Source organism: Glycine max, chromosome 7, assembly GCF_000004515.6.
Source record: "Glycine max cultivar Williams 82 chromosome 7, Glycine_max_v4.0, whole genome shotgun sequence".
Lineage (NCBI taxonomy): Eukaryota > Viridiplantae > Streptophyta > Magnoliopsida > Fabales > Fabaceae > Glycine > Glycine max.
The window spans coordinates 18,099,253-18,171,341 of NC_038243.2; the positions used below are offsets into that span (position 1 = coordinate 18,099,253).

Sequence of the window (72,089 nt, forward strand, 5' to 3'; positions counted from 1 at the left end):
CATTGAGTAATTCATCTCACATGCGGTAAACTTCTTGCTCAGATAGTAAATGGCTTGCTCCTTTTTCCCAGAATCATCATGCTGACCCAACATGCACCCCATAGACTCATCCAACACGGTCATGTACAGGAAAAGAGGTCTTCCTATTACAGGCGGCATGAGCACCGGGGGATTCGCGAGACTCTGTTTGATCTTCTCGAAGGCCTCTTAGCAGTCACTGTTCCATAGGACCGCTTGGTTCTTACGTAACAGCTTAAAAATGGGTTCACAGGTAGGGGTGAGTTGCGAGATAAATCTCGCGATATAATTCAACTTGCCCAAAAATCCCCGAACCTGCTTCTCTGTGCGTGGTTGCGGCATTTCAAGGACGGCCTTCACTTTCTCGGGATCTATCTCTATCCCTTTCTGACTTACGATAAATCCTAGCAGCTTCCCCGACTTCACCCCAAAAGTGCATTTGGTTGGGTTCAGTTTTAATTGGTATTTCTGCAACCTTCCAAACAGCTTACGCAGATTGACAAGGTGTTCGTCCTCAGTCTGAGACTTGGCAATCATGTCATCTACGTAGACCTCTATTTCCTTATGCATCATGTCATGGAACAACGCCACCATGGCACGTTGATAGGTTGCCCTAGGGTTTTTCAAACCGAAGGCCATCACTTTATAGCAGAATGTCCCCCATAGGGTGACGAAAGTGGTCTTCTCTACATCTTCGGGCGCCATCTTTATCTGATTATACCCCGAGAAACCATCCATAAATGAGAAAAGGGCGAATTTGGTTGTATTATCTACCAATATGTCAATGTGTGGCAGGGGAAAGTTGTCTTTTGGACTGGCTCGGTTCAAGTCCCAGTAGTCTACACATATTCGAACCTTGCCATCCTTTTTTGGGACTGGGACAATATTGGCCACCTACTCTGGGTACCGTGCCACAGCTAAGAAACCTGCATCAAACTGCTTCCTTACTTCTTTAATTTTTAAGGACATCTCGGGTCTCATTCTTCGTAACTTTTGCTTAACCGGAGAAGACCCAGGATTTAAAGGCAACTTATGCTGCACAATGTCGGAATCCAGACCGGGCATGTCTTGATACGACCATGCAAAGACATCTTAATACTCTTCAAGAAGGGTTATCAAGCCTTGGCGGATAGGCGCGGTCATACCGGTTCCTACCTTCACTTCTTTCTTTTCCTCCGTGGTCCCCAAGTTTACTAATTCGGTTTCTACTTGGTGAGGCTTCATTTCACGTTCTTCCTGAGTGACCAACCTCTCCAATTCCGGCGACAGGTCGTCCTCTTCCTCTTCCTCTTCCTCATTTATCGTTTGGCTTATATCTCGATCGAAATCGATTGTCAAACCCTCGTTGTTAGGATCCTCAAAGAATCGACCCTCATATCTATACCAAACAAGACAAAAGAAACAAAAACATGCAAAATGATATGAGAAAGGGTGGTACTACAAGAACAGATGAAACAAGATCTCTTTGTTTATTTAATAAGGTAGGTTTCACAAAACAAAAGAGAACGGAAATTTATAGGCTCTAATTACATTGAATCAGCGGCATAGATTTCTGACTGGCTTATCACGCGCCAGTTCCCCACTTGGGAATCGGGGTGGCATGGTTGCACAAAACTTGGTGGGTCTTGAGGGAACTCCTCTTCTATTGCAGCCACCTCCTCCTCGGACGTCATTCCAGCGCTGGTGAAACACTGGCTAATACGGCTGGGCCATGCCCTATCCGCCTGAAATCTTGACGGCACGTTCCTCCTCCCTGGCATCCCGGGTTCATACCCTAATCCATACTTGTATGGATTTCCCTTGATATCGACCACGTCGGCATTCCCGAGGCAATCCTTGTCGAGACCCATTCCGGGCTCAAATCCGTTCCTGAGCATAACACGCGCCACCATTATGGCCACTGTGGAGAGAGAAGGTAGCGACGGACTCGGTTCCACAGAGGCGCAGCTCACCACCTCAAAGGAATGGAAAGCCGTTTCCAATGATTCTTCCGCCGCTTCTACGTACGGTGCGGAGGAGGGGCAGCTCACTAACATATCCTCTTCACCCGACACTATCACTAAAAGTCCACCCACTGCGAACTTCAATTTCTGGTGAAGCGTTGAAGGGACCACTCCCAGGGCATGAATCCACGGTCTTCCCAAGAGGCAGCTATAGGCAGGATTTATATCCATTACTTGAAACAACACATTGCAAGTGTGGGGGCCTATCTGAATGGGAATGTCGATTTCCCCCATTACTTCCCGCCGAGTACCATCAAAGGCTCGCACCACCATCGAGCTCGGTTTTAAACGTGACGCACTAAAAGGAAGCTTTTCCAAAGTGGTATTCGGCATTACATTTAAACTCGATCCGTTGTCGATAAGTACCTTTGCGACAATGTGGTCCATACATCTCACCGACACATGTAGAGCCTTGTTGTGTCCTTTCCCCTCAACGGGAATCTCTTCTTCCGTAAACGCGATGTAGTTGTTGGTGGTTATATGATTAACGATGCCTTCGAAACCCTCCACTGAGATATCATGTGCTACATGGGCATCGTTAAGAACCTTCATCAACAGCGCACGATGAGGCTCGGAGTTTATGAGTAGTTCTAGCAAAGAGATCCTTGCAGGAGTTTTATTCAGTTGCTCGACTACCTTAAACTCGCTTTGTTGGATAAGGCGGAGGAACTCATGGGCCTCTTCCAAAGTCACGGTTTTTCCTTGAAGTCCCTCTTTCTTTTCGACTCCTCTTGCCATGGAAGGATCTACTTCCTTCGAGGGGGTGGCTATGTCTATGGGCTCTTGGACCATGGGCGCCTTCCCTTTAGAGGGCAATTCCGCCGGGTGAGGGGAAGCAAACACCCGACCACTGCGGGTTACGCCACTGAGGCCGGTGATGTTGGTTACCTTAGCTGATAGGGAGTCAACTTCGGTTGCAACTCTTTCGCTGGACGCGGGAGGGGTATACTTCCACGGAACGGCCTTATCACTTTTATATGCAAATGGCGTTGGCTTGGGCGCCACCCGCGGGTATATGGGTGTGGAGCCGGTCCCTTTCCTAGTAAAACATATCACTAGGGCCTTGGGGGTTAGAGGAACCTTCTTCTCTTCCGACTGCATGCAAATTTGTGGTTCTTCCTTCCCTCCTATGAACACTTCAAGCTGCCCGCAATCCATGAGCCGCTGAAGCAATTCTTCCACCACGGGACAGGTTTCCATGTCATGCGACTCCCCGAGGTGAAACAAACATTCATCCCTTTCATCTCCACCTCGGGAGACCATGCACGCCGCTTGCAGTGATTGATAGATGAAGCGTCTAGAAGTAGCCACGTCTCCCAACCTCTTTGTCCGTGATGGCCCGTCCTCTTTGACGGCGTTCACGCTAGCACCTCCATGACTAGCTAGCGGGTTGGTTTTAACATTTGGGCCTTCTTCCTGAAACGCTAGCCAGCCGGCACTAATCAGATGCTGCACTTTATACTTGAACGGGATGCAGGAGTCAATATTGTGTCCGGGAACTCCACTATGGTACACACACTTGGCACCCGGATCATACCACTTGGGGTAGGGTGGCTGGAGAACCTTCCCGGGTATGGCCACCACCAAGTGATTCTCCAATAATGAAGGCCATAACTCGGAATATGCCATGGGAATAGGAGGGAAGTTGTCTTTTGGGTGGTGTGCATATTTATAGGTCGCGCCGGGGGCTGTATTATTAACCGGCGGCTGGAGCTGTGCGTTGGGCCGGCGCTCTTTCTGCTGCGGGTGGTCCTTTTACTTGAGTCGGGAGGGAATTCCCGGCTCGGATTAAAAAATTTGGGGGATTGGGCTGGTATGAGCTTTGGATATTTTGGGGTGCTTTCATCCATGTTGGGGCGGTGGTGACCGCGTGGACGTCTCCTTCCTTTTTCCTCGCGCCTACTGCTGGGGCTCTTCTGTTGTTGTTGGGGGCCATATTGGCAGCATATTCGAACTTGCCTTTTCGTAGCCCGGATTCAATCCTTTCTCCGGCGAAGACGAGGTTCGCAAAGTTAGCTGGCATGTAGCCTATCAGCTTTTCATAGTAGAACGTGGGTAACATATCTACCATAATTGTGATTATCTCCCTTTCCGTCATGGGCAGTACGACTTGGGCTGCGAGATCTCTCCATCTCTGGGCATATTCCTTAATGGACTCATGCTCTCGTTTAGTCATACCCTGAAGCTGGTTCCGATCGGGAGCCATGTCCGTATTGTACTGGTACTGCCTAATGAAGGCAGTTGCCAAGTCCTTCCATGATCGGATCTGGGAAGCTTCCAGATTGGTATACCATGCTACAGCTGCCCCGGCCAAGCTGTCTTGAAAGAAATGGACCAACAACTTTTTGTCCGCAGAATACGCCCTCATCTTCCGGCAATACATCCGAAGATGCCCTTTTGGACATGTCGTCCCTTTGTACTTATCAAAGTCTGGTACTTTGAACTTGGGAGGGATGACGATGTTGGGCACAAGACATAAATCTGCCAAATCCGAGAATCTCGACTGCTCTTAACCTCTCTTCAAGCGCCTCAATCTTTCCCTTATCTTCCGCAAAGGAAACAGATTCTTTTACGGGTGTGGGTGAGGCCGGGATATGGCGGACTCTGTTCGGCTGGGGTAGTTCATGCGGGGATGGATCTTTGAGGTGGAGCAGGGGGCCAAGATGGGTATCTCCTTCCCCATCGTCTTGTCCGGGATAGTCTTCATAAGGTGGGAGTTGCCCTTCAAAAGTAGGGGCTTGGCTTAAATCTTCCGGAGTGGCACGGGGGGTGAAGTTCGGAGGCAGGCCATAAGGATAAGCTTGCGGACTATACCTTCGACCGAACACGGCCATGTTTCTGTCTAGGCCCGGATTCAAGGCGGGCTGCAGCACCGGCTCCGCTTCCCTAACTGTACTGGAGGCGGTTGCGGTGGCTTTATCCTCTATGGTTTTCTGGAGTTTTAACATGACCTCCGAGATGGAAGCCATTTGATCTTTTAAGGCCGATAGATCGGCCTTCATCTGTTCCTGCATGCCCTCTTCATCATCCATTTTTCTGGATCGAGTGTTATAGGGGTGCCTTGGTGTTTTCTTAGTTATGATGAAATTCCTAAAGAAATAAACAACGGTGAGTATGCCACCAAAACATGAGTATGCAAATGGATGATCAGAGCACTTGGATCCACCCCAAGATTTTTAGATAACGTAATGAGTCCAGAACTTCTTATTTTATAAAAAGAACAAAGCTTTCATCTAGCCAAGATTATACAAAGGTGTTACAAAAGAACCTAACGATTCCTAATTATATGGGCCATCAAATCTATCATGTGTTGACAGTAATTGATTAGCCCATGAATCTCCTCAGGGGCAGTACACACTTCGGCCATGGCTTTTGCTTTGGCTAATAGACGCGGGAGGTCTTGACTTCTATTCAAGGTCAAGGCGAATCTATCCATCCACATAGTCGCTTCTTGATGCAGCGCATCAATCACCCTCCCTCTTGCTTCTTTTTCGGCATACACTTGTGCAAAATCCTCCACTGGCTTTTGTTCATGGGCCATGGATTGGTTCAATTCTTCCTTGTATTGCCCTATGATGGCTAGCATGCTTTGCTCCGTGGCTTCCAAGTGTTGAGCCAAACTCCTTTTGGACCTCGCGCAAGCAACTAACTCTTCTTTTAAGATCATGCCATGCACCCATGACCGATCTCTCTCCTCTCTTCGGAGCTTGAGCTCATTGTTGCTACCCCACAATGCTCCTCGGAATTTTTCTCGGCCATGTTCCTCCTTGCGGGCCCTTTTGGTTTCTTGTTCAAGAGGTCTTGCAGTGGCCGCGTTTTCCTCTTGTAACTCGGTGCACTCCTTCCGGATGTGTGTAGCAGCTGATTTGAACTTCTCCTTGGCGAGTCTCGCCTTCCCTAGCTCTAACTTTAGAGCTCGGACTTCTTCATCTTCCTCCGGAGCTTCGAATTTCTCCTCATCGACAACTTTCAATTTGGAGAGCCAACCTAAGCCCCGCGTGTGAATTCTTAGCCATCCATGATAACCTCCAACGACGCCGTTTCGGATGCCCCTAAGCTCCTTGTCTTTCCTCAACGGACTCCTCCACGCCTTGTGGATTCTTTATATAACCTTGAGACCTTGCGCGCCTAGATCCCTCACAAGGAAAGGCGAGATACTTTCTTCGGTTGGCGCTCCCCTCATGGGATACCCTAGCTGTCTTATGGCGAGTGCGGGATTATAATTAATACAACCCCTAGTCCCTATCAGTGGAACATTAGGATAGTCCCCACACGAGAAAAGAACTCCTTCCTTGCCTTCCTTCCAACGAGGAAACCAATTGATCGTGCTGCCCCCTATCCCAGCCAAATGTTGGTCCCAAACGACTCTTCCTTTTTCGGCGCACGAGCGATAGCTTTGAAGTGGACACGAGTGTCTCGTGTCTTGTCGAAACAGGTGTGAAATCAACCATACACAGAGAGCGGGTAAACAGACAATCCGTGCACTGTTTTTCTCGCACCTCCGGTCAAAGGTGTCGAACAAATCTGCCAAGATAGCCACCACTGGACTTTCCTTGCTATGGTGATATACGAGGAAAGCATCAATGGCGGCTAAGTCTACCAAGCCATCAACGTTCGGAAAGAGGACAACCCCAAAAATCAGCAAAGCTAAAACATCCGCAAACGGGCCCCACTTCTCTTGGCTCGCCATATCCCTTGCCTTGTCTTCCAAGTATTTCCGAGGCAGACCCACTACGCCGTTCCGAATTTGCTTTATGCGATCCAACTCTTTTGCTGAATCTTCAATCACAGCCGCAACCTTGCTCAAGGAAGGAAGAAAGCCGGAGAAAAGATACGGTTTTCTCCCCCCGAGAGGGCATCCTAATATCTCTTCAAACTCCTCAATAGTTGGCACCATTTGGAAGTCCCCAAACGTGAAACACCTCAACGGCTGGTCGTAGTATTGGGCGAGGGATACGACGGCTTCCGTAAATACCTCCGCTACGGTCAAATCTAGAATCTTCCCGTAAACTTTGCGGAAGGCTTGCCTTTGGAGGGGTCCCATCAATCGTCCCAATTCCTTGAGGCTAGTGACATCTAGACCTTTAACCTTGACTTGATAAAACCTTTTGCCGTTTTGATTTGTCCCCATCATTTTACCTAAAAAAGGGGTGGATCAAGACTCCGACATGAATGATGCAATGCGTATGCATGAAACGGAAAGAAAACAACACAAAAGGGGTAATTCACACATACGAGACCACAGAGATTCAATTTTAATGCTACGTTTTGGGCATGATGGCGCCTCAGCGTAGCATTTAAAAAGGTTACGTATCACTCCAAAGAAAACAACATCACTAGCAAAACTATAAACTAGTGCTATTTTACAAAAAAATGCATGAGAACGAATGGCACGGAGCGTGTTTGCTCTTTGCCCCTATTTGGGAACCTAGGACAATATCTAGGGGTCTCTAATAACTACTCCCCAACAATTCATAACTCACACAGCTGTTTTCTAGAGGTATCATCACTCAAGATAACAATATTGTGGCGGTATGGAATACCAGCGACAACACATTATAAAGAGAGAAAGCTCTAGACGAGGTTTCACTATTATCAAGCAAGTCGGAGACCTAGCATGATGATAGATTCACCTCCACTCCTTAAATTCCCATGAACCCGGGTGTAGGGCCCCTTTTTTACTCAAACCCGTGGGTGCATAGAATGCAGTGTAAAGAATGCGAAATAGACAACAGTTATTTACATTTTACATAGTTCAACAAATGCACACACGAAGTTTCACAATTCCACAATTCCTAAAATAGGCCTAACTCACAAAAAGGTCCCCAGTGGAGTCGCCAACTGTCGCAACGTGCCCTTCGCGGGCGAGCGAGGGCGAGGCTCACGGGTGCGCTTTCCAAAGGAGGAAAGATGCGCGGAGTCGCCACCAACGTTTATTTGTGGAAAACGTCGAAAAAACCGAAGGAAACCGGTCAAAATGAAAATTCTAAGTTCGAGAGTTGTATTTACGTTTGAGGAAGGTATTAGCACCTCTCACGTTTGTCTCAAAGGACAACAGTCTATTTTTTAGAATTGTGGAATTGTGTTATCTTTTTATTTCTTTTTATTTTTTGAGGTCGACAAAAGCAGGGCTTAAGATATCATAATTCAACCCCCCCCCCCCTTCTTAAGATATCTGAGGCCAGTTGTCTAACACTAAGAAGTTGAAAAGAACATCTAGGTAATCCATCTCTAAGGATAGAATGGTATTATTTAACCTAAATTATGCATCTATGCTCATAATGCAATTTGTCTTACGTAACTCTTAAGGGTTAAGAGTGAAATTAGGTAAATTAGTCTCTCTCACATGAGGAATCATGGCTTGAGTAGGTTAGTGGATGTACGTAATAATTAGAATAACATTAAATAGAGAAAAATCTTTAATGTTGCATCAAGAGTAGTTCTAGTAGGCTAAGCCCCCAACATGCTCGTAATTCTGCACCAACTGTCACTTCACTGCTCTGAGTGTTTGTTTTCTTACCTTTGCACATGCTTGCTTTGTAGTTTAATTTATGTCAAATTTACATTTATACATCATAACTTGTCAAATATTCAATTCAATTCATTAGTTACTTAAATTTGGACATATACAAACTATGAGTGCAGTCAAAGTCCCTATAGACTCGATACTCAGTCTTATTGCTTTAAAATAGTACTTGGATAAATTGGTACAATTTCCAAGGAGTTAACAACAACCTAAGACATTTGAAGCTCCAAAGTCAAATAATATGGAAGAGCCAAATGAAGATACTCAAAGATTTTATAATTTATTGGTGGAGGCGAATAAGCCATTGTATGAAGGGTCATGAGACTCAATCCACGAGGCTTTTAGATTGCAATTCCAATTGAAATGTTCTAGCTAGTGTGTTTATTTCAAAAATTCTTTTAGATGTAACACCTATAAAAGAGCATTTTCCAAAAAAAAAGTATGATGTTAAGAGGTTAGTATCGAAGTTGGGATTGGAGCCTAAGATGATTGATTGTTGTGTGGATTACATCTTATATTATAAAAATGATGGAGCATTAACTAAATGCAAATTTTCTAAAAAGCCTAGGTATCGTGCCAACACTATTGGAACAAGTAATTAAATAAAAGTTCTAGTTAAGACAATGTTTTATTTGCCTATAATACCAAGGTTGCATAAAATGTTTGCATCAATGGGAACCACAGACCGAATGACATGGCAAACGCCATCATTGAGAATAAAAGATGTTCAGGCATGTTACGCCATCCCTTTGATGGTGAAGCCTAGAGCACTTTGACCAGGTACATGCAGATTTTGCTATTGATCTGCAAAATGTGTGACTTGGTTTATATACAGATGGATTTAACACATATATTCAAGCATAATCTTCACCTTATTCTTGTTGGCCAATCATTGTTACCCCATACAATCTTCTCCTAGAAATATATATGACTAAACCTTATATGCTTATGAGTTGTGTCGCAACGTGCCCTTCGCGGGCGAGCGAGGGCGAGGCTCACGGGTGCGCTTTCCAAAGGAGGAAAGATGCGCGGAGTCGCCACCAACGTTTATTTGTGGAAAACGTCGGAAAAACCGAAGGAAACCGGTCAAAATGAAAATTCTAAGTTCGGGAGTTGTATTTACGTTTGAGGAAGGTATTAGCACCTCTCACGTTTGTCTCAAAGGACAACAGTCTATTTTTTAGAATTGTGGAATTGTGTTATCTTTTTATTTCTTTTTATTTTTTGAGGTCGACAAAAGCGGGGCTTTTGCTCCTACGTACCCTCCTTTGGAGAGGAAATCAGACCTACGTAGTTCTTTCTTATGCGTGAATCAAGTGATTCTTTTTACTTGAGGGGTGATCATTTTAAGGCGTTGGACCTTAAAAATGATCCTTTTTTACTTATTAAGAAACTGACATGATAAACTTTCAAAAACCTATTTTTGTGGACGAGCTTGACTAGGCGAGTTGATTTTAGCCTTAGTTTCACTTTAGTTATTAGTCAATTCAATTAAGAATGAGAAGTCCTAAAGAGAAAACGTCCGATTGATCTTACGCTTTTATTTTACTAAAAGGTATTTTTTTATTATTATATTATTATTTTACCTCTTTTTTGATTTCCAATGTGGTTACGGCACGACCGAACGGTCGGAATTCATTTTAACCAAAATTAACGGATGATACGATTCAAATGTTCGGTGGAAATTTATTTTATTTTTAGATTAAGCGAGAAATGACTTAAATAAACGGCTTAAGCACGTCAAAAAGGGGTATAAAAAGTAGACGAAAACAAGAATAAAAATACATGCAACAAAATGTGGACCACCACGGGTACATAGAATGAATTGAAAAGCTTGGTTTGAGGTACTTACCCGTTGAAGACTGAAGAAAACGAAGAACGAACGATGAATCTTGAAGAACGGTCGAGAATCTTCGCGTAATTACTCATGGAAACGTTACGGAAACGTTACGGAAGCGCCTTGGCTTGGATTTTCTTCACGGAAATAATTTTCCTCAGCAAATTCGAGAGAGAGAGAAGTTCCTAAGGGGCTGAACCCTTTTCTTCTTCACTTCTTCCCTATTTATAGCAAAATAGGGGAGAAGCTTGCCGCCCAGCTCGCCCAGGCGATCAAGGTTGCTTCCTCCAGAAGCAACAGCCTTCTGGAGGAATCTTCTGGAGGGCCCAAGTGGGTCTGGTTGCTATTTACACCCCCCTTTTTTACTAAATGCACCCCTCTTTTCTATTTTTTTGTAATTCTTTTTCCGTAACGTTACGAAACTTTACAAATTTCGTAACGATACTTATTTTCCTTCCGCAAGGTTACGAATCCTTACGGATTATGTATTTACTCTTTTTTGGCTTTCAAAGAAGTTACGGAAACTCACGGATTGCGCAAAAACACTTCTTTTCGATTTCCGTCACATTACGGAATTTCAAGGATTATGCAAGTCTGCTTCCTTTTGGATTTCTGAGACGTCTCGGGACTTCATTTATTGCATGTCATCAAGTAATAATCCCCGGACGAGATTAGGGTATGACAAGTTGTTTCATACCAAATCCATTTAATCCAACTGTTGGTATTGTTGTTTATTTATAACCTTTGATTGATGATCTGAATAAGTTGTGGAGTGGTGTTCTAACTTATGATGTTTCAAGAAAGAAAAATTTCATGATAAGGGAAGCTTTGATGTGGACTATTAATGATTTTCTTGCTAATGGCATGTTGTTTAGTTGGGGGACACATGGTAGATTAACATGTTCATATTGCATGGAGAATACAAAGGCCTTCCAGTTGGCAAATGGGGGAAAAAGTTCTTGGTTTGACTCTCATCGTGGGTGTTACCAAGTGATCATGCATCTAGGAACAACAAAAATTCCTTCAAAAAAGGGAAATAGAAAGGGATGAGCCACCATCTTTATTGACACCTACACAAGTTTGACATAAGGTTAGGGATTTGCCAAAAGTCACAAAAACTGGTCTGTCACCACCAACAACACAGATATTAGGTGACATCATTGGACAAAAGAAGTATCTATGGGGATTTTCCGTATTGGAAATATAATTTTTTGTGACACAATCTTGATGTTATGCACATAGAGAAAAAATTCTTGACAACATATTCAACACTTTGATGAATGTAAGTGATAAGACAAAAGACAATGACAATGATTCTTTCAAGCACTTGAAATGGTCCATCTCCCCTTGGTTGAAGCTTTGATTTCCTTTGTTCCGAAAACTTTTCTTTTCTCATGTGCACCCAAACCCAATCTTCGGGTTCAAAGACAACCTTCTTTCTCCCTTTGTTGGCTTGTTTAGCATAGCTTTTATTTTTCATCTCAATTTGATCTTTGACTCTCACATGAAGCTTCTTCACATAGTCTTCATTTGCTTGACCTTCTTTATGCTTAAAAACAGAAACATTAGGCATAGGCAAAATATCAAGAGGAGTTAGTGGGTTAAAACCATAAACAACTTCAAAAGGAGAACAATTAGGGCTAGGATCGACTTAGCTTTGTATTGTAGGCAAAAAGTCTTGGAGCTGAAGTCAAGGGCTAATGGGAAGTTGTTAAAGCCAAAAACAAATTACACTTTAACTGTAGACCAAACAAAGTTAGTTTGTCAGTGAATAAAAGAACTAAGAATGTCATATGGTTATTCTTCCAACTAGGCGAGATGTGCCAATGTTGATAAGGGAACCATGCATGGGATGAAAAGTCATTATTGTCATGTATTCATGGAATATTCACTTCCTATTGCATTTAGCTCATTGTCAGCACGTCTTAAATCCACTTATTGAAGTAAGTCATTTTTTCAAAGATTTGTGTTCTACAACTTTGATGGAGGATGACCTGAGTAGAATGGAACAAAATATTTCATTCATTCTGTGCAAGTTGGATAGAATATTTTCCGCCAGTTTTTTTGATTCAATGAAACATCTGCCTACTCATCTAGCTTATGAAGCTAAACTTGGTGGACCAATCCAATATAAATGGATGTATCCATTTGAAAGGTAGTAAAATCATCATTTTATGTTATTTAAAATTAATTGTTTAATGCTCATCAATCATGACTTGGTTATGCAAATTTGTAGATTCATGGGTGATTCTAAACTATCAGTGAAAAATAAGGCCCCTATTCATTTAGCATATGAAGCTAGACTTGGTGGACCAATCCAATATAGATGGATGTGTCCATTTGAAAAGTAATAAAATCATCATTGTATGTTATTTAAAATTCATTTTTTTAATGCTCATCAATCATGACTTGGTTATGCAAACTTGTAGATTCATGGGCGATTCTAAACGATCATTGAAAAATAACGCCCCTATTCATCTAGAATATAAAGCTAGACTTGGTGGACCAATCCAATATAGGATGGATGTATCCATTTGAAAGGTAATAAAATCATCATTGTATGATATTTAAATTTATTTGTTTAATGCTCATCAATCATGACTTGGTTATGCAAATTTGTATATTCACGAGCGATTCTAAACAATCAGTGAAAAATAAGGTCAGGGTTGAAGGATCCATTTGTGCATCTTACTTACATCGTGAGATAACTCCTTTTTGTTCCTATTATTTCAACAACTTTACATTGTCGCCATGCAACATTAGGCATGAAATTGCAATTGAAACTGAAAGATGTCCACCAGTGTTATTAGTCTTTGACCAACAAGGTCATCCTTCTGGGAAAGAGTTGATTCACTGGTTAACTAATCATGAGAAAGACTTAGTCCATGTTCATATGTTGATTAACTATGCCAAAGTTAAGTCATACCTTGAGTAAGTTAGAAAGATTATTCCCTTTGGGTTTCTTTAATTATTATTGTGAATTGCATTATACTCCAAATATTAACCCCTCGAGTTGGATAGTTCATTCTTGCAATCATAACAAATTAGTGAATCAAATGTCTCTACTCGTAATATACAAGCAAATTTTCCTACATGGTTCCAAGAACAAGGATGTATGTTATAGTTTATTTTATTTTTCTATTTTATGCTAAATAAAATAAAAATTTTCATGCTCTTTATATTTGTAGGTTATAAATGAAAAATGTGATAAACCAACACTTAAGGGATTTATCGTATGGTCCTATGAGTTGTGTTAAAGAATGACACACATATTATGTCAATGCCATCCATATATTCTGATGTTGCACCTAAAGATAGTCTGTTATCATCTACCACATCCTCATCTACTATATCTATGTTATCTAGATCTTTTGATTTTGCACCTACACCATCTTTATCTCTAACTAAAGCTAGACCATTTCCATCTCTGATTGATTCACGTGGACCGTCCCTGGTACCTACATCCACACCATCCCCATCCCTGGCTACAGGGAGCATGCCTACTAATGAAGGCAATCCAGATTTGGACATGTAAGACCCCCCCCCCCCAGTCAATGACCATCCTACGGTTACTACACTTATGAATGGAGCATAAGTATTCAAAATTTAAATAATTATCATTATATATCATACATCATTTTAACTTTTAATTTTTCATGAATTATTTTTTCTATTTAGGTTTCATCCATCTAAGGTTGTGGTAAAGGCTATCACATTGTCCATTAGGCAACAATTTGCTAAGCCATGACCTACATGGGGAGCAATTCCAAAAGATCACCAAGAACTCTTCTTCCAATGTTTTAAGGTAACTTATTCACCTCTTAATGAATTAGTTAAATGGCTTAAATGGGTAGCTCACGTTTCAGGATTTTTTTTCATTTGAAAATTGGGTAATGCTTTTTCTTTTGAAAATAAGATTGTAGCATAATTGAAACTTTGATAACAACCACTTCCTTCTTTAGGCTTCAAAATTATATCTATATGAAAATGTGTTGTTTGTCTTGTCTTTGGTTGAATCTTGAAATATGAGAGACTAAATGTGATCTTGTATTGGAAGGAATTTAATTGGGATGACAACTTATTTGTCATTTTGTTTATGGCATAATTGATGGTTTTAATATTCAGAAACATTGAGAGTGAGAGAGGTTTTCTTCAAGTGATTATGATGTGGTTGTTCCTTCAACATGTTGAACATCATTAATGGCTAATCAATTTATTAGTTTAGGAAAAATATTGCATTCATTTGTGCTCTATATTCAATACCCTTCATTTGTGTTGGAAAATCAATATGTAATGCTGATTTTGTTTTAGTTGAGTTGAAATGGTAAAACTGCTATTTTTCTAACTATGTGCCTTTTTATAACTTTGTGATACTTTAGACAAAATTGGTATGGAGACCCGAGGAAGAGAATGTTATTAAGAAACCTTTTAACTTGAAAGCCTCTCACAAATTTTATGAGATGTTCAGGGACGCCCAAAACAAAAATAAAAGGCCATATTGGATTAGAGATCATATCTGGAACGATCTGTTATCACATTGGAATGCACCTAGTTATCGTTCCAAGTGTGCACAGGCAAAAAAAATGGGCATTTGAAAAGGGTGGGTATATGCACACATGTGGCTCTATTAGCTTGCAGGATCACATCATTTGTTTGGTATGTACATTAAAATTAAAATAGATACTTCTTTGTACATGTTTAATTTACCACTTAATGTTTATTTTATAATGTTTGTAAATAGTCAAAGGAGCTTGGTTGATCTACATACGTTGATGAGGCCTTTCAGCAAACTCATTGACGAAAGGATACTGGTCAATTTGTTGATGATAGATCTAGGTAGACATATGAGAGACCATTATATTGCATGATTTTTTTTAAAAAAAAAAGTTTATTACATTTATGAAATAATGATTGTTTCTGAATGACATGAAGATTTTGAGGCTAGACTATCTCAAGCTAGGTCTAATATTGCATCAAGTGTTGGTGAATCACAAACCACTCCTTTAAACCTTGTTGAAGAACATGGACTTAGGACTCAGTTGCAGCTATAGGACCAAAGCGTAAGGGATGCCTTTACATTACTGAAGATCTTTTATTATACTTATAAATGTGGAGATGACAACTTCATACAACATATGCAAGGATCTTCTAGTCGTGCTCAAGATTCAGCGGAGATTAATCGACAAAGGGAGGAGCTTCGTCAATCAAAGGAATAAATGTGTGTATTTCAATCAATTGTACTTCAGTTCCTACCACCTAAAGTGCAGAACATTATTCATCAACGTTAACAACATGATTTGCAGAAACAGGTCCAGCAACAACAAGATGATGACCAACCAAATGACCAACAACAACAAGACAATGACTAACCACATGACTAGTAGAGGCACTCTACCACCATATATTTTGATTAATGACTTAGCATCACTTGTTACTATTGACATATTTGTGTTTTCATTTTGGATTTGTTTTGAATTTAAGTGAATTTGTTTTAGCATTTGTTTTGGATTAATGAATTTGAGTATTTGATTGATTAAAGAATATTGAGATATGTTTAAAAGTTGACTAATTTTATATGTATGTGTTAATTTAAATATTGATCAATTGACATTAAATAATAAAAATGAAAAAAATATTCTTGAATTACCAACGTTAAATAATAAAAATGAAATAATAAATTCCTGGAAAAAAAATTCGTCAGTAATTGCCATGGATATGGCCATGGGAATTGTCGATATCTGTGAGAAATATAATTGTGGGTAATATGGATATGGTAGTGGGTAATTAATGACGGATATATCTGTCAGAAATTACCCATAGATAAGGTTGTCGGTAATTACCAACAGATATAACTGTCGAAAATTTCTCATAGATATGTCTGTCAATAATTTTGACAAATCTATCCATAGAAAAGAGACCATCGATAATTTCTGACGGGCTATTTCCGACAGATAGATCCGTTGCAAATTACCAACGGACATAAAATTTCTGTCGATGAGTATTTTCTAGAGCATCTATTGACAAATTTTTATTTGTCGGAAATCATAAATTACTAACGAATTTTGGGGGTACCAACGGATTTGTGCCGTCGGAAATACCCTTTTTTGTAGTATATATTGCTTTAATCACTTAAGTGAGTGGTGATTCTCGCTTAAGTGAAGTAGCAAAGAGGAACAATTATTTGTAGAATTTTCACTCAAGTGAGGAGGTTGTCTCTTAAGTGAGGTTATTTCTTAAATAAGAATGATTGTCTCTTAAACAAGGTTTTCGGTTAAGCAAGTAAGACTTTTGACTTATAATTTTTAGGTTTAATTACCCATTTATTCCGTATAGTTTTCAAACTTATCTCTTTTTGTCTCTATTGTTAATAAGTGAATCTTTTAGTCCCTGAAATTTACATTTTTATTCCCAAAAGGTCTTTACCATTAAAATTCTTTAACTAACGGAATTAAAAAAACTTAACGGAAAGAATTTAAAATGTAAACTTTAGGGAATAAAAAATCTACTCATTAAACTCCAAGGACTAAAACATCTACTTAGTAACTATAGAAACTAAAAAAGAAAAATTTGAAACTTATAAAGACTAAATGAATAATTAAACATAATTTTTATATAAAAAAATTGATGGCATTTATAATGATGGCTTAAGGATAATCTAAATTTTTTATGGTTCTTTTTCTTTGCCGAGTGATGTCTTATAGACTTAGGTACCCCCTATATCCTAGGCTAGTTTACGATGGGAAGGAGGTCACTTCCAAAATTAACCTTATAACCTTAGCATTAATTTTTAGGTAAAATTGTATTTTAGGTTCCCCAATTTATCTTCAGTTTTGGATTTGGTCTCCTAATAATTTACTTCACAAATTGGGTCCTTCTATTTTGTAAAATCGTGAAATGTTGGTCTCACAGGTCACAATTAGACATTGACCGTTAGCAAGTGATGTTGACTACCACAAGTCACGTTCTTATTGGATGATGATTGCCATGTGTCATGTTCTGATTGGATGTCAACTCCATGAAAGATAAAATGCATTGTTGTTTTCATTGACCAATCAGAATATGACACGTGACAGTCATCATCCACTAAGAATGTGAAATGTGGTAATCAACATCACTTGCTAACGGTCAATGTCCAATTATGGGTTGGGGGACCAACATTGCATGATTTTACAAAATATGAGGATCCAATTCGTGAATTAAATTACTAGGAGACCAAATCCGAAACTGAAGATAAACTAAGGGACCAAAAATGCAATTTTACCTAATTTTTATGTCACAATCAAATCAAAACATTGAGGAAACATGTTCGAAACTTGGTATACCTAATCAAACCATGAAATCAGATTTGTATCCTTGAATGTTGTTATCAGTATCAGTAATAATTTTGGCAAATTCTAAGTCATATGTCCTAACTTGTAGGCTAATAATTGAAGAATAAGATGATTTATATGGAGGAAGAATAATAAGATGATTAGAAACACAACTTTACAGAATCTAAACACACATTTAATCATAGAAAACTCAACTTTTATTCATAAGAATCATGGATTTATTTTAATACACAATATGAAACAATTTGAGCCCTTTTCTCTTTGAATTTCCTGGTTAAAAATGTTAGTATAGAGCAATAAGAAGAAGACAAAGGAATAAGGAGAAAAGAGAGAAGACACAAAGTTTAACATGGTTCAGCACACAGTGTATGTACCTACGTCCACGGCTACACTAAGAGAACTTTTATTACTTGCAGATTTTAAAGCTTACAAGGTGTTTCTATATATAACACTAATGAGACACAAGTTTTTACAAACCAAGTGTTGTGGGACAAAGGAACTAAGACCATAAAACTCTAACAATTCTCCCACTGAGGGACTAAGTTCCAAACTCTAGTAGCTCCTTGTAAGCGATGAGTTCATTGACTCTTTACCTAGTGTAGTGCATTCATCTTCAATTATCCTTGAAGGCCAACTGAGGCAATGCAAAGCCTCAGCTTTTCAGTTGTAACAGCTTTAGTCAACATATCTGCTGGATTCTTTGATCTTAAGATCTTCAGCAAAGATAAGTCTCCATCATTTATCAACTCCCTGATAAAATGGTCTATGTCACATTTGTTGAATCTTGAGTTGCTCATAAACTCATTAAACCTCTTGTACCACTGCCTCGGTGCTTGTTTCAAGCCATATAAACTTTTATGAAGCTTGCACACAAGATTCTCCTTACCTAAATGCAGTTTTAACATCTAACTGCCCCAAGTGAAGATTCTCTGCAGCTACAATACTCAGAATAACTCTGATGGTAGTAATCTTTACAACTGGAGAGAAGATCTCTGTGAAATCAATTCCTTGTTTCTGCTGAAACCCTTTCACTACAAGTCTCGCCTTGTATCTTTTTCTACCGTCAGATTCTTCCTTTAGCCTATAGACCCACTTATTTTGTAACGCTTTCTTTTCTTCTAGCAATTTAGTTAAAGACCATGTCTTATTCTTCTTAAGGGATGTCATCTCATCTATCATTGCTAGCTCCCACTCAATAGAGTCATTCCCCTGCATAGCCTCACTGAAATATTATGGCTCACCAGCATCAGTTAACAACAAATAATGCAATGAAGGGGAATACCTATTTGGTGGTACTAGAATTCTGCTAGATTTTCTTGGAGGAGTTGATGGTTCTGGTTCTGACTCAACCTCTACGCCTGTAATCTGGTTTTTATTGGCTGCATCACTTTCTGAAATTTCTTCAAGTGTTGCTTGCTCAGAAATTTCTAACAATTTACCTGCACATGTAGATTCTGCAGAAAATTTGTTCTTATAAAATAAGTTCTCATTAAAAGTGACATTCCTGCTTCTGAGAACTTTCTTGTTTTGGTCATCCCAAAACCTGTAGTCATACATGTCAGATCCATAACCAATAAAATAACACTTCCTCGCATTCGGATCCAATTTATTTTTATTATTAGAGTCTGTCAGTATATATGAAACACAACCAAAAATTTTCAAATGTGAAAGTTTTACCTCCTTTCCAGACCATACTTCTTCGGGCAGCTGATAATTCAAAGGAATTGATGGTCCTCTATTGATGAGATATGTTGTTGTGTTTATTGCTTCTGCATAGAATGCTTTAGGCAAGCCAGATTGGATCCGCATACACCTCGCTCTCTTGTTCAAGGTTCTATTCATCTTTTCTGCAACACCGTTTTGCTTAAGTGTTTCTAGTATTGTCTTAATCATTTTGATCCTATGTTCTGAACAGAAGTCCTTAAACTCCTGACTAGCATACTCCCCGCCATTGTCAGATTTCAGAATTTTAACCTTTAGACTTGTCTGATTTTCAACTTTTGTTTTCCACCTTTTAAACATAGAAAACACATCAGATTTATTTTTAAGAAAATAAACCCATACCTTTCTGGTAGAGTCGTCGATAAAGGTGACATAATAGTGTGAGTTTCCAACAGATTTCACTGGGGCTAGCCCCCAAACATCTGTGTGCACCAATTCTAGCTTTTCAACTTTAGGAGTGTTCCCTACCCTTGAGAAGCTAACTTTTTTCTACTTTCCAAAGATACAATATTCACAAACACCAACATCAACATGCTTAAGGCTTGATAGCTTACCCTTTGTTGCCATAAGCTTCATTTCTGTTTCACTCATGTGTCCAAGTCTTTGATGCCATAGGGTTGAATTATTGACAGCCTCAGTAACTGCTACCATATCCTCATCTGCAATCATGTAAAGAGGTCCTCACTTCTTTCCACAAGCCACAACAAGATTGCCTTTTGTTACCTTCCAAGCTCCATCTCCAAAAGTGGTGTAATGCCCCTAATCATCCAACTGCCCTATAGATATTAAATTTCTCTTTAAGGCAGGAATAAGTCTGACATTGTGCAATGTCCATAGGGATCCACTGGAGGTCTTGATGTCAATATCACCTCTTCCGACAATGTCAAGAGATTTTCCATTTGCAAGGTAAACTTTCCCAAATCTTTCAAAAGTATAGTTAGACAATAAATCTTTAGAGAGAGTGGTGTGGAACGACGCACCTGAGTCCATAATCCATGAATCAACAAGATTATCCAAGCTGCAAATTAATGCATCATCAAATTCATCAGTTGCTGCATTTGCGGATTCATCATCATCGCGCTTCTTGTTTTTGTGAGTCTTGTTCTTCTTTGGTGCCTTACACTGATTGGTAAAGTGACCTCTCTTGTCACAATTCCAACAGATAATGTCACTTCGAAATTTTGTCGAACCTTTCCCTCTTGACTTTAATCTGCCTTGACCATTCTGACCTTCTAGGTAGTCCTTCCTCTGCCTTCAGTATTCAATGCTGAATTGGAAACTTATCTGGAAGATTCTCCTGAATCTCTCTTGCGAATATCTTCACTTAAGATCAAATCATGGATGTCACTAACCTTTAATGTGTTCTCTCTTGTAGAACTACTAACTGCAGTAACAGTTGCAACCCAACTATCTGGTAGTGATGACAATAGAATCAATGCCTTCACCTCGTCCTCAAATTTAATCTGCACTGACTCCAACTAGACAAGAATAGTATTAAATTCATTAATATGATCAGTTATAGAGATACCTTCTCCCATCATTTAATCTGCACTGACTCTTGTGAACTTCTCGATCTTCTCCTTCCCCTCTTCTAATGCCATTGCTCCCACTGCCTCCTCTAAACCGAGAAGACTCCCACTAATTCCTATAAACTAAGGAAATCCCGCGGAGTAACCAGAAGCTCTGATACCATTTTTTAGTATAGAGCAATAAGAAGAAGAGAAAGGAATAAGGATAAAAGAGAGAAGACACAAAGTTTAACGTGCTTCAACACACAATGTATGTACCTACGTCCACGGCTACACTAAGAGAACTTTTATTACTTGCACGTTTTAAAGCTTACAAGGTGTCTCTATATATAACACTAATGAGACACAAACCAAGCGATGTGGGACAAAGGAAGTAAGACCACAAAACTCTAACAAAAAAATGCTTATATTTTATGCATGAAATTCAAAATTCCTTGAGAGTGTGTTTGGATGAGGGAATTTAAAATTATGAGAAATTTTAAATTCTAAGAATTTCAAATACTTCAATTCAAATTCTTTTATTTTCAAAATTTTGTGTTTGGATAAAAAAAATTGTGAGGTGAAAGAAAATGAATGCAAAGAGAAGAGAAGATATGATTGGTGTGCTTCCAAAGAAAAGAATATTGATGCGGCATGGGGAGTCGCAGGGAAACCGGGATACGATGGCCTACACCATCATACCCGACCACAACATTCAGTCAACAACGCAAGACATGGTCAGACCCTTCGCGCCGGTGAGCACTTCCACAGCATGATAGGCAGCGACGACTACTCCCATGACTAGCGGGTACAGTTCTATGTGTCCCCTATGTTGTGAGTTCATGAACGGGATTTCGAGAACTCTCAGGCGGAATTGAGGAGGAAGGTTATAAAGGAAATACACGAACATTTTGGAAGGTTCTTTTGTTAAGAAAAGAATTTCAATTTCTCACATTTTAGAAAGAAATTTAAATTCTTTGATAAATTACTTTACTCAGTTAAAATTCCTTATCCAAACGCACACTAACCTTGTGTTTGGATCAGGAATTTCAAAAATTCAAAGAATTTGAAATGCCTAGAATTTGAATTACTTTTATTTTAATTTCCTTCATTCTTCAAATGCTTTGTTTGGATAAATCAATTTAAATTTCTTCCATTTTAAATTTGTTTGGATAGGACAATTCAATTTCCTCTATATGCAAAATTTCAATTTTATATTTTAAATAGATGAAGTTTTAATATTAAACATTATAGAAAATAAACAAAATCTAATTTTGAAATATTAATTAAAAAATATTTTCAATTTTTAATAATTTATAAATATAAAATATTAATAATTTTAACTAGGATTGTTTTGTTTGACCACAACCAATGATGTTTTTAAACCGACATCAACCAAGGCTATTTTTTTGTCAACATCAAATAAGGTTTCTTTTGTCTAAGTATGATGGGAATATTTATCAATTGACGTCAGTTGGAACTATTTTTTGGCTAACGTTGGTTGAGTCTATTTTTCAACCGATGTTGGCTAGATTCTTTTACCAACGTTGGCTATGGTTTGTTTGGTCGACATCAGCTAGAGTCTTTTTCGAACGACGTTGACCAAGACTATTTTTAGCCAACGTCGGCCTAAAAAATCCTAGCAGGCATTGACAAAAAAATCTACCCAATACCAGCTAAAAAATAGATTGGTCGATGCCGACCAATAAAACCTACCCGATGTCGGCTGAAAAACATCGTTGGTCAATGTTGGCCGAAAAATCCCTAGTCGAAGTTGGCTAAAAAATAGCCCTAACCAATGTTGGACAAAAAATCCTACCCAACATCAGCTATAAAATAGCCTTGGTTGATGTTGGCTAAAAAATAGTTTTGACCAATGACCGAAAAAACTCTAGTGGATGTCGACTAAAAATAGTCATGTCCGATGTCGATCAAAAATACCTAGCTGGTGTTAGGAGAAAAAGTCCTAGCCAACATCAACCAAAAAACCTAGCTAATGTGGTTAAGAAATAGCTCTGGCTGATGTCAGCCAGAAAACCCTAGTCAATGTCAGCAAAAAAATCCTAACCGATGTCGGTCAGAGCTAACATCTGCTAAAAAATAACCCTAGCCAATATTGGCTAAAAAATAGTTTTGGCTGATGTTGGCTGGAAAAACCTAGTTGATGTCGACTGAAAAACTCTAACATGTGTTTACTTAAAAGTTAGTCATGACTGATGTCAGTAGAAAAAATCATTGGTCAACATCAACTAAAAAAACCTAGATGACAACAACCAAAAAAATCATTGGCCGACGTTAGCAAAAATTTTGCATGACTGACATCAGTGAGAAAATAATCCTAACCAACATCATCTAAAAAAATCTTAGTTGATATCGACAAAAAATAGCTTTGGTTGACATCATACAAAAAAATTTGACCGAAAAAACCTCAGTCAATGTTAGTGAAAAACAACTTATGTCGATATCGGCCGTAAAAACTTTGGTCACCCGTAGTTGTGAGTGTCGAGGGAGAAAGAGTCGCGAGCAAGAACGTGAGTGAGAGTGAGTATCTCCGAAAAAAGAATTTCAAATTCTAAATTTTTTGGGAGAATTTGAAATCCCACTATTTTAGTCAATCAAAATGATTTATAAAAATACCAAAATTTAAATCTCTTTTCAAATACTCTATCCAAACAAATTATTTTATCACGAATCATTTTAAATTTCTTAAAAAAATAAATTTACCTATTAAATTACTCCATCCAAACACACTATAAGGGTTTTTAATGAATTATAAATAAGTTTTTTCTCATTTAACAAATTTATTCTCTGCTCGTGGCTCTCTTAATCACATTCTCTTAAAAGAGTTTCCCTAAAGTAGGCTGGAATCATTTCTTAATGTTAATTAATGATTTTTATTATCGAAGATGAATGTGAATTGAGATTAATAATATTTCATAACTTTCTATATTTTATCATTATATTCACATATTATAATTTGTATTTATGAAATAATTGTCTTATTATTTTCCATCACAATATTTTTTGTCAAGAGTTAAGAACCAATGCCTTAATTAAGTTAATCCATTTAAGAATCTAATATCTCTGAATAGATTTTTTCATATACACAAATAACAAATTTATCAATCAAATCCTAATTACATGTTTAAAAATATAAGTTTTTAGCTTATTATGTTTCCTTAAAAAAAACCTATTATGTTATATGACATATTGGTACTAATATTGTTTATGATAGTTCATTCATTGGCGTTAATAATATATTTGGTCTCCAAATATTAATATATTTGTTTTATAATTCATAAAATAAAATTTTACGTTTCCAAATACTACTAAATTTATGGCATGGATTTGATATTTACAGATATTTATGTTACTAAAATATTTGTGGAGCAATATATCGTACGTTTAGACACCAATGTTTGGCTTGGCCTTTAATTGACATGACATGTCCGAGGGGCCAATTTTAACTTCGATTTAGGTTGGATGCATGTCTCCTGACAGATATTTCACAAAGATTCGTTACTTTAGACAAATAAACCTCTAAGTTTATCCTTATCATTCTTTCTTAGTTTATACAGTATAAAAAATTATAAAATAATATTTTAAGTATTAAAAATCATACTAAATAACCTTTAAATGTTTTGTAAAAAAAAACCTTTAAAGTGTTGAAAATTATTTAAAATACCAATAGTTATTAAATATTATTTAAACCCTTTAAATTTATATCTTTTTAAAAAGCTATCATTGTCATTAATAATTTTCTTCTTCTAATTATTTATCAACATATTCTTTTTTTAATTAGGAGTATTTTTTGTCTAAAAATAATTAATATAATAAATATTATAGATGATGTCTTATAATAAAAAATAAACATGATCTTAAATTGAATCTTATAAACAAGATCAATGATAATAATATATATTGTGTTTTTATTAATACATGTGGTCTTTTTTACTTTATAAAATTAACAAATATTTTTTAGTGGGTCTAAAACATAAATTTTAGTTGTTTTATCTTTCAATCCATCTTAGTTGTAATTAAATAATGATGTAATATTATTTTATATTGTTATTGCATATATAACTTATTTCATCTATTTTTTTCAAGTTTTATAAAATCATTTTTCTTAATATCCACCACCCATTATTAGGGTATAAATGATATATATATATATATATATATATATATATATATATATGTAAATTAAAAAAAACTAAAATAACATTTATTTTTAAAAAAAATTCTTCTGACACAACACTTATAAAATTAGAAAAAATCATACCGTAAAATTCATTAATTTAAGAACTAAATTAATATATACTCTATTCAATAAAAGAATAAATCGGTCAATTCTTTTGAAAGGCAAATTGGCCGATTTGTTAAACTTGTGACATTTGACTAGTTTTCTTTCTCTTTCTTTTTTTTGGGAAACGACTTGTCTAAATACAGAAATCAAGAACATGTGCAAAACTCACATTACGCTTATGTTCACATTCGAGTGCATGTGCAAAACTTGTTCATGATGGTGTATTGTCTTCGGACTTTTCTGCTGATTAATACTACACATCTCATCTTTTTTTAAAAAATAATCATTCGAGTGCATAGTGCTAGTTGTTCTCCCCACCCCCGCACTAGTACGACACTGATTTCTAACCAAATATGAACAGCCTCAAAGGCCTCTCTCAAGAGGCTAAAATTCTAGAAATATTTTTTTTCTTTTTGGGTTGTGTTAACGTGTACCATTAAAATATTGGTTAACCAATTAAAAGAAAAAAAATATCTATTATAAAAAACATAAAAATATCTAAATTTTAAAAAAATCATAAATAATATAATTTATACATTTTAATAAAAAAATATTTTAATTTATTAATCAATATTATTGGAACACGGGTTAGTATTTGTCTATCCTTTTCATTTATAGACACCGTATAAGAAAATTTATGCTACAACTTAATTATGTCTGGTCCTTGCACATGCTAAGTGAATTCGTGCATTTTAATTTGTTCAAAATAATTCTCTAATGGGTAATGATCCTGTTGAAGCTAATTGGGCAAGGACTCTCTTGTGGGAATAACTTTCATTTTTTGCCACTATCTTTAGAACCATGTGACGTCTCTGATGTACAAAGGGAGCCACGTCACTGTTTAAATGTTTTGGAAAAGTGGGATCAACGTTGGAAATTGTTAGAAGAAGGGAGATAATTCTGTGCACCTTTTTCCTTGTAGTTTGCTCTTTCACATTGTTCATTTCAACGTTTTTATAAAGAAGATTTATTTCGCTTTTTATCGAAGGATTTCTGTCTCACCAGTTGTGTTAATCTGACTCAGTATATGATGGAGATATTTCATCGAGTGTGGAATCAAATTATACGAACTGACAATTGAGCATGTGCATCATTGAACTCATCAAAACAACATTTGTGAAGGATGATATATATATATATATATATATATATTAAATTGAGTAAATTATTATATTATTTTATAACTTTATATAACTTTTATTGATCTAATTGTTGAAATTATATTTATATATTATCTAGATTCTCAATATCAAATTTATTAAAATTAAATAATAATAAAAAAATAATCAAATGTTTCAAATTTTAATATATTTTAAAAGTTTATATTACGTAATTTTTAATCTATGAATGAGTTAATAAATAATTTTGAATTAATATGAAATTTAGTAATTCTGCCTAGGTTAGCTTTGCTATTCTTAGCCGGTCCCAAGTCCGGATAAAAGGAGAGGGTTGTGTTAGGCTTTCGACAGCCAACGTAAAACTTTGTCGAATCTCTATGACATGGATCAATTACGTAATAATGTGAATGCTAGGTCGTTGCCCGGAAGCAACGCGCTGTATGGCTCGAGTACAGTGTCAAAAGAGCAAGGGTCGCTGCATCGCCGCCCAGATGTAGTGAAAAGTAAGCAAGGGTTCCCACATTTTCGTGAACGGGTGTGGGTAAAGAAGCTAGTTCATGACAGGAGGATTCGCTTTGGTACATGGAATATAGGCACACTTACTGGAAAATCTATGGAAATAGTGGATGTTATGGTGAGGAGGAAGATCAATTTTATGTGCCTACAAGAAACTAAGTGGACAGGTGAAAAAGCGAAAGAATTAGACAACTCGGGATTTAAGCTGTGGTATACGGGAAAAATCAGATCAAGAAATGGGGTAGGGATTATTGTGGACAAGGAGTGGAAGAAGGATGTCGTGGATGTAAGAAGAGTAGGAGATCGTATCATAGCCTTAAAATTGGTAGTGGGACAGGACACCTTTAATGTTATTAGTGGGTACGCACCTCAGGTTGGGTTAGCAGAACACTTTAAGGTAAAATTTTGGGAGGATCTAGAAGGGGTACTTCAGGATATACCCCAAGGAGAGAAAGTTTTCCTAGGAGGGGATCTCAATGGACATGTAGGTAGCGTGGCTAGAGGTTTTGAGGGGGTGTATGGGGGTTTTGGCCTAGGGGAGATGAATGGGGAGGGTAAATCCATCCTGGAGTTTTCGGAGGCTTTGGATCTTTCTATAGCCAATACATGGTTTAAAAAAAGAGAAGAACATCTTATCACTTACAAAAGTGGAGGGACATGTTCTCAGATAGATTTCTTCCTTATCAGGAAGTCTGATAGGAAGTATTGCTTGAACTGTAAAGTTATCCCGGGAGAGAGCTTGACTACCCAACATAGAGTTTTGGTTATGGATGTAAGAATTAGAGATAGAACAAAGAGAAGAAGTCCTATGGTAGCACCAAGGATCAAATGGTGGCACTTGAAGGGTGAGAAACAAGGAATCTTCCAACAAAAGATATGGGAGGGATGATGTGGACAATCACAAGGAAGTGCAAATGATATGTGGAACAAGATGTCCCAAGAGATTATTAAAGTGGCTAAAGAGACGTTGGGTGAATCTAGAGGTTTTGGACCTAGGGGTAAAGAATCGTGGTGGTGGAATGAAAATGTTCAGAGCAAAGTTAGAGTAAAAAAGGAGTGTTTCAAGGAGTGGTCTAGGTGTAGAAATTCTGAAACTTGGGATAAGTATAAGATAGCTAGAAATGAAACCAAAAAGGCGGTGAGTGAGGCAAGAGCCCAAGCTTTTGACGGACTATACCAAGCTCTAGGAACCAGGGACGGAGAAAGATCTATATATAGGCTTGCTAAGGGTAGAGAGAGGAAGACTAGAGATTTGGATCAAGTAAAGTGTGTTAAGGATGAAGAAGGCAAAGTCTTAGTGCATGAAAAAGATATCAAGAAAAGGTGGAAGGCGTATTTCCACAACTTATTTAATGATGGATATGGATATGACTCTAGCAGTCTAGACACAAGAGAAGAGGACCGGAACTATAAGTACTATCGTCGGATTCAGAAACAGGAAGTAAAGGAAGCGTTGAAAAGAATGAGTAACGGTAAGGCGGTGGGGCCAGACAACATACCTATTGAAGTGTGGAAAACTCTTGGAGATAGAGGTCTTGAGTGGCTCACCGAACTCTTTAATGAAATTATGAGGTCAAAACGCATGCCGGAGGAATGGAGGAGAAGCACGTTAGTGCCAATCTATAAGAACAAGGGGGATATACAAAATTGTGCAAATTATAGGGGAATCAAGCTCATGAGTCATACCATGAAATTATGGGAAAGAGTGATCGAACGGAGATTAAGAAAGGAGACTCAAGTTACTGAGAATCAATTTGGTTTCATGCCGGGAAGGTCGACCATGGAAGCGATTTATTTATTACGGCGGGTGATGGAGCAATATCGCATGGCCCAACAAGACTTGCACTTGATTTTTATTGACTTGGAGAAAGCGTATGATAGAGTGCCTAGAGAGATTTTGTGGAAAGCTCTAGAGAAGAAAGGGGTTAGGGTTGCATATATTCGAGCTATCCAAGATATGTATGATAGGGTATCGACTAGTGTTAGGACACAGGGTGGAGAGTCAGACGATTTTCCCATCACAATTGGTTTGCATCAAGGGTAAACCCTTAGCCCCTACCTTTTTACCTTAATTCTGGATGTCCTCACGGAACAAATCCAAGAGATAGCGCCGAGATGCATGCTTTTTGCAGATGACATAGTCCTCCTTGGAGAGTCGAGGGAGGAGTTGAATGAGAGGTTGGAAACTTGGAGACGAGCTCTAGAAACACATGGCTTTCGCCTAAGCAGAAGCAAATCGGAGTATATGGAATGTAAGTTCAACAAAAGAAGGAGGGTTTCTAACTCAGAGGTGAAAATAGGAGACCATATTATCCCTCAAGTCACACGGTTTAAATATCTTGGGTCTGTAATACAGGATGATGGGGAAATTGAAGGGGATGTGAATCATCGCATTCAAGCAGGATGGATGAAATGGAGAAAAGCATCGGGGGTGTTATGTGATGCAAAGGTACCGATCAAGCTAAAGGGAAAATTTTATCGGACTGCGGTAAGACCGGCGATTTTGTACGGAACAGAATGTTGGGCGGTCAAGAGCCAACATGAGAATAAAGTAGGTGTAATGGAGATGAGGATGTTGCGGTGAATGTTTGGTAAGACTCGACAGGATAAAATTAGAAACGAAGCTATTAGAGAGAGGGTTGAAGTAGCGCCTATTGTAGAGAAGATGGTGGAAAATAGACTTAGGTGGTTTGGGCATGTAGAGAGAAGACCGGTAGACTCTGTAGTGAGGAGAGTAGACCAGATGGAGAGAAGACAAACAATTCGAGGCATAGGAAGACCCAAAAAGACTATAAGAGAGGTTATCAAAAAGGATCTCGAACTTAATGATTTGGATAGAAGTATGGTACTTGATAGAACATTATGGCGGAAGTTGATCCATGTAGCCGACCCCACCTAGTGGGATAAGGCGTTGTTGTTGTTGTTGTTGAATATGAAATTTAGTATATGCGGTATATGAGAAATGAACCTTCAATCCAATGAAGAATTTTAAGAAAATATTATCCAATTAAAAAATAATTAAACGCTATAATAGTTACACCTGTGTAATTTAAAATAAATGACTCTTATGAGAACACTATCTTATGTGACAACAACTAATAACAATCAAGATTAAAAATAATAAACCATTGATATTAAAATATTTAAAATTTCAAATTAAAATTTAATATGTCATCAAATTTTTGAAAGATTAACCAAACAAATCTATAAAGATCTGAATTATTACTTCGTAAAATATCTCAATCAACTTATCATCATCATGATTATTGTTGCCATCAATATGACTACTGTTGTTGTCGTCACCATAATTATTGCAACCATCACAACCATCACCAACCGTGACTACATGCCATCATGACCTTCGTTGTTGTCAGTATCACCATCATGATCATCATTGTAATAATCACTATTATCAACTGTCACCATCACAGCCACCATGACCATTGACATCAGTGGTATTGACGACAACGACGACGATGATCATGATAATAACGATGATGACAATTGATAATGGTGGTGGCGATAGTAATCATGGTGGTGACAACGAGAATCATGATGATAATAGGTTAATTAAAATATTTTAGGGATTGATAATTGAGATCTTTATATAATTATTTGTTGTTATTTGATTAATCTTGTAGAAATTTGATGATATATTAAATTTTAAATAATATAATCTCAATTATTTTTAATCTTGATATGATGATTGCTAATTGCTAGATGTTCTCATGTTTTCACATAAGATAGTGTTCTAGAAAAGAAGTTGTACTCAAATGTTTTTTTGTTCAAATATGAAAGTTTAATATATGAAAATAAATATTGAGATTGATTTAAAATGTTAATTTCTTCTAAGTACTCCGGGTATGTTTTTTATATAAAAAATAGCAAAATATATTTCATTAAGTTGGTAACAGAAGTACCTAATAAAAAAGTACATAATACAATTTCCGAATGTTAGCAACAGGATTAACATTTATTAATATCCATTCATAACATAAATACCTACTAACCCTTACGCTACCCAACAGGATCAAAAGATTGGAAAGGCCAAATGCTTTCCCCACCCCACAACTGCTATGAACAAACCCCCTAAGCATTTGTTTATGAATTTGTAATCTGCCTATATATGAGACTCAAAATTATCACCATATGCTGCACTTGATGCAAACCTTACAGGTTCTGCTTCCCTATCTAATCTTGCATCATATTAAAATAAATTAAAATTTGACATACATGCTGAAATATTACTGCTCCATTGAACAAAGGAAAAAAATTAAAATTAGGAGTTAACAAAATTAGCCAAGACCAAACCAAAAACATAACCTCCTGTACCAGAGACATATTTTCTGCAGAATCCATATTGAAAACAATGCTATTCCTCTTCTTCCAAATGGTAAAAATAATTGCACTCCAAATAACTTTTCAAATGTGACTCTCCTCAATAGACCTTCCTAAACCCGAATTCAACCAAAAATGACTTTGGATTGAACCCACTAGAACAATAGCAAAGTCTATCGAGATCTACCGATAGCATTCCATCCACAACTTATGAACAACTCCTGGTAAGAATTAACTACCTATTAATTAACTTCATTTGAAATCAAGGAGTAATAAATATTTTTTCAACATACACAAATATATATACAAATATAGTCATTCACCAAAAAACAAATATATACAAATATAGTAGTATTTAAGAAGTATAATTACCTACTGTTTTTTTACTGCAGTATAATTACATGCTAATCATATCACATATTGAGAGTTAGATATATTAAACTACTAATACTCCTAGCAAGGAATATCTTGCAAGAACCTGCGCATAGTAGGGCAGAAACAATTCCCCCACTTTCAACAAGTTGCTGTCACTTAGTAATTAGTAAGATACAAAATTTCTAAACTAATAGTATTATTTATAGCAATAAAAGTACTGCATTCAAAACTCTACTTTCACAACCTGCTGACTTACATGCCCGGCAAACAAGTTTCGAGAAAAAACGTACCGGGAAAATCATCATTGTAATTTTGAGTGGAGATTAATCTTGTGAATGCATGAATACATGAGAACAATCAAACAAAGTTATTTCAAAGGATAAATATTGTTTTAAGATTAATACAAGGTTGTTTCAACAAATAAAATTTTGCTTCAAAATTAACTCAAGATCAAGTTTTGTCTCAAAACAAAGTGTTTTCAAGACATTCAAGGCTCTGGTAATCGATTACCAGACAGTCTAATCGATTATCAGAAGACAATCTTGAAAAATAACTGTTAAAAAAGGTTTTGAATTTAAATTTTGAATTTGTAATCAATTACTAGCAACGAAACTCTTGAAATTTAAATTCAAAAGTCATGACCCTTCAAACCATAACTGCGTAATCGATTACCAGTGAAAAAATTCAGAAAAAACTTTTTGAAAAGACATTTCTTCAAACCATTTTGAAAAGGCACGAAAGACCTATATAGATGTGTGTCTGATTTCAAAAAACAAGAGAGATATATTCTAAGAGAATTTTATTGTCAAATGCTCTATCAACAACTCTTGAGCAAACACTTGCAAATCTATTGAGAGTTTATCTAAGAACATCAAATTGCATTATTCACTCTAAATGAGAGAAATTTTTCTGTGTATCTAAAAAAATAAGTTGTAATCAAGAGACTGGTTGTCTCTTGAATTGTAAGTTTCCTGAACACAAGAGAAAGAGATTCCTTGGATGTTCAGAAGTTGTAAAAAATATTTTTTACAAAGTTAGTGAAAATCTCAAGTGGGTTGCTTGAGAAACGTAGGCACGGGAAGTGGCCGAACGAGTATAAATCAAGTTTGCATTTCTCTCTTCTCCTATCTTAATTATTTTACTACAGTTTACTTTGTCTTGGGCATTTAAAAGAACATTGTTAAATTGATTGCTTCGTCTCTTTTTTCGTTCTGCATTCTAAGTCTATCATTTAAAAAGGGATTTAAGTTTGTTAGTGGAAGAATTTTGAAACTCAATTCACTTCTTCTCTTAAGTTATTGAGACCATTTGTCCAACAACTCTCTCTATATAACATTTGAGATTTTTCATAAATATTAAGAAATGTATATTAATTTATTGAATTTTCAAAAAAATATTAAGTAATTTTTCAATATCCTTTTATCTTTTTAATTAATGATTTATTTATTTTTCTTATGCACCATTCTTACTAAGCATTTATTAAGAATATCCTTAGAAAAAAATATTTAAAGTAATTTTAATTTATAAAATGACATATTTAGAATATTTTTTTAAAACATTATATATTGTAGAACGGAAAAAATATTATTTTTTTATGTGGTGTCAAATTTATCTATGGTGGCAGGTATAGTTTTCATATATTTCTTCGCGTGTGTCCATATTCATTTTGTTTTAAATGCTTATTTAGGTTGTTTTAATATAAAATTCACATTACTAAACAAATTATATACTGGTGAAAAAATATCATACGTTTGACCTCTAGTCTACTTGTCACGATTACCGCATCAAAGATATTGTCAGTGTTTTAACTAGTTGGTTTAAGTCTCACGGCTTTGGTGAACTAAACGAGGTGAATACGTAACTACTTTTAGTCTCAATTTCTAAGCTATGATGTGGGATGACTATTTTGGTATATCAGAACAACTTTTTAATAATCTTTGTCTATTAAAAATTAAGTTATTTACATATTGAACAATGGGCTATATAATCAAAGAATATGATTATCGATTTATCGGCCAACTGTATCAACTATATTTATAACAATTTGTCCGTTTATTCATGCTTTTTAAAATTTTACTTAAATTTAGATTCTCTGCAATGCACATGATAATTCTAATGATGAAAATATTCTTGTCTTTTTTTATATATAGAAACATATGATACTTTAAAAAAATATAAATTTTTATCTTCACTTTTCCCTACCAATTAAATTGATCAATCTATCTATACTGAATTTATATTCATTACTTTACACTATATCAAGATTAAACTGAATTTATTCTTCCTCTCTTGAATTAATTCTAATTAATTACTTCCTGCATTCGTGGCAGTCCTGGAATGGTGAATCATGTCACGTCCTTGGTATATATTCAATTGGGATAAAAGCAAATATTTTTCTGTTCAAAAATCAAAAGCCACTTGATCAATCAACAAGCGCATATAAATTTTTATGTTGCCGATAGGAATTCACAAATCTTGGTGTGCTGTGGAATTATGAGGATTATATTGTATGTTAAAGTTCAGAAAAAGTGTGTTTTGTGAGAGAGGCCAATAATGTTGTTTGAAAATAGCGTTACAAATTCATATCCAATTTTGGTCGCTTTCCGTTTAGATGTTCTCAAAAGCTCGTACTTCATGTGACAAAAGATATCGTGTGAGAGACTTAATTATGTGGGGGTAATACAGTTTCCAAAACCGTGTTTCGTGTGTTTAAAGTAAATTCTTTTTTATCGAAAAAATTATATTCAACAGAATTATATTTGGATAAAAACTACATATGAAAATTTTAATGCCACTAGAGCTGAAAGTCTTAGATTAGAAAAACCTTTGAAAAGCTGGCAAAGCACAAAAAGTGGCTTTTCGGACGTGGAATGATTAGTATGCGTTAATCACCTGCACAAATTGTTTGGTTTGGTGCCTTTTGCCAGTCGAAGTCATTGATTAATTCAACAATTTAATAGGATATGCTTTGAGCCACAAAATGGTTTGATTGAGATCAATAAAAGGATGTTTTACTTTAGAACTCCACATAATTTGTGTGGTAGTTTAGATCCCATTAAGATGAAGAGAACGAACTTACAGTGTATAAAAAATAGTGTAATAAACACGTGCATCAGCGGAAAGCAATCATATTAGTCACATTTTGTTCTTCAAAATGGAATAAAATTGGAAATGGAACGATTTGACTTACAAGAATATTTCTTATCACGTGCTGCCACTATATATAATTAATTAATATTTTAGAGGGTTATTGGGTTGATGGTTAATTTATTGTTTACAAATAATTTGTGTAGTAGTTTAGATCCCATTAAGATGAAAAGATCGAATGAACTTACACTGTATAAAAAGTGTAATAACACGTGTATCACGGAAAGTAATCATATTAGTCATATTTTGTTCTTCAAAATTGAAGAAAATAAAAATTGAATAAACTTGTGTGAGATTGTTCCATCTTAATCAAATGTCTCATATTCGAGTTTTAAGTATTCTTGGAGGCAAAGCTTTGCCGTCATACTGGTCTTATCCACTCAAACAAAATTGTATCTAATGATATTTGTGGTTTGGAAAAAAAAATTACACGGGATGGAATCACCCAAATTTTAAATAAAAAGGGGGTGCAAGATGATTTTCTTTTGTTGTAAGAAGAAAAGGCCCAAATTTTAAATACGAATTGGCAAATTCACAATGATCAAGCAGGCCAAACAACTAGCTTAGACCATACACCCATGATTCATAATAGCATAACCCAAAAAATTAAGAGCATGTTTGTGTAGGCACTGGATCCCATTGGCACACATTCTAAAGCAGCATTTTATGAGATGCAATTACTCCCTTGCTTTTGTTTGAACGCTGGTTTGAAGGCTGGGAGCGGAGAAACAAACATGGTGTAAGTAATCCCTAGTTGGAATCAGGGAAACGAAATGATTATGTATCATTCTTTGCCTAATCAATTTCATGCATTCAATGTTGCTCCTACTTTTATCTGTAAAGTGTTAAGAGCAAATGCTGCTTGTAGTAGCTTCCCTAGAGGTTTTTAGGGGGCTTGTTTTTTTTAATAATATAAATCATCACAAACATGGCACATCTACACCGGAGAGAATGCAATATATAAGAGTCACCCAAAATAAGGTGTCTATTCTACTGCGATATTTTCATATTTAGATTCTTGTTCTTACTAAAGTGTTGAACTCTATTAGGTAGCACTCCCATCATCGTTGATCTTGGGAAAATGGAGACGAACCATATATTCTTGAAGATCAACAATATGTTAATTCCATTCGTGTAGGCTTGTGAAGAACGTTTAGCTAATAGCATTCCAACACAAAAGTCGCTCATCAACCAAGGAAAAGCATGATCCTCAAGTGCCAAGGTGACACCCAACCTCCTCCTAGAGGAAGGTTTGAATAGTACATACAACATAGAATTCAGAGATTCCAAATTCCAACATCACAAGACTCGATGAATAAAACTTAATCTAACATAGAAGAATGTCAGTTTCCAAAGTTTATTGAATAAAACAATAAATTATTTTTAAGAGGGTATTCTTGAGTATTAACATGTGAGCAGAGTTTAGATAAATTTACCAGAACTAGCTGTAAAAAATAAAATAAATTAAACTTCTCTATTAAATTTATTATCAACTTTTAGCCCTTACGAAGCTAAATGAACCAAGTTTCTAAAATGTTAGGTACATAAGTTAACATTAATTCGTAAAAAAATGTATTAGTTTCTTAATTCATTATATTTTTTCCATAATTATTGAAAAATTTATCCAAGACTTGGAAAGATGGGCTTAAAACTATGTGCAAATGGGAAAAGCAAAAACTCAATTGTGCATGTGAAAAACAATATTGTGATATTAAAATTAAAATCTTTTAGGCCCATTACATCATATCATTTCTATGGGTCAAATACCTGAGTCAAATCTTTAGATAAGCCAGTTCCAGCTAGCCACTCCTAATCAAGGATAGCCTAAATCACTAACCATTCAATGACACGCAACGAAGTGTTGCATTGGTAAAACATGCTTTCCACCATTTTTCTTTAAATTTTTTAATAACCTTCCTAATCCTACGGAGTTGCAGTTGCAGTTGCATTCACATTGGAAGTCTAATGACACAATAAACTGCCACATGTACTTCCTAACACACAGTCATGTAAGTTGCCGACACGGTGCACCCACAAATACAACAACCTCAGGCACTGCCAGAACCAGCATATCTTCCAGGCTCATGCTGAGACAAACAAATAATAGATGTTGTCAGCATCCCAGAGTATACCTTGGAGGAAACAACCGGCAGTAGGATAGAATGACCAAAACGGAGTGCTGAATTCGAAGTACAAGATATTCGTACTTTGATAAACATATTCTGACTGCACTAAACAGTTTTGATTTCAACATTGTCAAACCAGAAGAGAAGGCAGGAGTGGTTAAAACGAGTGGAATCATCATACATGTCACACCATTGGCTCCAAGGCACCATGTTTTACACAAGTAACAAACCGCATGCATAATTGGCGTACCCAATCCTTCGTGACTCGCACAGCACCAAGTGGAAAGCAACCCATCTAAAAGTGGAACCAAATAATTATCACAAAGAAGCCAAGTCCATATTGTAGGAGGAATATTACACTATTTGGAAACACAGATCGAATATAGGCAAACACTTAGACAACTACTCATTTCCTAAGTTTAAAGAACCGTCTTTCATCAACTTTAAGCTCAAGCTATTGAATCTTCCACGTGAGTAATGCCTTGATGCTTTTCTCCAATCTGTTCCAGTTTTCATCATAGCAACAAATTCATCGTAGCTGATACGTCCATCCTGCAAGTGTTCAAGAATTTTAGAGGGTAAGATCCCCTAATCAAGCCTATATGTAAAGAAAAATCTCTCGAATATTCACACCTTGTCCGTGTCTACTTCTAGGAAAATGTCATTCGCTACATCTGTACAGTCATCTGCTCCATCTTCCATCAAAGCATTCCGTAGCTCATCTGGTTCAATATATCCATTCCCATCTTTGTCAAAATAGGAGAAGGCCTTGTGAAGATGATCGTCATTAGCCATCCTTCTTAAATGAAGGGAAACAGCAACGAATTCCCCGTAGTCTAGTGTTCCCTTACCATTACTATCTACCTGTTGTCAAAGTGCAATGATTAAAAGACAAAACAAGAACCATTTCAAGATAAAATATTTTACTTCGTACCATTCAAATAATGGTTTAAAACATGAAAACCGGGTATAGGAAAGGAAAAGAAAAATCATCAATGAGAAAAAAACCATGCATTTCAATTCACATTTGTGTGTTCATAAACATATCAATTTTTGTCAGCCAATTTGAGGCAGGCAGGCAGCATTAAATGTTGCACTAGCAACTTTAGAGTTTAGTTGCAATAGTTTAGAGGAACAAGGGAAAGTTAACCACACTCACAGCTTCAATAAGCAACTGAACTTCAGAGTCAGCCAGTAGAGACCCAAAGTTTCGGAATCCAGCTTTTAGTTCTTCAATGGAAACAATGCCATCATTATCATTATCCATCTTCTTGAACATATCTTTGATGTCTTCAACTTCTTCATTGGATAAGAAATCAGCAATGACCTGTATACAAATATAAAATCTTAGCTCTGACATACTGTAAAAGCAATGGCTTAAGATATCACCAGAGATGCAGTGAACTAACCCTAAGGGCTTTTCTTTTGAATCTGTTCATCATCGAAAATTGCTTAAGCCTTGACTTGACAACATCTCCAAGTGGAACATTAGGAGCCTTCTTAGCATTTTGGAGCCAGGGATGCTCTGCAATACAAGAAAAAACAAGATGAACCATGAATTAAAACAAGATGTGCTCAGACAAGTCATCAACATAACTACAACAATAATGTTTATATATATTTTTTAGATATAAAAAATAATAAAATTTAATTGATATTAACTAATATGGTGGATACGTCATGACGGTAGGGATGTCACTGAATTCATAATGATGATAGTTAAGAAATGCCAGATATGTCATGACGGTAGAACAAACCAACAAAGGAGATGGGAAGAATAAAAATCACGATCAAGGATTGCCAGACAGAGGACAAGACAGCCAAAGAACTGTTTGAAACACATCAGTAAATTGAACACAGGCCAAGACAGAGAAGTGAAAAACACGTCCCGATGAGGACCGAACTTGCTGGAAGGAACAACATAGTAGAAGGGCACAAAAATGCCAGAGGATTGACACAGTAGGATAAAGTTAATTTGAAGGAAGAATCATGAAATTAAAGTAATGCTCAAATTTTTAGGAACCTCGGCAGTGGAGTTGTGACAAGACAGTTCATGAAGGATTGTACAAATATAATACCATATTGAAATTATGGGAATTTAGGTATAGAGGAAGGAAGAGAGATGAAAAAGAATAAAACACTGAATTGATATTAACTCAGATGTATTAGAATGTGAATGTGATAGAATGATATGTCCACACATAATCTTACTGCCTTGCCTTAGTAAAGAAGTAGTTCAATTATTAAAATATAAAACCAAAAAGGAGATAGTATTCAGTATTTTTATGATTTTAAAAATCCTCTTCAGAGTACATGAAATGAACAAGGAAGGAGAAAAACATACCAAGCACTTGTTTGGCAGTTAATCGAAGCTTAGGGTCAGGTTCTAACATTTGCCTAACAAGGCTTTTAGCACTTTCAGAAATACTGGGCCAAGGTTCCCTTTTGAAATCTATAAGCCCTCGAAGAATGGCCTGTGCAACTCCTTGCTCGGATTCTGCATAGAATCAACATCGAGGTAAGAAAATAAAAAGACTTCCTATGAGCTGATGAAATAATAACAAGACCCAAGCTCAAAAGCACAAAGCTCATGATATACATGAACATAAAGAAAAGAAAAATTGGCAGATTAAAACCTTGCCAGAAAGCATTAGTAAGAATATAATGATTTATGAATGCAATTACCAGCCCAAAATGGGGGAACTCCACACAATAAGATGTAGAGAATTACTCCTGCACTCCATATATCTATTTCTGGTCCATAATTCCGCTTGAGCACTTCCGGAGCCATATAATATGGACTTCCAACAATTTCTGAGAACCTCTCACCTGGAAATTTTTATATTACCCACAACACATTATGGAAAATATGTCAGATACTGTAAGCAATGAAAAAGATTGAAATATAATTTTGAAAGTGAAACATGAGTAGACAGCAAAATGTTCCAGCAGATGGCAAACTGTCAACAATGGATGGTGTATGCTCAATCTAAGATTAATGGAGTTATAACCATTTACTGGAAATCAATTGTTGATATTTTAATAATTTTTTAATACCGATGTATGTATTTCATCACAATTTTGTGATTTTCCATTCAGCAATTATTAAGCTGCACTTTACTCTGTAAAGTGTACCATTCACTTTAAAGGAGCTGAATCCTGTAAAAAATTGCTCAGAAATGGTTCAATGGTTGGGGAAGGGTAAAGGGAGGGGGGAGAGGTCGTGGGTTCAAATCCCCCCAACTGACATTTCTAACAAAACTAACAAACTAACATTTTCTGATAAAAAGAAAATGCTCAGAAACAAGCCATAAAAACCGATTTATTTTCTTACATCTTATTGTAACATGTTAAAGGAGACATCTATAGAATAGAGATAAATTTCATACAGACACTTAAACAAATTACAGAACATAATCACAAATTAGTGAACCCCAAAAGTTAATCACACTTCTTTTTGGGAAATGTGAAAATATGGAGAGGAAAAAGTCCTCTCCTCATCTTTGCTGGCTAACCTACTATTATGAGTATAGGAAGCAGAAGTGCAGAACTATGAAAATTCATATTTGTCGACATTCCTGTGCCAATCACCATTGGCGAAATGCTCTAAAAATGTACTCTGCTACATTGTGGCACCATAGTATTCACACAAAACCCTGAAGGTAAATGTTGGACAAAGAGTTAAGAGTCCTCTATTTTGGAAAAAAAGGAAATGAAGGAAGCATTGAATGGTGTGGACCTCTTCTTATAGGAAGAGAAATTTCTTGTTGCAGAGAAAAGCGAGAATCAGAACAGACAGGTTGTTTTCGTTATAAAACTGCAATTAATGAAATCTTTATTTACACAACTGTGCCTATTTTCAGTGTTTCTGGAATAAAGGTAAGAAATCATTTGTTTCCTCTTAATTTATTAAGACTGAGGTATTGAGAATAGTTTTAAGAACTGATAGTAAAAAGGCAATGTATCCAAATAAATTTTCTTTTATTTTTAAGAATTGAAACCAAACAACTCATATTTGGTTGTTTCAGCATTTCCTTCTAAAATGTTGAAAATGAGAATCAGAATGAACATAAGTTGGTCTTATTGTAATTATATTGAAAAATGAAAACAAGAAATCAAATCAAACACCCCCTTAGTAACTGAACTGCAACATGATCCAGTACTTTGTATCCAATTGTGATAGCAGCATCCTTAAATGCCTAAACAAAATGTTTCTTAAGGACTGACAAACAGTTAATGTAGAATTTGTGAGAAATATGCCAAATGGATTTCATATTACATGCCTTTTTACAATTTATAACTGTTAAGAGTAACAGGTTTATGGTTAGGGAAGGTGAGAAAGCAAGAGACAAAAGGATAACTATAATGACACTGAATATTATTGATAGGATGTAATGTCTTACATTAAAACAATAACCTAATGTTCTATTTATATGACTAACTAGGTCAAGCAACAATCCGACTAGCACAAGCTCAAGCACTTCCCTCAAGCTACTTCTAACTAAGCACTAAGCTTGATACAAGTAACAACACATGAAAACAAAGAACAGAAGCCCATCTTCATAACAAAAATAGGAAACCAGTACACACCAGCATTGACAAGTTTCCTCCTCAAACACTGCTGAACACAAAACCCTAATAAGACCTAAATATCCCAAGAACTAGAAGAAAAGCCAAATCTGAGGCAGAAAACCGGAAGAAAAATTGAATCTGAAATTAATATAGCCAAAAAACTTGCCAGGTCTTCAGCCCATAGCCAGCACTTACACTAGGCCTGTCACCGTCCTAGTCACCCCCACCATTGCAGCTCCATCCATCCACCATGCCACAGACACCGCAAAATTAAGTATGTCCAAAAGTACACATGCTCCAGAGTTCAGGCATATGGACAGGTTTTGGGATATTGCCATGGCCACATCACAACAATACCTACAGGAAGTCTTCCAGTCAACAGAAAACCAACTATCCAGAACAGGGTAATCTAAGATCTTAGCCAGACATCACTGAGAGAACCATCAGTTATCAATGAATCTAGACACACACACCACAAACAGATGTGAATCACCCAAGCTCCAGTGATGGCATATTGTGAACCACCATTGTCAATTGTTCCTCCTCGAGAAGTGAGTCACCATAAGTGAGAATACTTTGATTTCTGAACAGATTCAGCCAATATCCTCCTCGAGAATAGATTCCGACTTAGAAACAGATGGGAGAATGTACAAGTACAACCAAGGATGATGAACTCAACACACGAGAAAGAAGCCCTCCTGATAGAGAATGATACTGCTCCAATACCATATTGAGAGAAAGGAAGAGAGAGAGGACTAACTAATAGCACTAAGTTTTATTGATAGGATGCAATGTGTTACCCTAAATTCCCTAATACAATAATTTAATGCTCATACACACTACTAATTAGGTAAGTACTAGTCTTACTAGTACAAGCTCAAGCCCAAACCCACTACCAATAACCTTAATATGCTTAAAAATAACCATCAAAACAGAACCAAAAACATTACCTGTTGTTTGTACAGAACCATACAACAGCCACAGGAAAATACCCATTTAATGCTAAAGTAATTATTGCTGATCCAAATTACGTGTGGCAACCCCTAGTACAGTTGCAATTAAGTCTAACTTCATGCCACATTTGGCAATATTGTTTAGTGGTAAGGGAAAATAAAAGGATTGACACATTGGACTAGGAAAGAAACAACCATAGTCTAATCCAATCTAACAAAAAAAAAGCAACTGCCAAGCTTAGCATTCTGATCAATCAAATCAATATCACAACAAACCCAAAACAAAGACGAGCCTCAATTTTTCAACCCCATACAACAGTGTAACCACTTGTTCGTTCTAGTGGTATGCACCCTATCATCCTCCGATCAAAATTGCATTGTTAAGTGAATGCAACCTAGGTAAGAGCAATCATAAGCAACCAGGCACTAATTCAAGGCACCCTCATTAACACAAATGTCGTTCATAAACATTTTAAAACAACAACGAAATTTAAGTCTCATGGTGAGCATACCAACAAAACAACCCTCCCACTTCTCCTTTTACGTTGCAGACGCGGAATGTAGAGTAGACAGCAGAAAACCTAACTGTACCAACTTCAAGTAAGCTGAACCCTGTTTGGATAAATTTCTCACTTACTTATAGCAGAAGAAGAAAATAAGAAAGTAAAATGAATTGAGTTTTTTCCATAGTTAAAATCGACTTATGCAACTTTTTTAGAAACTCTCCCATTTAACTTCACCAAAGCTGAGATGCATAAGCTGATTTTACCAGAGAAACTTAATTCATTTTCTCATCTTATTTTTTTTCAAGTCTTCCAAACAACAGTAGAAATCCAACTACAAACAGCAGACAAGTCACACCTCCAAACTCCAAACCGAATCCACGCAATGCACTAAACCGAATCCAAATTCAGCGTACCTGGCTTGAAGAATATGGAGAGGCCAAAATCAATTGCCTTGAGCGGCGAATTCTCCTTCTTGTTCGCGAACAAGAAGTTCTCCGGCTTGAGGTCGCGGTGGATGACCCCGTGCTTGTGGCAGAGCTGCACGACCTCGACGATCGTCCGCGTGACGGCGGCGGCGGCGCGCTCGGTGTAGTGCCCGCGGGCGACGATCCGGTCGAAGAGTTCGCCGCCCTCGCAGAGCTCCATGACGAGGTGGACGGCATTGTCGTCCTCACAGGCCTCGCGGAGCGACACGATGCTCGGGCTCTCCGGCAGGTGGCGCATGATGGCGACCTCGCGGCGCACGTCCTCGACGTCCACGGCTGTCCGGAGCTTCCTCTTCGAGATGCTCTTACACGCGAGCAGCTCGCGCGTGTCGCGGTCGATGCAGAGGTACGTCACGCCGAACTCGCCGCGCCCGAGCTCGCGGTCCACGAGGTACCGGTCCTCGATGTTCTCTTTCGGCACGCCGGCAAGCACCGTGATCGGGGCCTTCTGCTTGGCGGCGGCGGAGGCGGAGCCACCTCCGCCGCGCTTGCCGTGGTCGGCGTTGGAGAAGCTCGATTTGACGTCCTCGCGGGCCACAGCGGCCGGGGATCTGCAGCAGTTGCCCATGGGAGCAGAGATCGCGGCGGAGGAGAGGTTTTATAGTAAGAGGCTGGAGGCGTGCTAGGGTTTCACATCATAATGCGGAAACCCTAACCCTAGAAAAAGGAGGTGATGAAAGAGTGTCGTGGTTTTGAGAGAAAAAAGAGTGAGGTTGAAGCTGGTGACTGGTGATGGAGAAGGAGAAGTGGAAATGCAGCTGTGAGTGACTGAGGCCAAGTGGGTGTACGGTAACGGCTGGGGATGCGGTTTTTTAGGAGCCAGGAACCTCCTCTATTTGCCATTTAGATTTATAAAATTCCTTCTTTTTTGCTTTTCAACCAAGTTTTACTTTTACTTATTAAAAATATGTTGAGGTTAGCAACTAAGCATCATACTTATATTAAAAAAATTACCTTTTTTTAATGAATGCCAAAGTTAAATATACAACTACAAAAGTATTTTTCTTTTCTCTTTAAGCACTCACCACCATCCTCCAATTGGAATTTGGAACATAGAGGACAATTTTTTCAGATTATGATATTTATTTAAAAAATTCTTACTTTTTCTTTTACCATATTTTAAGGGTATATAACTATTTTCTTTCAGTCCAAAATTAGTATTATGGTTGACTGAAATAAAGTGTCAAAATTCTTAATTACAGTGATTCAAAAATGTAAATTGTTTTATAAGAGAAAATAAGTTATGAATTATCATAGTGATATTATCACATTATTATATGATAAAATTATTAATTTTAATAATTTAAAAGTTATACTGCTAATAATTTCTATTTTTTGTGAATTCTAATAATTTCTAATTAATTAATAATATAAAAAATTTACACTAATAACACATAAACATTAAGTTCATTTAATAATTGTCTCATACCATATTAATGCAAAAGCGATTAATTTAGTACTAAATAAAAAAAATGATACTTCAACAAATCCACGGTTAATTAGAAATAAATATTAGAAATAAATAACAAGTAACATTTATAAATGACCGAAAACATGAGTAATTACTATTAAATACGTCAATTAAATGTATAAAATTGTTTCAAATTAACTAATAATAATATTGAATTTAATTCTGGATATATGGTTATATTAAGTATTCAAATTAAGGGGGGAAAACTCTGTTATACGTCACTTGTAATAAATAAATAAATAATCATATTAGGCTAGGATAAAATTAGCTGTGATAAAATGAAGGTTTTTAATAAAACAGTAATTCTGAATCACCCGAAGGATTTTGAGGATGTATATGTCAAGACATAAATGGTAGTATTAATTATTAATTATATATCAAATATCATAAAGGTTACATCTCAGTAGAATCCATTTTCGTATTTCAACTTCCACCTTTCATAATTTCCTATGTCAAATTCATGCAACGTCATTTGTATTAATTTTCGTATAAAAGTCTTTTGGAACATTTAGATATTCACTGCCCGTAATATTTGGAAAAATAAATAAATTTAAACAAGAATGAATTGTCCAACCCACACTGTCTCTGCATACTGGCATTGTATTTACGTAAGCTAAATTTTGTCTTTTATCTTAAAAGATATCTGAAAGTCATTTTTAACTGTATGGTAAATTTTGATAAACTTTACTAGACCATCTTGAAATATCATTTACTATTTGAATTTGCAGAGTTGTTTTGTGTTCAGGTTTTTTCCCATCATTTCTGTTTTGCTATTTATTTCTTCATAAATGTTACTTGACTTGATCCTATCTGCTGTTACAAATAAATACTTAGTGGTCATGAAGAAATCTGGTTATCCGACAAAAATCAATAATTGAGATTATAGTTTATCAAATAAAAAATGTTTGATGAACTTAAATTAAAGGAATTTTTTCAATTTAACAGAAGACATGTTTATTGACTATTGAGAATGTGACTATGCAAACTACATTCTGGCATTTTAAAATTTGCGTTTTTTCTTTTACTTTAATGGACATGTGCACACGTCCCTAAAATAAACATGGTTGGTTTACTGTCCTGTCCTGAGTACTCGAAGCAAGGTGACACAACACTTGTATGTATTTATAGATATAAATAAACCAAGGTTTAATTACTTATTTTCTTTATATAGTTTTTAAATTTATTTCTTCTGATCCTTATAGTTAATAAATAAATTTTTTAATTTTTAAAGTTAACATTTTAATTTTTAAAAGATCTGTGACGTTAAATTTTTTTAACTTCCTTAGGTAAAAAATTTTAATGATAAAGACCTTTTAAAAATTAAAATATAAATTTTAGAGACTAAAAAATTTACTTATTAACTATAAAGACTAAAATAAATAAATTTGAAAACTAAATGAATAATTACATCATAAAAGAAAGTAAATAAACATTGGAAATCCAATTCACACTAGCTATAGGCATCATAAATCTAAAAAACAAAATTGTATTTTACCAATTTTATACCCTACCAAATATGTAGCTATTTTTAGAAATACATCAAATTTGAAATTTGATTTTCATTTGAATTTATTACATGTTTAGGAAATATTTATTCCTCAGACACAACCGTTTAAAAGTAACAAAAACATATAATTATTTCTTAGGAGTAATTTTCATGTATGGTATAAAAAAACTGTAGTATCTTTTTTTATGGGAAAAAATTGTACTATCATTTAACGGAAATCATAATAATATGATTTTTAAGATAATTATTATAAAAATAAATTAATTTATCATATATAATTATTTATAATTAATGATATTATAAAAATTATTTATAGCTGACTGTGCCTATATTTTGTTTAAACAAAACCAAATATGTATTAAATTCATGTCATTTTTTATAGTTCAAAGTGCCTATTTAAAGGCCACAAAACAAACAGAAAGGAACTAGCAAGAAAATAAAACAGTTGAACAGCTGGGCAACAACGGAAGCTGCAGAAAATGGGAAATACAACAAAAAATTCTTAACACTTATATCCATTCTTGTAACATAAATAATGTTGGTTTGGTGGTAAAAATGAGTAAGAAGGGGGAGAAAAGTGGTGGATTCATCTACCTTCCAATAAAAAAATTAATATTTGTTAATAAAAAAATTAAGTGATCGCATTAGAATGCAAAATTCAGGAACAAAAAGAAAAAAAAAAAAGAGAAAAGAGTGAAAAAAAAAATAAGAGGAGATGCCATGTGCTGTCTCTTTAATTTACAAACATATGAAACCAAAGGGACCTTCTTGTCTGTCTTCTTTCTGTGTTTGTTTGTGTCAAAGACCAAGTGAGTGGGTCTCATGGGGCATCTCTACCAACCAGCTTTTCCAATTCTACTTCTGAAGTTGCTTGCATTGTTGGGGTGCTTGTTTTAGAAGCTGCACATAATTGTTGTTGCTAAGCCTTAGATCACACCCTGAAGAAAATAAAAGGGTACCAAATTAATTATAAGTCACCCCAAACTTTTTGTGACCAAGGCTTATTATATTATTGGGTCCATTAATTGGGGAACAAGAGTTATTATGCCTCATTTTGTATTGATTATCTTCTCATTGGAAGCAGAGAACAAAGACAGAAATCGCCAAATAACTATATGGTAGACGACAAACATAGACACAAGAAGGCCACATAGACAAAATCTTATTCAGATCGATTTGATGCTCTATTCAACTTAAGTACTCAAACAAACCTTATAGTTAATTTAATCAATGTCATCCCATGAATGGAATGAAAAATAAATTTTAAGAAATCTGTGATTGGCAAGATCAAGATAGGAAGTTAGCTAGTAGCAGGCCTTTTATATATATATATATATATATGTTAGAAGATTTAGAAAACAAGTCAAGGGAATTTTTGCTTCCAAAACTAAAAGTGCATTTGTAAAACTTGCAGTTTAAGCATTTTATCATATGTAAAACCTTGTCATTTCAAGCTTGACATTTCATATGTATAACTTTCCATTTGAGAGTGTTGTCTCTATAAACAGACATGACACATGAGTGTATTATAAAAACAAGTAGACAAATTTTGAATTGGGAAAGAAGGCAAAATGAGTAAGAGAGGTTCATTGGGTGGTCAGAAATATCAGGAGCAGTCAACTTTTTAGCAACATTTCAGCTTTTTATTCAAATTTTTAAATTGTCCTAGTTTTCTTTGTGGCTGACTAGTTTAGTAGTTTAGCACCTTTTTAGCCAAACCAAAATCATTAATGATTTGTCAGATGTTTTGTTAGGCCATTCAGTATGTGCTTATCAGTTTGCTAAATTTGGGGGCATCCATGATTAATCTTCTTTGTGCAACGTGACCTAATCTTCTTGTGGAAATTAAATGGATTTTCTTCTCCTAACTGATAAGTCCTATTTTTTTTTAGGAGGATAAGTTTGGTGCCTATTTCTTGATAGTGTCTCCTTTGCTTATCTTGCACCCCCAAAACCAAATTAACCATTGGTTCAAGGTTGTATAGGAGGATTTCATGTTGAGTTATTATGAAAATTGTATCTAGAATATTTTTCCCTTTCCTTTTATTTATATTAAAAAGAATGTATTCAACCCATCCAAATGGACGATGGCGTGTTAAACTGACACAAAATCACTTTTTTTATGTACTAAAATATTAAGATTAAAAAGAGACTCACCAGGTATAAGGTAAGAAAAGATAATTTACCAGTTCAAGAAGAATTTATGCTGATATCGCATATTGCTTACCAACAAGTTGTTTTAAATCAAAACCAAATCTTAATTTTGTAAGAGAGAAATAAGCTTAATCAAACTACTTTAACATCACTATAGAATATAGATTGTCAATATATTTCACAGTATTTTTGTTTTGTTTTTCGCATGTATCTTTTTTTCTTCAGATAATTTTTTTTAAAGCTGTACTTTCTCTCTCAATAAATTTTTCATGTAGTTTGTTTGGTGCAAGTCCGAGTTATATAAATATTTCGTTTTTAACGTGTAGAGAATGGTACAGAAACACATGTATACCCTACTTTATGCTAATTATAAATGGAGATCATAAAAATTGTGCCCTTGACCCTAATAGTAAAAGTAAGAAGCTATATTCATCGATAATTATAATTATGTACGGGTATTAGAATTTCCTGTATTTCTCTCCACTACTGTAATGCCATCATTGTGTAAGTTACTTGCATTGTGATAACTTGACTTCTAAACAATGATAATTATCTTACTAAAGAATGAAAGTAATGCGAGAATATCATTAGTTATATATTCCTTTAACTTAAAAAGAAAGACATAAATAATCAATGTTGTGAAACAAGATATTGAATTTATCAATTTTGGTAAAATGATAGCAAGAAAAGAAAAACAAGTCAAAGAATTAACATGGTTCATCTACTTAAAATCCTACATTACGGTAAGGATCAACACCACATTCAATATGAAGAAAAGGATTACAGCGGTTGAAAAATCTCACACCATAAACTTCTTATTACAACCGGCGTTGCAATTTATTTATGCCTTATAGAATTCTTTCTCAAAAATATGATCAATCCAGTATATTAAAGACCCGTTGTCCTCTGCATAAAAAAAAGTAAATTAAAAAAAAGTTATGTCCAATTTCATTTTTTTTTTATAATGTCCTGTCCTATTTCATATACTAAATAAAAATATATGACTGAATCTCCTAATTAAGTCAAAATCTTATAAAACCAATAGCATATTTTCACGGTACGATTGTGGAAATCAAATTCCATAATTCTCCAAAATTCCTTCATTTTAGAAAATTAGTACTTCTACAGATGATCACCGATTTCAAAATTTCAAGGATCATAACTTTTAGCATGTTTGAATTCACGCTCGATATTTCTAGTAGGCATTTTCAATTAATGATATTTTGACAAAGAAAAAGGAAAGTTATACAGTAACATAGGGACAAAATTACTACAAAACATAAACGTTGATCTCTAGAAGAACGTTACAAATCAAGCCCTCCTTAATTTCAACTTGTTGTTTGTAATGATAGAAAAAAAGAGATGGGCAAGGTGCAAAAGGTTCATTTGTCTCCTTCAGCTCACTAATATTTCCAAAGACTATTTGTTGGTTGAAAAACAACCAGTATAATTGAAAATTAGAGATAGGATACATAATGTTGTTGGTTAAACTGTGGAAAGAAGATCATTTCCACAGGATCAGCAGGCAGAAAGTCTTCTTCATGCAAAGCACATTGTGGATTCCTAAAAGAAACTTCATTGCAAGTCAGTTTCAACACTACAAAAGAAATGTACGTCAAATTAAACAGTGCCTTCTTTTAAATTCCTTAAACTGGCTTTAAATCTATATTTCAACTTTTAAAATAATTTTAGAAGGAAAAACCCGTCACAGTCAAGTCATTGAGCACCTAGCCCCCATTTTAGGACATATGTTCCAACCTCAAATTTGGATGACTGTCACAGTTTTACTTTTATAGAAAGCTGAGATGATAAGGTGTTTATAAACAACTTATGGATTTCACCCTTAAATAATGTGAGACTTTATAATTACACCAACAATATCTAGTGGTGTCCCATTACTTGATTTGATTATAAATAGCATTTGCACGAAGAATTGGTAATTTGATTTCTAGCACAATAAACCTAGTGTGGCATGTGTATGCTTCTAATTCTTGCCTGGCTTATTGTGGCCATGAATTCAAGAATTTTCGCATAATGATATTATTTTATAGAGAAAAAAAATTATATAAAGTCCATTTCTTAGTATAGATGCAGCTAGAAATCCAGCCCAATATAGTCACCGCAAAGCAACCCATATAATAGAAAATAGAAAATGAAGTGTGTTGCACGAGATGTTGAAATATTATTGCATGAAAAACTATCTAAAGCCCAAATGTAGTCCAAGTATTGTCTCAAAATGAAAAGAAAAATTGGAAGTGAAGAGGTGATCAGTCAAGTTTTTTTTATAAATAATTAATTATTATTAATGAAGCCAATAGATTTTGCACCTATAAGATGATAAAAAGAATAATTTGATTCTACATTTGCATTGATTTGATTCTTACTAAATGTGAGCATAAGAGAGAATAATTTTGATCAATATTAACAATGATTTTTAATTGGTTAATGATATAATTTTTTTTACATAAGTAACATAAAAATTTAACTCATAATATATATACATATATATAAACTATCGAACATTATCTCAATGAACATTTAGTTTAATTTATATTAAAATAGTAATTATTAATTTTATATTAAATTATACTAATCATTCTTCAGATTTTGTGAAATTAGATAAACTCTATTTTTTTAACATGTATTGCCATCTCCCTTATAGGGAAGCACAATATAATATATATAATATGCTATACTTTTCAAATAACTAAGGAGAGTTAATGTAATGTATAAAGATGTCATGTATATTTTTCAAAAATTAAGGAGGTTAGTATAGGAGTAAATAAAAAGCATAGAAATTTGTGTCATTTCACAAAAATTAAAAAATAATTAGTGTAATTTACTTTTTTATATAACATGATATATGCTTCCTTGACTACTGAACAAGTGACTTTAACTTGTCCCTTTTCAACGAAAGGCTAGTGTCATTTGAAGAACATGCCATTTAGAAAATGATGTAACCAATAGCTTAATCCATGGTGTTGTTGTCAATAGAATTCACGCTAAAGGAAGAAGAAAAAACAGAGTTTCCATGTCTTCATGCAGCCAATAGCATGCACAAAGGTTTCACATGTAAATGTGCTCATGTTGGGGGTGGATGAACTTTTTTTCCCCTATCAGCAAGGTGAATGAACGTGATGTGTATGTTATATACATAATAACCCTAATATTCTATACAATTTTGCATGTGTGAAAGATTCTATCAAGATTTGCCACATGTTAACGCTTATCAGCAGGGTAATTTTGAAAATACTTAACAATATTTCGCGAATAAAATTATAAAGAGGATACGTGGGAACTTTTTTTTTTTTTTTTGACAGCAGGGTACGTGGGAAATTAAGAATTGATTTCATTTCAAATTCAGATAAAGCTAACATGAACAAATATTCTTGTCCTCTGTCGCTTCTCATGGATTCGCGGTAACATTGGTATTGTTTTTCCGTTTTATTTATATTATTCTATTTTTAACAATTATAACAATATTACATTACTTAATGTACACATAACACATTATTTCTTATACCTTAAATACCACAATATTTCTTGTCAGACGGAAAAATATATATATATAACCAGAATATGTATTATTTATTTTATACTGTAGTACAATTGAGCCTCATCACTCACAGAGGCTCTAGTTTGCTTTTATACTCATATATACTGAGTGTGTTTTGATTTATAAGTTAGCCGAAAGCATAGCTCTGATTTATCTAGATTAATTTGTTGTCTAGACGCCCACTAATTGGCCTTTAGATTTTAGAAGATGTGTGAAAGATGGCTTGCTTCTTCAACTTTGACTTGGGTAAAAATAATATTATCATTTGAAAAAAGTGTGAGATAACAAGTACTCTAGGACAGAGTCCTATACTATTGAGAACATTTCTTTCCACTTTGGTTAATCATACCTAAAAACGTTTATGCTAAAAAATGAATGGATAAAGAGTTAAAGGGTCTCCTTTAAGTCCTTTATGTGGCCTTAATTCTCTGTGTGGTTATGAGCCCTAAGAAAGATACAGTAGTGACGCATTTTATGATTAAATTGGTCCATCTAAAAGGAAAGCCATGGACGACATAATACTTTTCATAAAAATCGTATTCCACTCTATCTTATTTTACATGTCCAACTTTATTGTTGTATGTCATTTTCTATTTATTTTTCTGTTATATATATATATATATATATATATATATATATATATATATATATATATATATATATATATATATATATATATATATTTTGAAAATGTTAGACTAAATTTTTTATCTGTGATATTACAAACTATAAAACAAAACACGGATTATTAATAAAATGCGAAAAAATAAATTCAAAATGTACATTCAATCATTGCCATGAAATGGTCGTCTTGTTTTGGTTCTTTCAAACTCCCAGTCTCTCTGTAGATGGTGTATCACATGAAATTATAAGAGGTGAGCTCAGGGACCAAATACATGTGTTATATATAGACATTCTACCACCAAAAATGTGTTTAGTAGTCATTGTCATTCATTAGTAGTCATTCAATATGTGGCTTCTCAATTTCAAAACTGATGGAGTATTTTATTTTTAAAAATGTACAGACCAAATTATTACATTATCTTACTTGATCCAAATGTTTTGACTCATTGATTAAAATAAGTCAATGCTCAATCTTCTTAATAAATGAATATATGAATCATAGTGATAGTTTCTCTTATAACAAGTAATATCATCCATGTATTACAATATGTTCAATTTCTCAAGCAATATACTCAAAGTGGTAATAAAACTTAATGAATAAACCTAATGTTTATTCTTGGTCCAAAACCTAATTTTTCTCAAATAAATCAATGTGCACCTGAATATGAGAAAATGTCACAATATAAAAGTTTCAACTCTAACCTGTATATATACAATCATAAAATGGAATCAAGTCTCATTCTTTCTACATGATCTTTGAAGTTAAACGGTGGCATGCCCTTAGTCAAAGGATCAGCGATCATCAACTCAGTACTTACAACTCAATGACTACTTTCTTGTCTTTTACTATTTCTCTAATGGCTAAGTACTTAATGTCGATGTGTTTACTTCGACTTCCACTTTTGTTACCCTTAGCCATAAAGACAACAACTGAGTTATCGCAGAAAATTTTTGAAGGCCTTGAAATAGTATCAACTATCTTCAGCCTAGAAATGAAATTTTTAAGCTATACATTATGTGATGTAGCCTTAAAACAAGAGACAAACTCAGCTTCCATGGTAGAAGTAGCAGTCAAAGTTTGCTTAACACTCTACCATGAAATAACTCCACCAACCATCATGAAAATGTACCCAGATGTTGATTTGCCAAAATCAACACATCCAGCAAAGTCTGAGTTTAAATAACCAATCACATCTAGATTGTTTGTATGTCTATACATAAGCATGTAATCATTGGTCCCCTTAAGGTACCTGATCACTTTCTTTGCAACTCTCGAGTGGTCAATACCTGGATTACTCTGATATCTTCCTAACATTCCAACTGCAAAAGCAATGTCAGGCATTGTGCACACTTGAGCATACATGAGGCTTCCAACAACTAAGCATAAGGAATGTTTTTCATCTGTTCCTTCTCAAAGTCATTCTTTGGACATTGGTTCAAATTAAACCTATCACCCTTCACAATGGCAGCAACACTAGGTGAACAATCTTTCATCCGAAATCTCTCTAGAATTTTGTTAATATAGGTTTCCTATGAAAAACCTAAAATACCTCGAGGTCTATCTCTATGAATCTTAATGTCAATGACAACGATGCATCACCCATATCCTTCATGTCAAAATTCTTAGAGAGAAATTATTTCACCTCATGTAGCTAACCCCCGATCATTGCCTGCAAGTAAAATATCATCAACATATAAACAAGAAAACATATTTTACTCTCACTAACCTTGTGGTATATGCATTGATCCATGAGGTTTTCATCAAAACCAAATGAATGAATTATCCCATGAAACATAAGGTACCACTGATGGGAGGCTTGTTTTAAACCATATATAGATTTATTAAGCTTGCAAACCAAATGTTCACCACTACTAGAGGAGAAACCTTCAGGTTGTTTCATATAAACCTCTTCCTCTAAATCGCCATTAAGAAATGTTATTTTCACATTCATTTGTTGTAACTCAAGGTCAAAATGAGCAACTAATGCTAGGATAATACAAAGAGAATCTTTCTTAGATACAGGAGAAAAAGTCTTTGTGTAGTCGATTTCTTCTTTTTGAGTAAATCTCTTAGCAACGAGTCTTGCCTTGTATCTCTCATTGTTGCCTAATGAATCTCTTTTGGTCTTAAAGACCCATTTACAACCAATGGCCTTTGCCCCATTAGGCAACTCTACAAGGTTCAAAACTCTATTCCTCTGCATGGAATTCATCTCATCATGGCATCATACCATAAATTTGACTCTTTATAACTCATGGCTTGATCAAAAGTTTTGGGATCATTATTCAGCTCTAATATTATAGTAAGATTCTTGCAAATATACAACATAATCACTAGGAATACCTAATTTTCTTACTTTGGTAGACCTCCTTAATGTTGTATCAACATTTTCTTGGGGATCATGTTGCTCAACTGGTTGCTCATCATTTTTAGGAATTTGATGATCAACTTGATCTACTGGATTATCAGCAACAAGTTGTGAAATGTCAGTCATGTGTTGTTCATCATCCCTTTGAATTTGAGGGATATGAATTACAACCAATATTTCACTTCATGTGGAAGGTTGAGACTCTATATAATCAATTTCTGAACCTAAGTCCCTCAATTGATCACTCCCATTGATCAAGTCATTTTCAAGAAACTTGACATTTCTTGATTCCACAATCCTAGTAATATGATATGGATAATAAAACCTATAACCTTTAGACCTTTCGGCATATCCAATGAAATATCCACTAATAGTCCTCGGGTCAAGTTTCTTCTCTTGTGGGTTATATATTCTCACCTCAGACGGACAATCCCAAACACGCATATGTTTGAAACTCGGTTTCCAACCTTTAAATAACTCAAAAGGTGTCTTTGGGATAGCCTTGATTGGAGTTGCTAAGCAAACTCCGTACCATGTCCAATAATGTTTGGTTCCTTCTTTTTGCCACATCATTATGATTTGGAGAACCGAGCATAGTATACTGGACAACAATCTCATGTTCTTGAAGAAACTTTGCAAAAGGACCAGGTGCTTATGCATTCTTAGTATATTTGCCACAATATTCTCCACATCTATCTGATCTCACTATTTTTGTTTGCTTGCCACATTGGTTCTCAACTTCAGCCTTAAAGACTTTGAAGGCATCCAATGCTTCTTTTTTGTTATGAAGCAAGTAAGCATTCATATATCGTGAATAATCATTTATAAAGGTGATAAAATATTTCTAATCACGTGTATCCATATATCTGGACAACAAGTATCATTATGAATTATTTCTAAGTTAACACCTTTCTTAGACATGTTGGTCTGCTTACCCTTAATACAGTTCACATAAGTCTTAAAATCAACAAAATCTAGAGTATTGAATACCCTATCTTTCACTAACATTTTAATTCTCTCAATGGAGATATGTCTTAATCTTCGATGCCATAACATAAATGAATTCTCATTAATATTACACTTTTTAATACCAGTTCGAACATGCATTGAGCTATAAGTGGCATAATTTTGTAAACCAAGAAGATAAAGACCATTAGACAATATATCATTCTCGAACACATTTAGAATTACAAAATAACTCAAACGATGTGTCTTTAAAATCAAAGGAATATCCAAAAGGTAAGAGTCTGGAAACAAAAATCAAGTTTCTAGAAAAACTTGGTACATAAAAGGTCATTTCTAATTTCAAAATAAAGTCACTAGTTAAAGTTAAAATGCAAGATCCAATAGCCTCCACTGGTGAGCCTAGCTTATTGTCTGATAAAATGTTTTTCTCACTTCCCACTGGTTTCCTTAGGTTTTGCATACCCTGTAAAGAATTTGCAATATGGATAGTAGATCCAGAATCAATCCATCAGGTGTTAATATTAACACTAGCCATATTAGATTCATAACATACTAATGAGATTGATTTACCTTTTTTCTCAAGTCATTTCTGGAATCTAGGGCAATTATTCTTCATGTGTATCTTTTTCTTACAAAAGAAACACTTTGTCACTTTCTTAATATCAGCTTGAGGTGGTATTTTACCATTCCCCTTCTGATTAGCTTGAGACTTAGCTATTTTGTTCTTCCCAGAAGCAGTTGTCTGCAATGCACTCTCATCCATCTCCATTACAGGCCTTTCTTCTTTCTAAACACACATGGTCATTAATTCATTAATAGATGTTAACTCATTGGCAAGTGCACCAAATTGTCTCAAGTAGTAAAGTACACGAAAGTGCGAGTGTCGAATCCACAAGGACTTTGTTTGTACTTAGATTGATTCAAATCCAATTTACAAGCAAGATATAAGGAATTTAAAATAGAAGATAAAGAGATGTAAGAGATAAGATAAAGATTTAAAATAAAAGATAAAAAGGTAGAAGATAAAATAAATAAGATATTTTAATGTAAAAGATAAGAAATGTAGAAGATAAGGATAATGATGCTTAAAGATAAATTCAGAATTTAAAATATGTTGGGGCCTAGCATGCCTAACTACCCTTGATGCAATATTAATATTTTTCTCTATTTAATATTTTCCCAATTTCCACCCACATCTAATAAGACACTCAACTCTGATCCCTCACGATGAAGAGCCTAATTTATCTATTCTCTCTTCCAAATCCCTTTGCAAAGATAGAATAGTAAATCACATGAAGCATGAAGATGTATGCAGAGACAAAACAAAGTCACTTTATCCCTAGCAATGAATTGTTTAGATGCCCTTTTTCCAGTTCTTTAGAAATTATCATTTCTCAATGTATAATCCCTAAAACAAATGCATGGATGATCAGACCATACAATAACAATAAAGCATAGGAAAGAAATAATAAAAATTGGCATTGCATTAAATAGATAGTAAGGAAAGATTACATTACAAGGAAATTTGGCTGCTAGGCTCCCAACAATGAGGTTTTAGCCTCTCATTGTCATGAGAGAGTTTACACTTTAGGGGCTAATGTGGATAGAAGAATGGAAGGGATGGATAAAGAAAGAGAAGGGGATAGCGGACATAGAGAGAGGGTTTCCCATATTAGAGATACTTAGGCTTAGGATGTATTCATTAGAGAGCTTTGAGTCTCGGTCTCCCGGTGTGTAGGAGTGTAGGGATTGGTGTCGGGTGTTGTGCCTTTCTCATTTGCTTCATACTCATTTTATAGGCATAAAATAGCTTAATTTTCACTCAACCTCGCGCTTAGCACGGGCTTTCGCACTAAGCACCTTTGGGTTTCTTCGTGGGTCTTCTTTGCGCTAAGCATAAGTTGGACGCTAAGTGAGAAAATGCGTTGGGCTTGTCTTGCGCGCTAAGCAAGCTATCCTAATCTTAAACTTTTTCTTCACGTTTTTGCATCAATTTTCCTCCAAAGCACTTGAAATTTTCTTCTTTTGATTCCTTCTAGTAAAAAATTGCAATGATATTAATTTCTTTATTATTTCATTAAAAACAATGGTAAAGTGAAGAAATTGTAATCATTCTTAACCAAAATTAACTATCAAATTAACTCAAATTTTGCAGTTATCAATAGACCATTTGTCCTTATGTGTGTTGTAGGAAATCTTAAACGGCTTATATTCTTGTGGAAGGGTGTTCAAAATGAAGTGCACTAGGAAGAACTCAGACATATCAACCTCCAGTTTCTTAAGTTGAGTTAAAATATCTCGCATTCACATTATGTACTCACACACACCTTTCACACTAGTAAGTCAGAGAGATGAGAACTTCATGATCAGGGTGTTTGCTAAAGTTTTATTTGAAGTGATGAACTGGTCATCAATGGCCTTGAGCAAGTATCGGACCTTTTCATGTTGGTCGACAAAATCACATATCTCGACCTAGATTTTGGTCTTAATGAACATCACGTTAAGCCGGTTGGTCTTAACGCAATAGCAGCTGGGCTACTTTCATCAGCGATTGTAGGTGGTTCGTCTTTCCTTATAGCATAGTCTATGTTCATCCATCCCAATTGCAGAAGAATTCTCTCCTTCCATATCTTATAGTTATCTCCTTTGACTTTGGGAACATCACATTGAATATCAGGAAAATTAACAGTTTGAGAAGCTACAAAATCTCAAGGCTTATGTCAAAATTTGAGACATATTAATCTTAATTGTATGTTTTACCAATGTAAACATACCAAAAAATTGAATCTTGTGACATAAAAATTGCCTATGGGTTAAATTTTTAATTCAAAAAGAAACAATTAAACTTTATGATAGAATAATCAAATTACATACTCAAATTCATGCTTTACAGGTACAAAATGAAAATAATTTAATTTTTTATCGTAAATATTTACTTTATGATAAAATTGACAAATTATACATACCTCATGATCCATGTGGGTAAACCATGAAAAATAATATGTCATTTTATCCCAATTAATTATACAAATATAATAAAAATTCTCGTAGGATAAAATTCATTATATAAAGTAAAATTAATCACAATATTATGTCTAATTTGTTATATGATCTTTAAACAACTTAATATATCATTTTAATCAAATTATAGATATTGTGGCTAATTCATAATTAATTAAAATTATAAAGATCACTTAGACATAAAACTTAGTCATATGAGAATAAATCATATTATGCATTTCAAGATCAAGATATAATACAATGATGAATAAAATTCTCATATATAAATTCATAATTGAAACATAATAGTATGCATTTGATTTCTTATCTATATGCATAAAATAATTTTTTTTTCCATAATATATTCATGCATAAAATATATCAAAACTTCATAAATTGTAAAGGTAAACAGAATAAGGATATAAGATATGAAAAACAAATATATATCAAAGAACCTTCAATGATTAATGGCTTACATGTATTCCAATATCTTGTAAGTCATGGATTCAAAACCTAGCTAGCGCAAAAATGGTGCATTCTACCATTAAGAATGCATTTAGTAGATGATGTATCAAATGAAATTAGAAGAGGTGATCTCCGGAACCAAAAACATGTTTTATATATAGGCATTCTATCATCAAGAATATATTTAATAAATGGTGTATCAGACTAAATTAGAAGAAGTAAGCTGAGGGACCAAATGCATGTGTTATATATAAGCATTTTATCATTAAGAATACATTTAGTAGTCATTACCACTCATTAGTAACCATTCATTTAGTAGAGACCAAATTATTATAGAAAACACTCAAAGGCCCCCAAAACATCATCTATGATTAGCCTTTGTAAAACACAAAGACTTTGGGTTTTACACTTGATCAAGCCTTTCTACTTTAATTTTATCCCATTTTAACAAGCCATTACCAAGTCATTTCTTACTTTTATTTTTTGATGTACTACTCTGGTATTTTCTTGATATTCGCATGCATGTTCTTCTTCCTCTTCTTGATCAAGTCCAAATCTTAATATTTTTATATAATCAAGTCTTCTACTTTAATTTTATCTTATTTTAACTACCCATGCATTAGGCCACTACCAAGCCTTTTCATGTTACTTTTACATTTTGACCTACTACTTTAGTATTTTTTTTCTCAATATTCTCACACATGTTGTTCTTCCTCCTTATGTTTTCCCGTAAAGTCAGATTATCAAATTTTATTTTATATATTTTTATAGTTTTTTCACCTAAGTTTATTTCAGAACACTCTATTATATTTTAAGAAATTTTTTCAATCTAGAGCTTTACATATCGAACAATATTCTTGAAATAGTATTTTTTTTATAAGCGAAATTCTTGAAATAGTATTATCACACGTCTCATGCCACTAATTTTGTCTATGTTTCTTATAATTTTCCCAACATTATTGTATGTGTAATTTCGTTTTAGTACATTTTTTTAATTACGTGTAATTAGATGTGTATGTTCTATATCAACTTTATCATTTTTTTTAGTTTAATTCACAAGAATGTTCTTATAAACTACCAACAGACAAAATACAAAACATACGTTTGCAATTAAGTTTTAAAAATCTTTAGTGGGATTTTTTGGTCCTAGGTAGGTGGTGAAAAAAATGGCATTGTTGTGAACTCGTAATGCAAAGAGTTTAATCAGTTTATGAACAGGTGTGTAAGTCCACACCTTAACTGAAAAAAAGTTCTCTGGTTGGTGGGAAAATCTATGAATGACATATATATATAGATGGACAATGACAGTTGCAAGTTTTTTTTTGTTAATAAATTATGAGAGAAACAATACCAATAGACCCTTTAACGCTTTTTTATGAACATGTTTTTTTTATTAGATTGAAATTTATTTTTTATATATTTAACTTCTCATTTAATTGATTCTTCACTTCATAAGAGATGAATCCCTTACGCTATATCCAACCCGATTCTTATTTGTACATACATTTAGTCCTTGATTAAAAACATTATGAAGTGATTTTTCAAACTTTTGACATCCTATGCAAAAGAGTCATAGTATGATTGCTAGTAAGTCTTCTACGTGCATTAGTATTTATGTTGTCGTACATGTGATGTGGGCATGTGCTGCGTGCTGTGCCATTGAGTATTAGAATAATATAGCATAAGTGGGGCCACATGGGTCAGAGTCCATTTTGAAGTCAAGTATCGTGGATTGGATCCTAGAGCCCTGTTCTCTATCCTGGGCCCCCTGGCCCACCAAAAGCCCCGTTCACACACTTTCACTAGCAGCCTTTCATTTTAGATATGGTTTCTTTTCCACACTTTATTTCATATATTCAGATATGAGATATCCCATAATAGCTAGCTGTATATAATTGTATACTAATTATTAAATTTGTTTTTCGTACCCAAAATAATGTAGATCGATCGACAACTAAAAGAAAGAAAGTATCAAAAGCCGGCCATGACATGGGATCAGAAATGAGAATGATGGGCGTGTTTCATAATTAGCTGTTAATTGTATCAATAAGGGAGCTAGGTACTATGTTAAATCTATACTATTGACGAGCCTTTTCAATGTTAAAATCTTAAATAGTTGTCATGGATTTATGTATTACGGCATGTCTTTTTCACTTTTTTTTTTATAAAAATAATTACTTCAAAAAGGTTTCTCACACACACACACATATATATATTTTGAAACTGAAAATAATTTCTCATAGTTATTCAAATTTCTCATAATTTCTCACACACACACACTCATAGTTTCAAAATAATTAAAACTGAAAATATAAAAAATTATTCAAATTAAAAACTATTTTGAATAAGTTCTCATAGTTATTTTTTGAAGTTATTTCGATCTCAAATTTTGAATCTAAGGTCATATCATTTAAAGTATTGTGTGTTTTGATACTCAATGATTTATCATATTTTTGTTCTTATTAAAAGGTATTTCAATGGATAGAAGAAAAAAATTATTTATAAACCATTTTTGGATTTGACTTTTAGGTGATGTGAACTTTTGACATAATGAAATAAACTTCAACGTGAAAGTTAAAAGAATAAAAATAGATTAAATCTTCTTTCTAGTGTTAATGTTTTGATCTTAAATCTTTAAGCAGGGTCATCTCATCTAAAATATTATCTGTTTTAATGTTTAGCGGTTCATCACAATTTTATTCTTATTAAAAGATGTTTCCATGGATTGAAGAGAAAATATATTTACCCGTTACCTTAATTATGACGTGTTCTTTAAATAATTTTCATAATTATTACTTTTAATGCACACATACATAATAGCATTATATTATTATATTTTTCGGGCATTTTGAAATTATTGAGATTTAAATAACCACACCTTAATTGGAGAGCAGCCTAATCTAATCAAATATGAGACCACTACAATTGCCATCTCTTGCACGCATCAAATTCAAAAGCATATGTATTTGTCTGATAAAAACACAACTTACAAGTGTCATTTTGAGTTATATATTTTACACAAAAATAGGATATCTAAGAAACATACCGAACTTCCTCTGATTGATCTTTTGCTTTCAAGTATAAATGCAAAGATTATTTGGAACCATGTAATGACATTGGAATGCAATTCCAATAAGCATTGTGCATGCTATTTGACAATAATTCTATGACGAGATGGTTAACGTAAATGAGAAGATCACTGATCTGTGTATGTGTCTCTGTCTATCTCTTGTCGATTTCTTTCTTGTCCTTTTTTATGGCACATCTATCGTGACTACTGTCTAGTAGAGTCTAAATGCTACAAAGCTTCATGATAATGCTTGACCTTTTGGTCCCTTATTTATGGTGCTCTATTATTATCCAAACTACAGCGGTGGCTCATTTTTGCATATCTATGTCTCAACATTCATGTTACAATTGGGGTATGTTGCAGCCATAGTCGCACATGTATGTGTGGTTTTGTTTCAGCCGTAGTGAGAAAACAATAGATATATCAAACGAACAACATATAGTGTTATCCGAAAAAACAAACTAAGTAGTTGGATGCAAGACTGGTCTAAAAATAAAACAATTAAAACTTAAGTTTTAAGTTTACTAAAAAAAAAAAGGCTTTTAATTTTTATGAAGAAAAGATCACATCTATTAGAAAAAAGTCCTATATGTTGAGAAAAAAAAACCTAATATATAATTTTCTATTTAAAATAAAATATTTTTCCTTTAAAATTATTATAGACCTCACTGTTAGATTTGTTGTCTTTGGATGTTAGGAGCAACATATAGCATTATATGGGATGCTTTTGAGGTTTAGTTTGATTATGTAATTAACGAGCTGGACAATATAAAGATGTCAAAACAAAATCGGACCCCTTTTAAAATTTGGTCAAAAATCATGATGTCAAATAAATAAATAAATAAATAATCTAAATATGATGTCACAATCAAAAGAATATTATTTTACTAAACTATCTCAAATCCTCTTTAGAAACTATTATCATAAATAAATGTAGAGAAAAATCGAAACATAACATAAAATTCATAATTCACAAAATATTATATCCAATAAAATAATATTTGATCAAACAATCTACCAAAATATCAAACTAAAAAAGTCTAACTTGATGGGTCAATACATACAAGTGGTTCCTTAACTCGACGAGTTATACGAGTTGAGTAGTTGAGTTTTTTACAAATTGAAAGATTGAATAATCACACAAGCCAACTTATTTTCATAGATTTAATAAATTTACCCACCCTGATATATTAATTCATTTTAACATCCACCTAATTAAAATGAGTTCTTAGTCTCAAGGCAACAATTAAACCATGCATTCCACCAAAAGTGGGGCTTTGGTTTGTTCTAGGGGTGATCAACTGTTAGTTCCGGGCCAAAATATTTAATCAAACGAAATTGAACAAAAAATAAGTACGGAAGAACACATTTGTTACTAAAAAAATTCTTTAGGGAATCAATTTTAAAACATAGGAAACCAATTAGAATAAAAAAATAAGTTAGGGTAAAAACTTATATTTGAGTCTATTTTTTAAGCATAATATAAATCATATAATGTCATTCTGTCTTGTTATTATCATTCAAATCAACCTTTATCAATGTCCTTTAAATATATTTACTCTTCTAAACAATACGTTCACACGATCCAGTACTGTACGTACCTTATTAAACTATTCTTACAAGTTACAAGTTTCTTTAATCATCCAAAAAAAAAAAAAAATGCAATATAAGGCATCTTCTTCATCTCGTAGACCAAATTAAACATAGTCCACTATCCATGTTCCACGTGATTTTGGGTTCTCATGAGAAACGACTATTTCAAACCCCGAATTTCTGACAAACTCACAAAACATATTCATTAAGCTATATAAAAATGAGACACATGCATACACCATTCAAACTTTCCAATCTCAAGTTTCTTCGTCTTCTCCCTATTTTTGCAGTAATGGTTCAAATTAAACGTAACCAAAAGAATATATCCTGAAGTTGCATGGAAAAATACGTAGGGCCATGAGTGAGGGTTAAAAAGAGTGGGTCAATCACGTTGTTACTTGGTCCCCGTCGTGACAAAAGGAAACCAAACAACTCTTCACAATCTCATTGATCTTATCTTTATCCATATATATATATATATATATATATATATATATATATCTGTTTTTCCTCTGAAACGTATTAGTACTGTACAAGAAACTCCAGGGCCCAGGGTACATCACACAAATTTTTATTTTTCCAACCAATGCTTTTATCTTATTGCTTCCATTTTTTTAAGGAATTGCTTCCATTATTTGTTCATAATGTTTATCTATTATATTCGTTATATAAAAAAATATTTTTTTATCATGTTATAAATATAAAATAATTACGAAATTTTTTTATCATCAATCTTCTTTAGGAATCCAATTATATATTTTTTATTTATTTATAAGATTCAAACGTAAAATATTACTTAAATAACTTCAAATATTTCACACCCAACTCAATCCAATGATGTAATTGTTGGGATTCCTCCTTAATTGAAGAGATTTTAGAAAATTCTAAAGCTTTCTAGAAAAGTGTAAAATTTTCTAGAACGTCCTGGAGAACTCTAAAGTAATATAGAACTCTCTAAAAACTTGTAGAAGAATGTGGAAATCTATGAAATATTCTAGAGATGTGTAGAACTTTTTCAAACCTTATGGAAGAATATGAAAAGATATGGAAGGAAGTAGAAGAGTGTAGAGACTCCTAGAATGTATGGAGTATTCTAGAGAATTAATCTCCACCATAAGATACAAGTAATCTCCACCATTCATCGTGGATGTGAGGTAGTATAAATAAGAGTAGGAGCCTTCATTTTTAACAATTCAAGACAAAAGTGAATCCACTTCTTAGAATGAGAAAGATAGAAAGTTAGAGAGCCTCTTTGAGAGAGAAGATAAATAGCTTGGAAAGTCTCTATTCTCAAGCTTAAGTGAGCCACCATAAAATGAGTCAATTTTATAAACACATCCTTGTAATCTTACTATTTTTTTTTGTATAATGGAAGAATCTCTATATTGAAGAATTAGAATTGTATATTCTCATTACTAACTTTAATTATTAAGTATCTATCTTAACTTTACGAACCCGAAAAGTCAGAGTTTTTCAACCATAATGCTAGTCGATGTTCAATTGACTCATATCTAATAATGATAGTTTTGAAAGTTATAATTCGAATTTTTTTCGGATAAACGAAAGTTAAAAAAATGCCTAGTCATTGTAAATGTGAATATATGAAACGTTTTTGGGATAGATTCACACTGGATGATACATTTAATTGTTTGTCCAAAGCGCAAAAGTGAATTGCCTCAAACATATTTGATCCACTTTTTTGAATTGATAAAACTGTGTTTTCTTTTACAGTGTTTGGATATGCACAATTTAAATCAAATGACTTTTCTTTGTACATTTATTCGACTTTTTGAGTTTCAGCAAAAGAAGTTAATAGGTTCAACTAAAATAAATCAGATCGGGTGTGTTAAAAATCAACAAAAATAATACTTTTTTATATTATAAAATAGAAATCAATAAAAAATTGTGTTGGAAAATTTTAAAATTATTCTTAAAAAAACACTTTATTTATGGTCCAAATCCAATCCATGTAGTTGTAAAGAACAGTGTGAGGATCCAAAATTCTCCGGATAATAACGACCCACGTGTCAATCTGAAAATTTTACAGGTACCTTAACCAACCTGCATGTTGAAATTTGACAATATCTCCATCAAACTGCAACGTGTTGCATTTTTATTAGTGGAAAGAAACGAGGAAGCTGCATGCCTAATTTTTTGTTACACTTCATGCTTAGTAGTAAATTAGATTCAAAAAGCATCAAAAGGTGTTGCTCTAATTAAAATTAGGTTGGATGTTTTTAAGTTAAGTTATGAGTTTTTTTGATAAAAAAATATAACTATTGAAAGAAAAAATCTTATTAAAGAAATTAATTATATTTTTTTGGGTAAAAGTTAATAAAATTAGTGAATATTTTATATTTATGTTATTATGAACCAAAAAATGAGATATAAAAAAATACTATTAAGTGTTATTATTATTTTGGATGAACCAAGATATCAAGATATTTTTTTGTTTAAGGGACACTCTTATATACCAATTATGTCATACACAATTGGAGCTAATTTTATTTTTCAATTTTTAATCAATATATTTCATTAACAATTATAAAAATTTTAACTGATCATTTTATTTTTGTTCTTGTACAATTTTATTCTTTTATTTTTAAAACTCTATAAAATAAAGTATGGAAAATGTTTTCATCATTTTTATAACACTTTGAAAACAAGAAATTAAATGAGCAAAGAGGGATATTTTTATATTATAATTATAATTATTAATAAAAAATAAAACAAAGGAAAATCAAACTTCACCTTGTCTCTGATATATGAGAATCATAAATGCAAATTATATTAACTTTTAAGTATAAAATATATTATAGTTGGAGAAAGTTGGGTTATTATAGTTGATCTATAGCTTATTCATACGTAACTTTTCATCTCTCTTAAAGAATATGTTACATAAGAATGAAATCGAATTCCCTCAACATTTTATCAACATCATTAAATTCTATAAATCTTAAAGCAGTGTACTCATTGTCTCATTCAAAATATCGATATAAAAAGTACCAATTTGTTATACAATCTTGCACTAATTTATCTTCCTAACTGGCTCATTTTTGTTTGCTGCGTCAAAATCAAAAGGCTAAACCACTGAAGCAAACGAACGGTCTGAAGACGGTGTAGAATAGCAGAACCGGTCATGTTCCAAGGGAGGACCGTTGACTCGTGGACCCCACCACTTTTCTCCACGTGGACGTCTGTGGTTGGTCACTTACACGTGGAATGCCACAAGAGCAGAATTCCGAGTATGTGATAACCGCGGAAGGGTATTGTTTCTCTCTCTAAATTATCAAATGAGATAAATTTTAAATAAATATTTAAAAATATAGTATGTCATATATAGGACATAATACAGATGTCGTGTCGGTATCGAACAGACATTATACAAATACATGCGCCGGATATTGAACACGACAACAGACTGGAATGTCAATGTTTTACGGTGTGATAGAATATTTCATCACTTTTGAATTTAAAGTCTTAAATTATTTAAAATTTTTTTTTACTATTAACATTGTAAAAAATTTATGGCTTTTTAATTTAATTTTGAAGTCTTAAATTATTTATGATTTTAAAGTTGTAAATAATTTTATTTGAATTAATATTTTTATTTTTAGTTTTATTTAATATTTGTTATATTTTTGTATATTATTTTATTTAAAAAAAGAGAGTAATACTTTATTGCTTTAACTCTAACTTTTGGATTTTCGAAATGCATGCAGAAAAGTATGATAAATCTGGGGGTTACATCCTGGGTATTACGGTCGCGAAGCCTTTTCTATGTCGCCCTCCCACGAGCGGAGATAAAGAACGCGCAGAAAGTTAAATAAAGCATTACACAAAACACAATAAATAAAAGCTAATGAAAGCAAAATAAAGAAGCTTTAATCTTAATTTCTTTAAACATAATTAAATGCCTGATTGGATACTATAGTACCCGTTTTTTAGGCATAACTTTTTCAGCTCAGATTTATAAGAATGTGCGTTAAAATTGAATACTGTAAATAATAGTAATACTTAAAGGAATAAAATAAACAAGAATTTAAGAGATATACATGATAATAATATTATAGTAGAACTTAAAATTAATTATTAATTAATTTGTATGTATAAAAAGAAAGGGAAACTTGGTATTCGTGATGGTCGTAGAGGATAAATAAACATTAAAGAAGCCGCGGAGAGTGAGAGTTTTCGTGTCAGCGTGACGAGGATTTGACGCAATGGGAACGCAATAAAATAAAGAAAAAACAAATAAAGGAAGAAAGAGAGAGAGAGTTTCCGCGTAGAGAGATGAGACAGTGAGTTTATACTATCATTCAATATTTTTTTTTAAAAGAAACTTAGAAAAGGAAGAAAAATGAATTTTTTAAGCAATGCACACATAAGACACATAATTGATGGACTAATTTGTCGATGAAATGTCCATTTTCGCTTCACGAGTTGTTTTTGTGTCTAATATTTAGGGATAAATAACAAAACAAAGCAGATACTAGCTTTGATTTTTTAAAATTTAGTCATTAAAATTTCTTCCATGAAATTAAAGAAACACTTTGATTTGGACACCTAAGCCAAAAGAAAATCTCTCTCTTTTAATTTTTCTCTCTTCTTTATTACACATTTCACACCTGATGTTCACACCACACCCCATCTACATATATATTCTTCCTCTTTTTTTCTCTCTCATCTTTTGCCTCTCTCTCTCTCCTCCATAACCAAAATATCAAACACCCTTCAACCCCTTCTTCTCTTCTCTGTTGGATTTCAATCTCTCCCTCTCACTCTGATTTTTCCTTTTTCAATTTTCCATGGAGGGTCATCATCTCCATCACCATCACCGGCAACAACAACAACAACATCATCATCAACAACAACATCAACAACAACAGCATCATCACCACCCTCATCACAACATCACAACTAGTAACGTGGATGCCACGGATAGGTTCCCCCAATGGAGCATCCAGGAGACAAAAGAGTTCCTCATGATCCGTGCCGAGCTGGATCAGACTTTCATGGATACAAAGAGGAACAAACAGCTTTGGGAAGTCATCTCCACCCGGATGAAGGAAAAGGGTTTCCATAAAAGTGCAGAACAGTGCAAGTGCAAGTGGAAAAACCTCGTTACCCGCTATAAGGTACTATTTTTATTTTATTTTATAATATTCATCCATCCATTAGATATACATATATTTATTATATCATGTTAATCACATCAATCCCTATAAACTACTCATGTTTTTATTATTGATCACATATATATATTTTTTTACCTTTTCTATCCGGTCTCTGAATTATCATGTGTTCATGATTCTGGTGAGTATCTAATCTGAGACTATTACGTGTTTATGATCTTGGTCAATATCTATCTATTTATTGGAGTTTACAAGAATTTATAAGGAATAACATTAATTACAAGTATTATTAATATATATATATATATTTAATTAAAAAATGGATGTTATGGTGATGTGGTTTATATATTACTGTGAGCTTTGTTCATGGGTTTTATATAGTGATAGTACTAGTTTTGTTGTTGTTGAGATTTAAAGGGATGTGAAACGATGGAGCCAGAAGCGACGAGGCAGCAATTCCCGTTTTACAACGAGCTTCAAGCGATTTTCGCGGCGAGAATGCAGAGAATGTTGTGGGCGGAAGCAGAAGGAGGGTCCAACAAGAAGAAGGTGCACCTTTCCTCCGAGGACGAGGAAGAGGGCAATGAAGAGACAAGCGAGGGGGATCACAAGGGTAACATCACCAGCAAGAAAAAGAAGAAGGGCAAGATGGTAATTGGTGGAGGAGGGAGTGGTAACAACAACTTGGAGAGTTTGAAGGAGATCATGGATGAGTTCATGAGGCAGCAGATGCAAATGGAGGCACAGTGGATGGAAGCCTTTGAGGCAAGAGAGAATGAGAGGAGGCTGAAGGAGATGGAGTGGAGGCAAACCATGGAGGCTTTGGAGAATGAGAGGTTAATGATGGACCAAAGATGGAGGGAGAGGGAAGAACAAAGAAGGATTAGAGAAGAAGTTAGGGCTGATAAGAGAGATGCTCTAATCACTGCTCTTCTAAACAAGCTCAGAAGAGAAGAGATGTAGTTGCTAGTTTGTTTGGCTAGATAGATTCATAGCTACCTAGCTAGCTTGCTTTTATGTGTCTTTCTTCTTCTCATGAAGCAAAGCTTGATTTAAGAGGTTTGTTCTAACTTCAAAGAACTCCCCCAATTTATATATCTTGGTCAATATTAATATATATATACATACATACATAATTATGGTTCCTGTGTTTAGTTTTATAATATATCCCATGTTATGACCATATCTCTTCCTCTTGTTAAATTTACCTACTCAGGCTTCTATAGGGAAAGCGATAGAAATAAAAAAAAAAAAAGGAAGGAAAAAAACGCTTCTAGTATATTCTTTTTTCCCATCTTATTAATTGGCACTAGGCAAATAATTATGTGTTTCATTTTTTTTGTTTATCATTGAGAGAGGACCAATGTTGATCCTCAAATGAATGATAGCTTTCATAGAGATTCTATTGTGGTAGTAGGCAGTAGGTGTGGAGAGAGAGAAATATATATATATATATATATATATATATATATATATATATATATATATATATATATATATATATATATATATATATATATATATACACAAGTTGAAGTTCTTAACTAACAACCGAAAACGGGTAAAAGATCCACAAAACATGTCCACAAGATAACTCATCATAATGTCTATCCATATATGTGGAGAGCACAATTTCAAGGTTTGCCTAAATGAGTCACTATAGACAAAGTGATGTTACATTCACTTTTGATTATCATAAAAAAAAGGATTTTATTATGTATATTCGAGATGCTACTCTTCCATATCCATAACCGAGTATATACACACACACAATGGGTTAGAAGCTGAAGTAGGGTTTTCAATTAAGTGATGGATTGTTGTCAATTCACGTTCTTGAGAGTACTGTCGGTGAAAGCAATATAGCCCAGCCATGTGTCCCGGTTAACATTGAAAACGACGTTATGGTTGAGACATGAGCTCAACAATATTGAAGAGAGATGGATATATGATGATTGAATGATTCTTGTAGCATCACCTCACATCACATAGTAAGGTTGATAACATCATATGTATTGTTTTGGTAGAATTAAAGTATAGTATGTGTAAATCTAACATTTTGTCATAATGATTTCAAAGGATTATTTGATTGTGTATTGATAGACCCTTTAGCCAGATACTACAAGGAAAAATCATTTTCAGTTTGAATTTCATGATCTCCAAGTTTTGGATGGATGCCAAAGCCTAATTGTATATATACCCATGAAATATTTGATAGCTAGGTGATTTCAATTTTGCATGCAAGAGTTCATTTTCCGAATGGTTACTGACATTGACCCTGTGCATGTGAGAGAGCTATAGCACATCATGATTATATATATTTCAGCCTCAGGTATGAACTTATGACTTTAAAGTGGTAATTAACACATTCTTTAAGCCGTGTCTTCTGTGGCAAATTGATTTTTAATTAATAAAATAATTCAAAGATAACAAAAGGAAGATCATAGAGATCAGAGATAGAAAAGGAAATGTTTGTTCAAAATAGAAAAGCTAAGATTGCATGATAACTTTTTGTCTTTAAATTTATATATTCGTGCGCTGTGTGTAGGGTATATCTGTTTGCATATATGTTTTACATCTATGAATGTGCTAAACAATTATTTTTGCGTCGAGTATTATTTGGATTTTATTCTCATTGACAAGTTTTTAGTCTTAAAACTTTGGAATGTATTCAGGAATGGTGGCATAATTTTGTGGATTCACTTTACTTAGTGATAATTATTTCTAAATGAGAGTTTGTAAATAAGTATAATATTATATATACTGATACTGTAAAATTATGAAAGGTAGTTGAACTT

At 34.4% G+C, this 72,089-nt stretch overlaps 2 protein-coding genes across 2 annotated transcripts; one reads left to right on the forward strand and one right to left on the reverse strand.

Moving 5' to 3' along the window:
- Nucleotides 1-36,436: 36,436 nt before the first annotated feature.
- LOC100783922 (calcium-dependent protein kinase 13) lies at nucleotides 36,437-44,241 on the reverse strand. The gene is made up of 7 exons (XM_003529111.5): nucleotides 43,316-44,241; nucleotides 39,557-39,700; nucleotides 39,216-39,368; nucleotides 38,281-38,396; nucleotides 38,031-38,198; nucleotides 37,505-37,735; nucleotides 36,437-37,423 (listed from the first exon to the last, which is right to left on the reverse strand). Exons 1-7 carry the CDS (start codon nucleotides 43,953-43,955, stop codon nucleotides 37,274-37,276), a joined length of 1,602 nt encoding a protein of 533 aa, XP_003529159.1. The 5' UTR covers nucleotides 43,956-44,241; the 3' UTR covers nucleotides 36,437-37,273.
- A 24,576-nt stretch (nucleotides 44,242-68,817) lies between these two features.
- On the forward strand, nucleotides 68,818-70,477 carry LOC100778195 (trihelix transcription factor GT-3b). The gene is made up of 2 exons (XM_006583595.4): nucleotides 68,818-69,297; nucleotides 69,712-70,477. Exons 1-2 carry the CDS (start codon nucleotides 68,968-68,970, stop codon nucleotides 70,255-70,257), a joined length of 876 nt encoding a protein of 291 aa, XP_006583658.1. The 5' UTR covers nucleotides 68,818-68,967; the 3' UTR covers nucleotides 70,258-70,477.
- The last annotated feature ends 1,612 nt before the right edge of the window (nucleotides 70,478-72,089 follow it).

Bases quoted from the DNA above. Each gene is read 5' to 3' on its own strand.
- LOC100778195 (XM_006583595.4), top strand. From the start codon at position 68,968: ATGGAGGGTCATCATCTCCATCACCATCACCGGCAACAACAACAACAA. The intron at 69,298-69,711 runs GTACTATTTTTA...TGAGATTTAAAG, and splicing joins ACCTCGTTACCCGCTATAAG to GGATGTGAAACGATGGAGCC.
- LOC100783922 (XM_003529111.5), bottom strand. From the start codon at position 43,955: ATGGGCAACTGCTGCAGATCCCCGGCCGCTGTGGCCCGCGAGGACGTC. The intron at 39,369-39,556 runs GTAATTGCATTC...GATTCTATGCAG, and splicing joins AGTTCCCCCATTTTGGGCTG to AATCCGAGCAAGGAGTTGCA. The intron at 38,397-39,215 runs GTATGTTTTTCT...CTTGTATTGCAG, and splicing joins AACTGCCAAACAAGTGCTTG to AGCATCCCTGGCTCCAAAAT.